This window comes from Lontra canadensis, unplaced genomic scaffold (assembly GCF_010015895.1).
Source record: "Lontra canadensis isolate GAN:19392208 unplaced genomic scaffold, GSC_riverotter_1.0 scaffold95, whole genome shotgun sequence".
NCBI classification, from domain to species: domain Eukaryota; kingdom Metazoa; phylum Chordata; class Mammalia; order Carnivora; family Mustelidae; genus Lontra; species Lontra canadensis.
In genome coordinates this window covers 3,968,571-4,040,659 of record NW_022631089.1, presented here as the reverse complement: position 1 = coordinate 4,040,659, position 72,089 = coordinate 3,968,571, and positions in this window count along the sequence as shown.

The window sequence follows — 72,089 nt, the reverse complement described above, 5'->3', positions numbered from 1 at the left end:
AATCCTGAAGGAAGATTTGGTTTGCGTGTGTTGATTATTATTCTGTTAAATATACTGAATTTGCTAAGCTTTGGAGATAACTGAATACATTCCTCATTAATAAGCCATTTATAAACTTTCATAGAGAACACAGTATGTACAAAGGACCCTGTATATATCACACTGGAGAAAATACAGAAGCTATGAGAGTTCAGATACTCCTAAAGGATTAGAAGCCAGCAAGGGTAGGATTGAAACTCCTGCCTAGTTGAACCCAGATCTCATGTTTTCTTTCTCTAGCCAGGATCTGCTTGTGCATAAATAAGAATTAAATATCTACTTATTCAGTCATTGCTTCTTTTCTAAATTTTAGGCTTTTGTCCTGTCCCTCAGAGAGTTAATTCAGGTTTTTTCAGCAGCAATGTGCCTTTTGAGCTCAGAGTGGAACTGATTGTAGTCCCATGTGGGTTTGAAACCAGACTCCCCATTAAACAGTTGTATGACCTTGCATGACTGCCTTAACCTCCCTGAGGATGAACAAAACTGTTAATGAGCTCACGAAGCAGGTCACCAAGTTGTCCTCACAGAGTGCAATTAGAGATAGCAAGCAGGTCAATTAGTAATCAGAAACAGGAAATGATTCAGATAGCATCAGGAATGCTCACTACTGGTTAAGTCACTCAGCCAATCAATTAGTCCGGGTTAAGAAAGGAGAAAGAGTCATGAAAGATCTCTTGGTATGTATGTAGTGATTCTGACTTCTTTTCTATCTGAAGTCCATGACACCTGTTTTTAAGGGGTGTTCACCTGAGAAGCAGTGAGCAGTTTGAAACCAGAGCACTGAACTAAGAATAATCAACTTAATGTATCTTAAAATATTATTTGCTTATTGTCAGTATTTGGTGTAGATTATAGAAATAGCAATAACTAAAGATATTTGCTTCCCAGCACTTTCTATTAGGAATATGATATTGACCCCTACTGCCTGTTCTTGAATATCTCTGAACCCACTTCCCTGCTCCAGGGAACTGTAGTTTGGGATAAATAATTTTCAAGGACCCCTTGACATCACATTTCTAGGATTCTGTTGAGTTCTAAAAAAAAACAACAGAGATAGAAAGAAAGCTTCAAACAACCAAACATGTGAATATTAAAGATAAGCTAGGATTAGGAAGGAAAAAATGAAACAAGTCGGGATCAGGAGGGAGATAAACCATAAGAGACTCTTAATCTCACAAAACAAACTGAGGATTGCTGGGGGGTTGGGGGGATAGGGATAGGATGGTTGGGTTATGGACATTGGGGAGGGTATGTGCTGTGGTGGGTGCTGTGAAATGTGTAAGTCTGATGATTCATAGACCTGTACCCCTGGGGCAAATAATACATTATATATTAATAAAAAATAATTTTTTAAAAAAGGTAAGCTAGGATTGAAAAGGAATAGTCCCACATTAAGAAAAGGATTTCAAATTAATGCATCCTCTAATCAATCATAATTAGAGGTAAAGAGTGTTTTTATTTATAATATACAAAAAGTATATGAAGTATATAGGAAGAAAGAAACCAAAAGTGGCTAAATATTTGGAAATATTAATTGGATAAATATAAGAATATTGGTCTAAACAGTATGTAAATTTGTAATAGAAGGAATGAAAGCAGGTATTAAACCCTACTGAGGAAAGAAGTAAAGGGGGATTGCTGTGTTATAATTTAAATGAAGGGATCTAAATATTATATGTAATGTAATGGTATATTACTTACCGTTTATCACATTTAATTGAAAAGTGAAAAAATTCTCTGATTATTAATATAAAGTAAGTTAATCAGAGAGGTAAAATGTTAGCTCAGTCTTTAGTGAAATTCCACTGAGACATTTTGTGGTATCAAAAATAGTTTCTTCATTTTTATCGTATAACACTAAGAATTAAAAAAAAATTCAAGTGCACTGCATTTCAATCCATTTTTTTCATCATTTCATGAATCACATAATGCCCACACATGATAGAGCCTTATATTCTAAGGTTGTAAGATGTTGACAATGAACTACCTTGCCACCTGATCCCGACGCCATTATTCAATGCTTTTTTGTTATACATGGGATTTTTCTATCACCCTTATTTAAGTCACCTGAAAGGTCTGTTAAAAGTGCTGTGATTGTTGTTCTTGTATCCTACCAGCATGGATGGCCATGAGACATAGTTTGAAATTGGATTTCATTAATAGCTCAGCAGCCTATTAGTATCCCCTCTGTATGAAGGCATGTCAGATTCATAGAGAACAATCAAGGACCTGTCTTAGTTTGATCTCACAGGCACCATCCCTTCTAAAATAAGGTAACATGCTCAATCAAACCACGGGCCTTGATGCATCCTCATTTCTGAAGACCCAAACCCCAGGCATATGGGTCTGTCTCATTTTTAGATACACATAATAAAACGGTCATCCTGAAAGTTCATTCATGTGTGCGTGGTACAACTGCTGACACAGTAAGCTTGCATTCTTTTAGGACGCGGGGCACAGTGGGTGTTTGCAACAGGCTCTAGTTGCTAGTCAGCTCTCACAATGGATCACAGTTGAAGTCCTTTCACTCCAGGCTTCAAAACTGAAACGCGAACCCTCTGAGAAATCTTTCATGTATTCCTTTTAAGCTGGGCTGCAAAAATAATGAGCAATTAGTTCTTGTAATGATGTACTGCTGTTTGGATGAACGACTTGTAGATATTTCAAGTAGCCCATTGGGATCCTGGAGAAAAGAAAAGAAGTCTACTTAGGATGAGCCTTCCTATTTAGTCTTCAAAGGCCTAGGTTGCTCACCACCAAGCTGAGCTTCTGAATAAAATGGTTGCTTTTAGCCTCCATGAAATGCTGGCACCCTGTCAGAATCATGTATTTCAAGTTACATTTCCTAGTGCCAAATTTTCATGCTATGTAATTCTTTAGGTACCCTCCAAGAAAAGTTAAAGCTTTTTAATATGTGAAATAATATTATTTTTTACAGACTTAGTTCTATTTAACAAATCTGTTTGTAGCTTTTACCGTAGGTAGGACTTTCATTAAAATGAACTACTCCACCCTTGAGCCCTTTCTTTGAAAGCCAGTGAAGGGCCCACCTGGGAGCTGATGTTTTGTTTTGTTTTCCTGTATATGTGCGTGTGTGCGTGTGTGGGTGTGTGTATGGATCTGGACTATGTTAGATTTAAATTTATCCAAAACCCTTCAATCCCAATTTATATAGTTTAGTAATCCATGATTAATTAATCAATTTCAATTTGACATTTTTCCCTCTTGTAAAAGGTGTGAACACTTTGAGATAGCTCTAATTCCGTTATTGGCATGTAACAAGTTTAGGTTTGGCAAGTCTTAGAAAATTCTTCTAGGCATGAATACCTGTTTTGAGAAACCAGGTCCTCAACGTGAGTGGTGCTGTTCCATTTCTAATTTTGTATAAATGGTGTTTCCACATAGTCTTACAACAAAAGAGCAGGAGTTAAATATGCTTTCTCTGCTGTCATTTGATCACATTACTTACTTCTTTAGGCTACTTATTTTACAAAAATATATAAAAATTAATACATGGAGGCAAGCACTGGCAGTATAATTTATTAACACATTGGGTCAGATTAGTTCATCAGATCCCTGAGAGAAATACAGGAAAAAAAGAGAAGGGGGATGGGTACTGATAGGATACTTTTAAAGGAAGAAGAAGAAAAAAACATGTATGGCTAGAACATAGTGCCTAAGAGCCAGCTCTAAAAGATCTACTCTGATAGGTTTTTGGTAATCAGGAAGCAGAGGTTGCCATGAGACAGCAAGCACCCCTTCAGGGGAACCTGTGTGTTTTGCATCTTTACCTAACACAAGGTACATTATTCAACCCCTGGCACTTAGCAAGTGCTCAGTCTTTGCTGAATGAGAGTGTTTGGCATTTATTTTATGGAGTAGTCTTCTGGCAAAGTCTCCTGGGTGAAAATAGGGTACAGAAAGAATGGGGTGCTATAACCAAAGGCTTTTTTTCCACCCTATTCTTTCACGAGTGTGTTCATCTGTATGACTTCCTTTCTGCGACTGTAAGAAAAAGGCCTCTCATCAGTATCTGTCAAAGTCTTTCTAGGAACTTACTCTGTTTTTGAATGGCAAATTATCTTAGTTTTTGCTCCCTTGTGCTTTGCTGATGACAGCAGAATGATCAGTGTGGGGAGTCCTGTTTGAAGCTGTTGGACCACCCTGGACAGTGGGAAGGCACAACCACAGAAGCTAATGGCTACAGTGTTACAGAGGAGGAGTTGGAGAGAAGTTCCCTCCATACCAGGCTCCATGTTTTCTGTAAATCTCCATTATCCTCTCCAAGGAAAGATTCAATATGAATGACATAATCTGGATTTCTGCAAAGCGGGGATATCTCTCTAGTGGAGGATTAAGGACTGAGAAAATTAGAAACACTCCAGGAGCTGAAGAGGGTGGGAAGTTAATAGATGCTTGGTAATGGAGAGATCAGAACAAAGGGCCTGGGGAGGATTATGAGTCGAAAGACAACTTCATCAGAAATTTGAAGTGAAGGAAACCTATCAAATACGAAAGCAATGGAACCGTATATTCAGCTCACGAAAGAGAGTTTAGATGATTCTTAAAGAGACTTCCTAAGCAAAAAAAAACAAAAACAAAAACACAAAACAAAAAACTGGTAGTGTCGGCACAGCAAAAACTTCACACATGAGGAATCAAACAGAATAGTAAATCCACCATCTTTCTGCATGGCCGGGCTTTAATGTTAGAAAATTTCCTGACAAAGAGGATACAAGCCCCACAGGCTCCTTGTTCTGCCCCCAGTAATGACCTCCTGCATTCCAGAGCTATGGGCACATAGAAGTATTGCAAAATGCTTACACCTGGAAAATAATTTTCTGGCTTCTCTGTGTGCAGAAGCCTCTCACTGTCTTATTTTAGGTATGTTCTTCTGTCTCAAAATATTCACTTTTAAAGCCCAGCTCCCTGAGCAGTTTCAAAACCATTTTCATCCAACTGCTCATACAATAAGTAAATGCTTTTTTGTTTGTGTCTGTAATTCCATGAAAACAGCTGCTTGAACTCCCCATTATCTGTAAACATAAACTCACTGCGAGAGAGGTTTGGTGTTAATCAGGCAGGAGTTGGATGAATGTGGTTTCCCCATGGCTGTCACAAGCAAGAAAGCTTCTTTGTCCTGTTAATGCTTCGGTGTCTCTGACACCCGGTGCTCTGACACCACTCTCCTTTCCAAATGGAGTTTCAATTCAAATAGCAAATTCCCATGCTAGAGCTGTACAAGTATTCTGGAACAAGTGTACATAGGTAAAGCCTGCTTGCTGACTCACACGATCCTCTCCCTTTTTACATTTGGTCAGATGATTAAGAAAGAAGCAAAGTGAGAATGCTTTTCCATCCCACCTTTTCTTACAGCGCACACCTGGGCAATATTGGGGGTTTGGTTGGGGGCAGGTGGAAATAGAAGTATGAAATTCTTACACCATACCCTTTAACCTTGATTCTGTTCTGTACCTCTCAATAAAGTGTCAGTAAAGTGTACTGGGTGAGGGGCGTGCATAGGAAGTAGAATGGGGTGCTATACCCAAGGATTTTTTTCCCCTGTGTATTCTTTCATAAGTAAATTCTTGTGTATGACTTCCTCTCTGTGACAAGGAAAAGGCTTCTTTCTTTAATATCTGCAAGACTTTTGCTCCTGGTGCATTGCTGATGACAACGAAACACTCAGAGCCGAAAGTCCTTTGCAGAAAGTCGTTTTTGGTCGACTTCCCCCAAGACCCTGCATTCATATTGTGGCTCAGAGGACAAGGTAGAGACCTGCAGCTCCAAGTATGGGTAACTTTGCCCGACATCCTAAGTAACAGCAAGCTTTGTCTTCATATGTAAAGAAGAAAACAAATAATAGTGACTTAATAAAGGTGATGTCTTTAGGGATTATGAAGACTCAAGTGAATTTAAATACACAGAATTTACTTTTAAGAGAGTTAAAGCATTGCTTTAAAATAATTGAGAAAGAAACCCCATTTTATTACATAAAAGTTATCATGAGCCTTTCTTCAGTTACAGTCAATCATAAAATGAAAGCCATTTGGACCTTTAAAGGACTATCAGGAAAGAAATATTTCTACAAATACCATTGGAGATAGATTCTACATGCTTAATTGTTGGAACTTTTCTTTAAAAGAAAAGTTAAAGCCTAGGTCAATCAAGATTATCTATTTGCCTCCTCAATGATCTCTAAGAGTAGTAGATGAGAGAGAAAACAGTTGAAGTGGAATGATTCAAAGGGGAATGCCCATTTGTCTTTTAAAGTCTGGTTTTCAACAATTTCCTATTGAATACTGTTTTGTTTCAAGAGCAAATTTCTAAAATGGCAGGCTTGACATTGAGAACAGCATTAGAACTGAGGACACAGACTGTACAGTACAGAATTTTTTTTTTCCTGATCTTTCTGCCAATCTGAGGTCAGACTGACCTTTTATCCCTCTGATTTTTACCCTTAAACTTTTCTATCTCATTAGTGAGTTTTTTCTAATTTTAATGATTAAGGCTTTTTTGTAAAACTGAAAGTGTTTACCAAAAAGGGATCTTGAATTCCAAATGAGAATGTCTCAGACCTAAGGAGAGAGAGGTCAAATTCTGTAATCAGATCAGATCATCCAATCTGTTGCAGTGTTCCTTTGATTTTTCCATAATGTTGTGCAGCTTCTTAACAGCATTTCTGTCTCTTAAATTTTCTCCAGAGTTCATTGTCACAAATCTGATTTAAAAAGACAGGCTGAGATTTCAACTTCTTAAGTGCTACTATTTAATAAAGTATTTGATTTTACATTTTATTACTTATTCAACTTTTTCAAGAGCTTTTTTTTTTTTTTCTTTCTTGTCTCTGGTATTCTTGAGGTTCTTATTTGCTAAATCAGGTTCTTTTCATATCTTAGAATTTAAGGAAATGTTAGCATATAAGAGGGAAACTCTTGCCTCATGTGTTCCTTTCTGATTAGATTCCTTTCCCTTTGACCACGAACAGCTGTCCTTTGCCTGCCCTTATATGCCTCCACTCCTAACAGGGATGTCTGTTGGTTTAAAATCTTGGGAGTTACCTAGATAAAAATCAAAACTGGTTCCCACACACAGAGGGCAAGGGGAGATTAAAGAAAGAGCCAGACCACTCTTGATTGGTGGATGGAAGTAAAGTTTAATAACCAGCAAATTTACATACTAGGCTCGTCTTGGGCAGCTGCAAGGCAAATAGATCTCCACACCTGCCAACCAGGATCTTAAGAGTTTATACAAAGGCCTTAATGGGCTTCAGTTTTGTGCTCAGTCCAAACTGTCTCTACCACACATTACTCTCTCAACACTGCATCTTGGTAGCATCTTCTAGTGTGGGAATGTGGGTGGAATGTATATTCTAAGGCCAGGGCAGGGGGACCTCTGATTGCTTAGGTTCTGCTCACAGGTCAGAGGGCGGTCATGTCCTCTTGGTGACCTCTACCACCCAAGTGTTACAGAGCAGAAACTTTGGGGCTCACCCAGTTACAAGTTGTCCCAGTATCTCTCCATCTGTTTTCTTATCACTAATTTATGGATAATAATAATGCTTAATAGTAATGTTGTGAAAAATGGACTAGGATGTTCCAGTTAAAACACTTCCTGTAACATGCAACACCTAGGAAATGCAATCAGCTTTACTAAGTCTATTGGGAGGAAATGATGGTGTTGGTCTGGGAGGGCCTAGAATGTAGTGTGTTCTATAAAAATGTAATAAATTTGGAGCTAATGCATCACTTCTGAACTACAGCAAGCTAGAGAATGAGCAAGCCACCGAGTGCCCAAAGCCTCTGTGTAAGAAGTTTAAGTCACATGATTTGGAGGTAGAAAATAGTGCTACCTTCAAATTATTTTTACCAACCTCAAATTATTTTGTTTTGGTTGTAATGGGTTATAATGTTATGTGTGATGTAGATAATAGATTAAATATGTTATAGGGATAAATTGTATTTATTGTTAATAGGTCTCAGGTCCTGTTACAAACATATACAATAACTTCTAATAAACTTACTTAAAGGTATGCAAAGTAGTTCTGCCTTTAAGAGGAAGATAACATTCTAATACACAGAAAGATGTACAGGAGATGAAATATTGAGGTCATTTTGTACTATGCTTAGAGTTTTCTACTTGGAAAGGTGAGCCAGGAAGGGATTTAAATAGAACTGTGACTCAAACAAATTTGCAGTCAGGGTCAACTTCAGATTGGTCATAAATGATAACAAAGGCAGAGAGGCAAAGAGATGGCAGTAGCAGTCACCATAAAAGGAAGGTGGAAATGTAGGACTTCAGTAATTACAGTGGGACTATTAAGAAGCCGAAAAACTAATGTGGTTTGAAAACAGATGTTTATTTATTTTTAAAAAATGGCCTTCTGTCTGGGTTATCCAAACATGATAGTTTGTAGTTGTGAGATAGAATATGTGTAAATGTGCACTTACACATCCCATACGTTGTCAGGGAAATGATAGTCCAAAAAGGTTGAATTTCTATCTAGGGTGCCTATTTAAAATATTGATCTGTAATATCCTGAAAATTACCCTTGTAAGAAGTACATCAATTTATTCAAGCAATGGTATAAAGTATCTAGTACATGAATGACCTTGCAACTCACTGAACATGTCCACTGTTTTGCTAGACCTAATTGTTGATTGTGGGAGCATGTATCTCTCCAGAATTTCAGTTCTCTTGCTGGTAAACCAACTGAACAGAAGAACAAGTGGCATTAACCAAACTAACTTACTGCATGAATAAGGTGTTGGCATAATGCATTTAAAATTGTTACAGTAGCATCCATGTGTTATGAATAATGAATGCATTATGGATGCAGTGAGTTTTCACTAAAGTTTACAGCTTCTTGAAGGTCAGTTTTACATTTCAAAATTGGTGCATTTGATTCAATTTAGTGAACATGCATTGATCTCTTTCTAGGTGCCAGTCACTGCACTAATGCCAGGACTATGAAGGGGTCACAGAAGGAAATAGACTCAGCCAGTTATAGCCAGGATGTAAACCAGTCCATTAAGTTGCAGCAGATTGGGGAGATATATGGTGGACCTCTCTATACAGGAGAAAAGATGCTAAGTATCAACTCTAGAGATAATCACACATCTGATTATTGATTAGGATTAATCATATTAGTTCAGAACTTCAGAGAAAGGGATTGGAAATACTCGCATTTGATTAAAATCAAATATATGTTAACTGATATGGTAAATGGACATGGACATAATTTGAATTTAAGCTTACTTTGGCATGTATTTTGTGAGTGAGTAGCCCCTTGTAGCCATGTTCAGATTCTATGATATTTTGCTTATATAGTTTGTAAATGAGAATTTATCCTTCCCTACAACCAGAATGAAGAATAGGTATGGTAAATAGGTTTCGGAAGTGCAGTAAGTGAAATAATCCACAGCTTTACGGTGAGTTCTGAAGTCTTCACAAAACCTGGTTAGCTTTCTTTTGTTTATTGTTGTTAAATATGAAAGGGATCTAGCAATCCACAGAACTATTACAGGTGAATGGGTTCAGAATTCACATCAATGGTACTCTCGTCTGTCAAGAAGATCAAATTCATTCAGTTTACCTATCACTTCTCAATGTTAAGGGGGGGAGTATTTTTTGTTTAAAAAAAATTGCATTCATGCTTGCACAGTAAAAAAAAAAAAAAAATCCACAAAGTTCTCTTAGTCCTTTGCAAGCAAATGGTAAAATTGCAGAAGTGTGGAGTGGAGCAGCATGCCCTAGTCACAGTTCAGTAGCAATTACTGAGGATGATAGTGTTTGCTCTCTCCAGGAGATGTCACTAAAGAGACTGGCAAAGAAACGCTTCACCTATTTGTTGCAAAAATACAACCAGGGGTGGTGGTGGTAACAGGGGAGATGTAAAGCTTCACTATACTGAAAATACATTTGTCCATTTTATCTGTGTTCTTTCTCTGAGTAAAGGGGAAAAAAACCCACAATGTATAGCTTGCTTTATAAAAACTTTTATTTTTTGTACCTGTTCATTAAGGAAGGCCGCTTTTAGCTAGATTTACAGAAGTATTGCTGATAAAAATACCTGAAAAGGGAAGTCCTTGGTGGTTGTGTACTGCAATAAAAGAATTTTCTTTTTTTTTTCCCAAAGAGAAGTCATATATCCTTTATTAGAATCTGAGGGCAAGAGTTTGTTTATAAGGTTTTCAATATATGGTTTTTATGCACTGGATTCCTTAAATATGAAAGAACAGAAATATATTTACTTGGCAGAGCTGGAAATTTATCTAGCTATTCCACTTGAGGGATCAAAATCTTTATAACATATATGACGCAAATCTAGAAAAAAGATTGCAGATTTTATCCATAAGATTTTTCTCATCGTTCTACAAATACTTTTGTGTAGATACTGTCATAGAAGCATGTGTTTTTGATTGCAGTATAAATGTTAGAATCAAACACTATAGTTAGGCTTTTGATTATTGTAGAACTGATTTTACTTGATCTATTTAATCTGCTTAAAAATTTAGGAAAAGTCCCAGTGCTTTTTTTTTTTCATTTTTGTATTGCTCTTGTGAATTGATACTTACTTTACATATACCTAAAGAGAATTGAATTCTATAAAGAATGTCATGCACTAACTGTAAATACATAAATAACAATGTTATTTGTTTTTCAGTACTCTGCATCAGTACCTATCACACTGCTTAATGCAGGGAGACAATCAATACGTACTTGTTTATCAAATTAATTAATGAAGATATATAATCACATTCATAGAAATCTAATGCATCCTCACTCACCCTCGTCTCTATTTTCATATGGGCCAAACAAAAAATGAGTAGCAAGGAAAATAAGTTTTAATTATTTGAAAATACAGAGATATTCTCTAGAAGAATATGTCACCTCATCTGAATGCCACCCATTATTATTTGTATCAATTCCTCTTTAACATTAGGGAATCTAGGCTGAATGTTACTAGTAGGGGGCGCCTGTGTGGCTCACTTGGTTAAGCTACTGCCTTAGGCTCAGGTCATGATCCTGGAGTCCTAGGATCTGGCCCCCTACTCAGCAGGGAGTCTGCTTCTCTCTCTGACCCTCCCCCTTCTCATGCTCACTCTCTGTCTCTCTCTACTCTCTCTCTCTCTCATTCTCTCTCTCTCTCAAATAAATAAATAAAATTGTAAAAAAAAAAAAAATTCCCAAAACTTCATTTAAAAAAAAAAAAGTTACTAATAGGAGAATTTTTCTTGTTAAACATAAATAAACCTTGAACAACTTATAGGGAAATGTTTTGTTTTTGCTGTTTATTTTCATCAAGGCAATTATTTTATTTATGATAAATCATTTGACATTTAACAAACCCTTTACATATTAGTGACATAATACTGTCATTCATAAGTGTTATATACAGTATTCCATAGTGAATGAGAGTAACTTTTTTATTACTCATTTACCTATATATTACATTTCCAAATTTTACTAAATTAGTAAAATTTAGTAATTATACTAAATTAGTATATATTGATTGCCCATATTTATGATAATATAATAAGATTTAGTTAGCGAACAGTGTTTTTAGAGTGAAGTTTATCACAGGTGTAGTTAGTTTAAGTAAATATGTGCTCTAAATAGAGGGGACAGAGAGATTTAAAATGGTGGAGGGGCACCTAGGTGGCTCAATTAGTTAAGCATCTGCCTCAGGCTCAGGGCATCATCTCAGGGTCCTGAGTTGGAGCAGGGATCTTGCTACTCCCTGTCCCTCTGCCTGCCACTCTCCCTGCTTGTGTTGTCTCTTTTCTCTCTGTCAAATAAGTAAGTAAAACTTTAAATAAATAAATAAATAAATAGGATGTACAAGCTGGCATGTGAGTCACTCAGTGAGCTTATGCTAGTGAGTGGGCATGAAAAGCAAGATAGAAAACTGCTTTCTCTTGATCAAATTCAACAGCTTCAAGATTTGTGTTTGAGAATCTCCCAATGTGGTGTGTAATTTGTGTTCAAATGCATAATACAGATTTTCATATCATTTGGTTACTAATTTTCATCTCTAATTATCTTAAGAAACCTCAATCTGTTTTAATGCCAGAAGAAAAACTGACTCTTGAACCTAATTAATAGGGTTCTTTATGGTTGACTTATGTGACTTTTAGAAAAATTTTACTTATGCTAATTCACTTTGCATACTGAATTTAGAGCTTAATTTTCACCCTTACATCTATAATTTCTAAGCTATCTTCTAAGGCACAGACATATTTCTAGTAAGAAGATACCTTACTTTTTTGAAAAGCCAAAGTATTCATATTATATTCTTTATATCCTTGAAAAAAACATGATGTGATTATGTTGAAAAGCACAAAGAAAGAAGCATTGTTGGTAGCATCCTGATTATCAATTACTAAATTGCCATACTGATCCCCAAATTTCTTTTCACCACTCTGGCAAAGTTGAGAAATATTTCACAGTGCCCTCTATGGAATTGATTTTCAAGTGGAAATTGAACACTCTGAAATAAACATTAGGAAAATGAAGATTCAGAGATTTGCAGTTGGGGGGAAACATTTACAAGTGATTTCTTACGTACTCTCTTGGAAGTTCTCTTAAGAATCACTGCCATGAAGAACTAGAGGTTATTTTACCTATTGAAATAAGTCAATACCATATGATTTCACTCACATGCGGAATTTAAGAAACAAAACAAGTGAACATAGGGGAAGAAGAGAAGGAAAAATAAGATTAAAAACAGGGAGGCAGGCAAATCATAGGAGACTCCAAGACAAACTGAGGGTTGCTGGAAGGGAGGGGGCTGGGGGGAGTGGGGCATTAAGGAGGGCACTTGATATAATGAGCACTGGGTGTTAGATGAAACTGATGAGTGATTAAACTCTACCCCTGAACCCAGTAATGCATTACATGTCAACTAAATTGAACTTAAATAAAAAACTGAAAAAAGCAAAACCATCCTTGCCATGAAAAGATGGATGGGTGTGGGTGTGCTTCATGATTACAGTTCACACACAAACACACTCAGGGAAGGGCAAGGAGGGAAAGGAAACAACACAACTAGAAGCAAAACACACAAAGCAAATATTGCATACTTTATAGCTTTATCTAGTGGTAACTCATCTGTATCATCTATCTCCTCTTTCTCAGATACTTCATGAATAGACTTAAGATAGCTTCTTAATTGGAGGTCAGAGGCCTAAGGAAGTAAGACTGGCTACAGCACCCTGGTTGCTTTGGCTTTGTCTCCTAGTCACTGAACCACCCAAACATTCACATCCCTGATGAATATCTCCTCATACAATTGCAATAAAATACATGAAACATTTCTTACTGCTAGGGAATTTATTAATGGCACACAAATTAAAAACTTTCCAGGCTTCAATATAGATGATAAATCCATGGGTATCAAATAATAGATATAAAATAGGAGACTTCATGCATATGGTAATGGTGGCATTTAGTTGTGTCTCTTTAACATTCAAATTCTTAGAACTATTTGATGTCACTTTGAACTTGAATTTATTAAGATTGCTTTCTTTTCTATTTACCACAGTAAAAGTTGCCAGAATATTAAAATCAACAAGTCCAGGAATTCTAAACTAACTCCAAGAGATAATGTCCAACAACATGGCCTTAGCATTTCCCTTAGCTTGACTCACCCTGGACAGGTTCTTGCTCCCTGACCTCCCTCTGCCAGCAAGTCTTCTATAATCCAGATGCCCTAATCATGGAGATCCCTCCCCTTCCATTTTTTAGAGTATTTACTTTAAAAAACTTGTAAGTACTTTGTCCTTTTAAAGTATACATAATTCCTTTTAAAAAACCTCTTGAAAGTTTTATAACCCAGGAATATCTTTTTCAAGGACCTGGGAGCCATCACTTTGTAATGTAATTATCAGGTAAGATAGTGTCCCGATCTGTCAGTTTCTCTGGGAAGGTAGGATCCTAACTTGTACCACTTCCTTGCTCCACTGGTGTGACTAATGTCATGAGATACTTGGGTAAGACCAGTTAGCAAACATAAGTAGTCTTCAAGCCCCCCTACCCACCTGAAAATTCTCCTGCTCTTCCTACCAGTGGAGTTGAGACCAAACTCTGGTCTATCTTTAAGTGCAATAGCCTTGAATAAAGTCCGTTTGTCTGTCTGTCTTTCTTTCTTTCAAACAATTTTTATTTATTTATGACAGGGATAGTGAGAGAGGGAACAGAAGCACAGGGAAGCTGGAGAGGGAGAAGCAGGCTCCCCACTGAGCGGGGGGCCCAATATGGGGCTCGAAACTAGGACCCTGGGATCATGACCTGAGCCTGAGCCTAAGACAGACACTTAACGACTGAGCCACCCAGGCACCTGAATAAAGTCTTTCTTACCAGTTTAAATTTTCCAGCATAATCTTTGCTTTGATAGTTAACATTATTAAGGATTATAGACTGTATTAAAGGTATATTAAAGGCCTAAAAGAAATGTCAGCCTTAGTGTCCCCTGAATTCTACTGCAGATAATCATTTATTTTAAATTCCTCGATGTTATAATCATTTATATGTTTTTATGTATTTGGCATTAATAAGTTATATTCAGTGATGATTTGAAAATAAATCTTCAGCGAATCTTCAAATACTAATTTCATTGAATACAAGTATCTATACAATTGATAATAGCAATTTATATTTAATGAATAATTTGTTATGCAGTAGAAATTGTGCCTAATGGTTTTCACACATTGCCAAATGGAATCTTTACACAACCCTCTAAAGGAGATACTATTATCTTTCCAATAAAAAACTGAAGCTTAGAGCACTTAAGAAACTTGACAGAAGTTAAACATGTTGTAAACTATGAACCTGCCGAGACTCAAACCCTGCGGTTTTCTATCATTTTGTTTATTATTTCTCAGGAAAGTTATGATTTTACAACCATTTTTGGTCGTTTTTGCAAGGATTCCTTCGGAACACATTCATCTCAGAAAATGCCAACTATACATTAATGATATACACATTTGCTTATTCTTGGAATAATGCTTTCTATGTATATTCATTCTGCAAATATTTGAAGTTTACACATCTGAGCCTCAAACTTGCTTTATTTCTAATTGGAGTTATCCTAGTTAAGAAATATTTTTCAGGTATGACATAGTATTTTCTATTTGTGCTAGCTATATAGCACATGTACTGTTGTAATATGCTAATAGTATGTGATCTTTGATGTATATAAAGTGGTTTGTTCCCACATTAAGCAGATCTAAATCACTGCTGATGCTTTTGCTATGCAGATTTATAACATACCTCATTTTTCTTCTTTTTAGGTTTTATAAGCACCTTCAGATTTACATGTTCCAGCTTTGAGCCTACATTCACAATAACTGAGGTAAGACTGAAAAACCAAATAGCCACTTTTGTGCAAAGGGTAACCCTAATGAAACAGGAGGACATGGGGGAGATGGAGAGGAGAGGGGGTTGGGGGAAATAGGAGGGGGAGACGAACCATGAGATACTGTGGACACTGAGAAACAAACTGAGGGTTTGGGAAGGGAGGGGTGTGGGAGGTTGGGTGAGCCTGGTGGTGGGTACTATGGAGGGCACGTATTGCATGGAACACTGGGTGTGGTGCATAAACAATGAATTCTGGAACACTGAAAAGAAATTTAAAAAATAAATAAAAATCTAAAAAAAAAACCAGGAATTAGATGATTTTAAACAAGAGGTATTTACTATGTGTTTTTTTGGCAAGTTATATACACACGTGTGTGTATATAAACTTAGCTATTTTCCTCACCCAAGAATTTTTTTTTATTTTACTTTAGAGCTTTTAATGTTATTATGTATACTGTATGGATTTTGGAGTCAAATGGAATTGGGTCTCAATCCTCTCTCTGACACATAGTTTCAAGCGTTACAAAGTTTCATGGATACCAAAGAATTTTCTTCTCTATAATGAGAAAAAATAAACTTTGTATACAATGAGATAATTGAAGATTAATTTGCAGTACAATACTACTCTCTATTTGTTTCCATCTTTACTTCCTTTCTTCTGTATTAGTTCACTCTGAATTTGTATGATAATCAAATACATCTTATATAATCAAGCCTATTTCAATTCCAATTAATGGAAATCCATTTCTAAGAAGCCAAAACAACAGATGTAAGTTATATTTCTTAATTAAGAAACAAAACAAAACATGATGTCTGTCTTAGAAATGGCTAGCTCAAGATTTTTAATGAAATCAGGAACTTTATCCTCTCATCTCTGTTGTTCTTTCATGACTTCATGATCTCAGGTCAGCTAAGTTCATGGCTGGCTCTTTCTTCAGGTTTGTGTTCTTACAGTTCTACGATCAAAAAAGATCTGTAGTTCTTGATCGAAGAGGAAAAGGAGGTATTTTATTATCAAAACAATTTGAAAATTCCTAGGGAAGGACACAAACGTACCTGGATTATGTCACAAGCCTACACCTTGGACCAACATCATTGCTGAGGAGGTGGCACATAGAATATTATGAATATGAGTATTACGAATAGATGGCATGTGTGTGAGTGTGAGAGAGTGGTCAGTCCAAAACAATATCCCCAGTTTTTCATGCTTCTGTAACAAATAATTGTCAAGGGCATGTGTCAAACAACTAATATGAAATTTCCTCTGAAAAGCTAGTAGTGCTTAATTCCCATGTTCTTTATCAAGAATTAGCATTTTATATACAGCATTGTTAATTGCAAATAAAATAACATCACCACTGAGCAATATAAATGCCATAGGCTAGCTTCATTAGATTAATGAGCCAATGACTCCAACCTTGATGTCTCTTCTAATTATGCACAATGCACTGTTTCTTTTAAAAGAAGACATCTAATTAATTAGATACAAATGTCATCTATAGGTCATTGACAGCTAAGATGATCACTGATGATTCAGTTTATTCCAAGGTAACTTAACACTCCTCTGGGATTTCCAGAAAATGTCATCTTTGAATTAAGAAGTTCTCCTGTGGTGAAGGATTATAGAAAAGCAGATCTTCAAATCCTTAACTTTTTCACACAGAGTAACTTGTTATCTGCTCTGAGAGGTAAATGCAGTCTTTTCCAGATACACATATGTGAAGATTTCCTTTTAGTCATGCCAACTAAATAGATGTTTGGAAGAAGCATGTGCTTGAAAAATAAACGGTTCATTCATATTTTTCATTGTCAATATTTAAAGTGACATTCTTCTTTAGGAGAAGAAATAACAAGTATTCGATAAAAATACATTTTCTCCACCATTTTATCATGAAAAACAATCCTTTCCAAAAGCTTTTTGTTCATATATAAGCATATTGATGTTCTGAGAGTATCTGTTAAATGTGTTCTTTTAAAAAGTAATAAAATAGTAGTACTCTGTTGAATTATCGCAAGCAGTACAAATACTGTTGCAAACTAATCACAAAATATCTATAAACCTTATGTTATTTAAAGTGTCGTGAAAAGATTAAAATTAGGAACAGAACAAAAATATTTTATTTTTTCTCCAATCTTCATGCCAGTTTTCTGACTAGCATGATGCCAAATAATGAATATGATTATTAATATCATAGAATATTTTTACATCTAGAGTTCTCACACAGAATATTATCAAAATGTTTTACATACTTACTATAGTACTTACAAACTTTGACAAGTAAGCCACTCTTTATAAAATCCGTTATTCCACCAATGACATTGCACCAAACACCCTTATTTATAAAGGTAAAAACCTTGCAATTGTCATTATGTTTTTTATTGGAAAGGGTAATTTTATTTGTTCTCAGTGTTGTAATATCCTAAAAGAACAAAATATTCTCATGTTACTCATGGACTTAAATTTTTAAAACTCAGAAGAGGTGATACAGTGCACATACACACTTCATGTTGATTTTTAATCCTCTTTTAATAAAAATATGATGGCATTATTTTGTTTCCCTAAGATATAATTTAACTAAAATTTGTTTTTCATTTCATTTTTTAAATTCAAATGTCCAAGCTCATTTTTATCTGTACTTATAACACATGAACTTGAACAAAACACTCCTACAAGAAAATACTGCTGTATGTTAGCTGACTAGATTTTTGGGGCCCTTCTGGATTCTAGATAGCCTTGTCTAGCACTTACTATTTCCACAGATTTTTAAATCAAATGTCTTTCTGCTGTATAAAATAAGGCCATATGCTCTCAAGTGTAACATGAGAGACATATGAGAATAATTTTTAAAAGATACTTTGATAGAAGTTGCAATCTAAAGAGATCTCTAGGCATAAATATAAATAAGTAAAATACTGAGAAGTTTTCTAGTGCACTAGGAATATTGCTAGGTCTGGAATCTAGGAAGATACAGTCAAGGGAATAAAATAACATTTATTTTGGGCCTTGATGAGAGGTTTTTATCAGATGTGATAGCATGTGGAGAATAACCTAGGTAGAGATTGGACCCTAAAGAAAGACAAAATGCAAAGGAAGAAGTGACATTTCTAAGAAATGGAAGCAGCATAGAATTTCATTGTGTCTAGAATGTATAAATGGGGGTATATAAGAGCAAATGATTTAAAAATATGTTGGAGGTCAATTCTTATGCTCTATAAATTCTGTTTGGTTTATTTTAGTCGGAGTTTTCATTGAGTAATGACTCATTTGGAGAACCTTTGGAGATTAATCTCACAGTATGGTGTGGGATAAATTAGAAGAAAAGAAACACATGGAGTAATTTGCAGCTTTTTAAATCTATACCCTTTCCCTATTTAAACTCATTATATAACCTCATGGCTTCCTTTCTATTATAACAGTAACATGGACTTTATTTGAAATTTAAAATAAGTTGCTATAACAAAAAGAAAACCAAAACAGAGGTTAAGAGGCAAACTTACATGCATGTGAGAGCTAAACTTTAAAGTAATAGAGCTTAATGCTTTGGAATAATGTAATGATACCCTTAAAATACTACCTCAGTTTACATGACTTACTGATTTTAATTTAACTATGGTGTCAGATTTTAATTTAATAAACATGTATGTCTATACATGCTGGTAAGTTTTATCTCAGGATAGAGATCATAGGTCAGATACAACTCAAACAAGGACCATGATCAGCAAAATTTTTAAATGGCATACCATTTATGTTTATGGTCCACAATTTTTAAATTATACATTTTACTTTTATGAAAGAATTAATAATTTTGAAACACCACAGATTAAGTTCTCCCTCAAATTTCATACCAAAAATTGTTCAACGTAGATTATTTCCATTTAATTATTGAGCACATGGTGTGTTCCTCTGTTGATGGTAATGGATAGGAATCTAGAGGACAGAAGTGTCAGAATCATTGCTTTATCAGAGATTGCAAACAAAGCTAATGTATCTTGAATAAAAAAGATCAGATTAATACCATAGAAGAGGAAAAATAGAAAACACTGAAGATGAGTAACAGAATATTTGAACCTACTAAGAGGCTGGGGGAAATCTCTGTAAGGAATTCATATTTAAGTTGAAGCATAAGAAGTTGGTATTCAAAGTGTGGTCCCTGGAAAGCACACAGGAACTTATAAGAAATGGAAAGTCCCCAACCTGACTCCAGACATACTGTCAGAAACAGTATGAGATCTCGGAACCTGTGTTTTAAACATACCTTCCTGGTGATTTTAATATGCAATGAAGTTTGGAAGTATATGATTGAAACTCCTACAGAAAGAACAGAGATTGAGTGAGCAAGAGGTGGGAGTGAAATGCTCCAGGACTTGCACTTCAGGTAGAAAGAGAGAGACATTTGCTCAGAGAACTAAAAGAAAACGAGAGCAGACCCAGCACCGGCTAAGTGTGAAGTGAAATAATGTTAGGGGCTCAAATGTGAAGAAATCGAGAGGAGGTTTGAAACTTCATTTTAAAAAGGATTCAGTTGTGCATTTATGCCATTTTATATAAAGTCACAAATATTTATTCTTTACAAAAGTAATTAAGAATATTATTATTAAAAAGTCTACAAAGAATTCCCATAATGGCACCAAGGAGTGCTACCTTTTCTTTCAGTTATGTATACTCTCCTTAGTGCCTTTCTTACTTTTATGTATTATTGACAAGAACAACAAAATTTAGTAGATAACAACTAAAAAATCACTCTACTTTCAACAGTATTGTGCCAACGAATTTAAATTAACAAATATGCATTAAGTAAATAGAGCAATTATTTCCGTACTCACAATACTCTTTAATATCAGACATTTAGAGTTCAAAAGGCACTTTTGCATGTATTGTTAACAATGCCACATCCTTTAAAAGATCTATTTTATATTTACAAATTTTAAAAGCCTGTTCTAAGATTCCATACTTAGTAATATCTCTAGTGGGGCATGCACTCCACACAATTATGTATTTTTCGTCCATTTTCTTTACTGATGCACCTCAAGTACTTATAGAAGTATCTGACCCTAGTAAGTACTCAGTGAATATGTACTTTGAGAAAGTGTTTTAATAAGCAATTGGGTCACTATAGCATTATCAGCTACTAGTATTTATAGATTTTATGTCAAAACATTTATTTGGTCATGGAATTTTAAAATCTTCCATTACAGATGATCACATCACCCATCTCAGTGTTTCTCCATTTTTGTAGTGTGGTAGGCTACTTAAAATCATGTGTAGGATGTATGATCATATGTAGACTCATCCTTTCAAAAGACATATACAACATGTTCCCTTTTTCAATTTCTTATCAACTGACCCTCATACAAATTTTAGCTGGCCAGAGTGAAACACATTCAACTTTTTCCTTAATAGCTACTGTGTGTGTGTGTGTGCTAAACACACACACATTTTTAAATCTAGTTTGTTTTGTGCAGTCATGTGGAGTGAAAGATTCATCTGTCTTCTGCATAAAAATCAAACAGTGAGTAGTCATTGTGACAATATGTAAGGATGAGCTATTTGCTAATCCTTTCAGCCATGACAAAGAGAGGGATTAAAAAGAGAAGAGGAAAGATGCACATTTTTCCTTGATGTTTTTATATAGCCTCCAATAAGCTTGTTACACCTAGAGCAAAAAGAAAAGTATTTTTCCCAATATGGCTTATTTTTTTTAAGGATTTTATTTATTTATTTGACAGATCACAGGTAGGCAGAGAGGCAGGCAGAGAGAGAAAGAGAGAGAGGAAAGTGGGCCCCCTGCTTAGCAGAGAGCCCAATGCAGGGCTCCATCCCAGGACCCTGAGATCATGACCTAAGCCAAAGGCAGAGGCTTAACCCACTAAGCCACCCAGGTGCCCCTCTCTTATATTAAAATGTATGACTACCTTGGCAACCTTCTACATATTTATATCCTACTTCCATTGGGTTATGACTTTTTCAAAATACAAGTAAACAATAAAGCAATGGAACACATTGGATGAAGCCAGTGAACAGAATTAATTTTCTACATTTGTATCACATTAGAAATATCTTTAACAGTTTATTTCTGGGTTTTGCTCTAAAATGTATACATTCCAATTGGAAGGATGATATAAAACCAATTTGTAAAACATACAGATAAGACAATAAGATGATTGATAAACCATTTATATTTGACATATAATAGTTTTATAAGTGCTAAACAGACAACATGTCTGGGCCCCTCATATGATGTATATCTCAACACAAACACACATGCCATCTCCATGGGAGACCAATGTAAGTTTCATCATAAATTTAGTTTTTGTATGTGAAAAAAGAATTGTATATACACATGTAGAATACAACATATTTTCAATTGTTTTGGCTCTCCTCTTTGGAGCCATGGAGGAAAATGGGTAACGAAAACCAGATAACTTCTATATAAATATGGATTAAATTCTAAACATTTTTATTTATTAGATTGATTTGCTCCTTAGTAGTAGAGATCCTCAAGAATAATGGTGGAAAAGAGGTAGAGGGTCTATACTCGATGAATTACAGAAGACTTATGAGAGAAATTGAAGAAGACATAAAAAGATGGAAGAGCATTCCATGCTCATGGATTGGAAGAATAAACAAACATTGTTAAAATGTCTATATTGCCTAGAGCAATCTATACTTTCAGTGCCATCCCAGTCAAAATTCCACCAGTATTTTTCAAAGAGCTATTACAAACAATCCTAAAATTTGTATGGAACCAGAAGAGACCCTGAATTTGTAAGGAACTGTTGAAAAAGAAAAACAAAACTGGGGGCATCACATTGCCTGATTTCAAACTTTACTACTAATCTGTGATGACCAAAACAACATGGTACTGGCACAAAAACAGACACATAGACCAGTGGAACAAAATAGAGATCCCTGATATGGACCCTCAACTCTATGGTCAAATAATCATCAACAAAGCAGGAAAAAATATACAATGGAAAAAAGGTGGTCTCCTCAATAACTGGTGCTGGGAAAATTAAACAGCTATGTGTAGAAGAATGAAACTCGACCATTCTCTTACACCATACACAAAGATAAACTCAAAATGGAGAAAAGACCTCAGTGTGAGGCAGGAATCTATCAAAATCCTAGAGGAGAACATAGGCAGTAACTTCTTCAACATTGGCCACAGCAACTTCTTTCAAGACGTGTCCCCAAAAGCAAAGGAAACAAAAGCAAAAATGAACTTTTGGGACTTCATCAAGATCAAAAGTTTTGGCTCAGCAAAGGAAACAGTCAACAAAACAAAGAGACAACCTATGCAATGGGAGAAGATATTTGCTAATGACACTAGAGACAAAGGGCTGATATCCAGGATCTATAAAGAACTCCTCAGGGCGCCTGGGCGGCTCAGTGGGTTAAGCCTCTGCCTTTGGCTCAGGTCATGGTCTCAGGGACCTGGGATCGAGCCCCACATTGGGCTCTCTGCTCAGCAGGAAGCCTGCTTCCCCCTCTCTCTCTGCCTACTTGTGATCTCTCTCTGTCAAATAAATAAATAAATAAAATCTTTAAAAAGAAAAAAAGAACTCCTCAAATTCAATACACACAAAACAGATAATCATGTCAAAAAATGAGCAGAAGATATAAACAGACACTTCTCCAAAGAAGACATACAAATGGTAGCAGAAACATGAAAAAATGTTCATCATCATTAGCTATCAGGGAGATTCAAATCAAAACCACATTGAGATACCATCTTATACCAGTTAGCATGGCCAAAATCAACAAGACAGTGAACAGTAAGTGTTGGAGAGGATGTGGAGAAAGGGGAACCCTCTTGCACTGTTGGTGGGCATGCAAGTTGGTGCAGCCACTTTGGAAAACAGTGTGGAGATTCCTTAAGAAATTAAAAATAGAGCTTCACTATGACCCTGCAATTGCACTACTAGGTATTTACCCCAAAGATACAGATAGAGTGAAAAGAAGGGCCATATGTACTCCAATGTTCATAGCAGCAATGGCCATATTCACAAAACTGTGGAAGGAACCAAGATGCCCTTCAACAGATGAATGGATAAAGAAGATATGGTCCATATATATTATGAAGTGTTATGCCTCCATCAGAAAGGATGAATACCTAACTTTTGTATCAACATGGACAGGACTGGAGGAGATAATACTGAGTGAAATAAGTCAAGCAGGGGGAGTCAATTACCATATGGTTTCGATTACTTATGGAACATAAGGAATAATACGGAAGACATTGAGAGATAGAGAGGAGAAGTGAATTGGGGGAAATCCAAGGGGGTGACAAACCATGAGAAACTGTGGATTCTGAGAAACAAACTGAGGATTTTGGAGGGGAGGTGGATGGTGGGTTGTGTGAGCCTGGTGGTGGAGATTATGGAGGGCGCGTATCGCATGGAGCACTGGGTGAGGTGCATAAACAATGAATTTTGGAACACACAGACACACAGACACACACACACACATTAAATTAAAAAAAAAAAAAGGTGTAAAGTCTGGTTCTAAAGTACATTTACTTGGGCTGGGGGGTGCCTGGGTGGCTCAGTTGGTTAAGCATCAGGCTCTTGATTTTGGCTCAGGGTCATGATGTCAGGGTCCTGAGATCAGGCTCCATATTCAACAGGGTTCAACAGGGAGTCTGCTTGGGATTTTCTCTCTCCCTCTCCTTCTACTTCTTCCCCCTTCTCAAGTAAAAAAATAAATCTTAAAAAAAAAAAAAAGTATATTTACTTGGGTTCAATTTGTATTTTGTCACACCCCCTAGATGACTCAGACAAGGCATAGAGCTTCTTTTTATTTAGAGTGGGTATTGGTTTTTTGTTTTTTTTAGTATTATTATCTTTATTTTTTTAAATTATTCATTTCTTTTCAGTGTAACAGAATTCATTGTTTATGCACCACACCCAGTGCTCCGTGCAATAATATATGCCCTCTCTAATACCCACCACCTGGTTCCCCCAACCTCCCAACCCCCTGCCCCTTCAAAACCCTCAGATTGTTTTTCAGAGTCCATAGTCTCTCATGGTTCATCTCCCCCTCCAATTTCCCTCAACTCCCTTCTCCTCTCCATCTCCCCATGTCCTCCATGTTATTTGTTATGCTCCACAAATAAGTGAAATCATATGATAATTGACTCTCTCTGCTTGACTTATTTCACTCAGCATAATCTCTTCCAGTCCCGTCCATGTTGCTACAAAAGTTGGGTATTCATCCTTTCTGATGGAGGCATAATACTCCATAGTGTATATGGACCACATCTTCCTTATCCATTCGTCCACTGAAGGGCATCTTGGTTCCTTCCACAGTTTGGCGACTGTGGCCATTGCTGCTATAAACATTGGGGTACAGATGGCCCTTCTTTTCGCCAAATCTGTATCTTTGGGGTAAATACCCAGTAGTGCAATTGCAGGGTCATAGGGAAGGTCTATTTTTAATTTCTTGAGGAATATCCACACTGTTCTCCAAAGTGACTGCACCAACTTGCATTCCCACCAACAGTGTGGGTATTCGAAAGAGCAAATGAGATATGAAATGAGAATATGTAAGGTTCACTATAGTTTTATTTCATTTTTTAAATTTGTGAGAGCCACCTTTACTGTTTTCTTTTATCTCTATATCTAAACTAAGTCCACTGTATTTTTTTTTTTAAGATTTTATTTATTTGTTTGACAAAGAGATCACAAGCAGGCAGAGAGGCAGGCAGAGAGAGAGGGGGAAGCAGGCTCCTTGCTGAGCAGAGAGCCCAATGTGGGGCTCGATCCCAGGACCCCGAGACTATGACCTGAGCCAAAGGCAGAAGCTTAACCCGCTAAGCCACCCAGGTGCCCCCACTGTGTTATTTTTGATAGTATTTGCAAGCTTTTATCAGTAAAAGATAGAGCCTTTAGTTGTATTAGTGTAGAAAATATCACAGTGTAAATCTACATTTTTTGTTTTGTTTTTCTTGATTCCACTGTTTCTATTTTCCTACTCTCAGGAAAAAAACACTAATTATTTTAAAAAGTCAGATTCTTTGTGTTTCCTTAATAATTTAGTCCTGATCCTTTAAGACTGTGATCGTTGTTGAGCAAAATAAGAACTTAAATCCTGTAACACTAAATGCTATGATGATCTTGAAAATCTATGTGAATCTTGGTTTTTAATGTTTTTAACTACGATATTTATCTTTTTGCTGTTACAATCCCTTGTTTTTCACATTTGTATCTGTTAGTTATGCACTTATTCTTCAAACTTTACTTTTTCATTTATAGTCTCACCTTGGTGCCCTGGTTAATGGTGTGACCCTTAGTAATTGGCTCTGTGATGGTACACATCTCTGTTAACTCTGCAGGACATTGTGATATTCAATGTTTCTAAAAGAAAAGGCTGTGGGTGTAAGTCTTTAGTAATGTTTAAAATACATATTTCTGATGATATAAAGTAGAAGTGCTTATTCGAGGTATAGATGGGCTTGTGTGGATCTTTGTGACATTTTTCTAAGAATGGAATCATTTTGTGAAGATTATTGATTGGGTTCAAGTGAGATCAGTGAATCAGTTGTAAAAACTGCACTTCATATTTTGTAATCTTGGCAATGAATGCACAGACAGATTTCAAGGTTTAAAAGAAAGGAATCAGAAAGGATGTTGCATTTGTTTAGAAATGTGCAGAATGTGTTAGATAAACCAATCAATACCTAATTACTAGTCTGCAGCCTTCTCTATTTTAATGCCCAGGCTTTCACAGAGATAAACCACCTGCTGTGTGACCTGATGTATTTGTTCTGACAGCACTTTTAAAGGGACTGCTCAAAACCTGGCAATAACTTCCAAAAGAAATAATTTTCCAAGAGATTTATTTCCACTCACATATCCCAACTAAATATACAAAGCCAAAGAAATTTGTGAACAAATAAATGTACAAACCCCAGAATCTCCAATTCTGTATAATGTCAGTGAAATACAATGTCAACAAAACAACGTTTCTTTCTTACTATAATTAATGGAGAAAGTCCAAGGGTATTAGTTATGGTGTACAATTCTATTTGTGACTCTATGTAGATTGGTTAATGAGTGAAAGCTAATTCTATTACATTTGCTCAAACCTCAATGTGATCAGTCCACACAGGTGCTGAAGGCTCTCAGTGCCCCTCTCAGTGATTCCACTGAAACATAATTCACAAAAAATTCAAAGATTTTATTTTCTGTTATTTATGAATTATCATTTATTAAAAGCAAGATTCAGTGCTAAGCTCTGAGTAGAATTTGTTTATTCATGGTCTGTGGCCTTTGTAAGTCCTATTTATCTAATAAAAAGATAAATATGTACCCAGAGTATTCACTTACAAGACAGGGTTAATCCTTTTCCTTGAAATTCCAAAAGAGGATTGTGTTTCAGTCAAAGAAGTCTTCAGGGGGAAGGAAAAAAGAATGCATCATAGGAACATTTTTCTCCTCTTAGAGTAGCTTGAAAACATTTTTTGTATTGAATTAACACAATTAAGATGCTTACATGCAAAAATTGTCCATTAGAATATAATCCATTTAGATCTTACATAATATATAATACATATTCTATTAAATATACATTTAAATCTAGTAAAATCCATTTGGATCTTATAAAATCTCAAGAAAACTCTAAAAAGTTACCTTAAAAATTCAGATGCCTTATAAATGGCAGATGCCACAATGATGTTCAGTTTTACTGTTCTGTATTATTTTCTTGGTAGTTCATATAATGGTGGTCATCGATTTCTTTTTAAAATAAATCATTATCTACATATTTTATCTTCAAAGTGTCATTCCTTTCTCCATTTCCTTTCATTTTTAAAACAATTTTATGTGTCCTTTACTTTTGGAAGAAGTTTGTCCTTTTTAGCAGTGATTAAAAGTTTTACAATGTAACCTTTGTCATTATTTCAGATATTAATTGTATTACATTACTTTGGATCTGTGCAGATGATTTTTCCCAAATTCACATAACTTTATTTTCAAGTCAGTCAGTTGCAGCCTGTTTGATACATGTGGCATCCTAATCCTAACTCAGAAAGTCCACATAGGCTGATAGTATTGAGAATAAGAATGTAAATACTCCTTAAAATTTCATTCTGTTTAGTAGAGAAATTTTTTTTTGAATTGTGACTTTCTGAGTATCCTCTTGTGATGTAGGATTCTTCCATAAGAGCATGCTTTTTTATTTCATTTTACTTATTTTTGAGAAAAGAGAGATTTAACCAGACCCAGTATTTAAATATTTGCAGGTAATGAGGACACTCCTTCTTTTGGCACTCTTAGATTTCATTTCTCAGGGTATGAAATTGAGGGGAGATTGAATTCTTCAGTTTCCAACTGAAGAACTGGACCTGCAGACTTTGATCTAATGTCATTCTAGTGGAGCATAGTGAAATGAGATCTGTCCCTTCTCTGCTTTGATTAATTTTGAAATTGATATGTAATGGGTAGGGGTTTTATTGTAGCAGAATTTACAAAATTATGCCAGCCCTATTATCAGCACACCAGGGCAAACTCTAACTTTGGAACTTTTCCTATCATAGCAGCATCTGTAGTCATTTTTCTAAGACAAAAAGTGGCCTTGCCTATTCTAAGTTATCAGAACCTAGAACTGACCATATCCTACTTCTTAACTTTTTAAAGCTTCCAGTTGCAACCATGTTTAGAAAAGAGGCTGGGGGTGACTGGGTGGCCCAATTGGTTAAGCGTCTGCCTTTGACTCAGGTCATGATCCCAGGGTTCTAGGATCTAGCCTTGTATCAGGCTTCCCACTCAGTGGGTAGTCTGCTTCTCCCTCTGCCCCTGCCCCTGTTCATGCTCTCTCTCACTCTCCCCCACTCTCAAATAAATAAATAAATAAATAGAATCTTTAAAAAAAAAAAATGGGAAAAGAGGCTGACCATTATATCTGAGAGTTGAAAAAAATGTGTGTGTGTGTGAGAGAGAGAGAGAGAAAGGGAGAGAATAATTATACTTTAATAGATTGTCTTACTCCTTCTGGGCTGCTTTAACAAATACCACAGATTGGGAAGCTTATAAACAATGGAAATGTATTTCTCAGTTCTGCAGATGAAAGTGCAAGATCAGGGTGCCAGCATGGTCCAGTGAGGGCCATCTTCCTGGCTCCTAACCACCTCCATTTCACTCTGTCCTTACATGGTGGATGGGACTAAGAGCTCTGTTGAGATGTCTTTTCTAATAGCACTAATCCTGTTCATAAGGGCTCTCCCTTTGTGACCTAATCATCTCCCAAAGGATGCATCTTCTAACACCATCACATTGGGCCTTATGATTCCAACCTATGAACCTTTGGAGACACAAACTTTCAGACACTAACAATAGGCATATACTTTTTATAAGGTTATGTATATATTCATATGTTACATATAGGTACACATATACAGTTAATACACATATACTTTATAGTAAACATTTATATTAATATGTGGACATGACATTTATGTTCATGTGTATATTAGCGTATATAATCATAGTTATTAAATATATATATGACAATAAATATATGCCTGACAGGATGCCAAAATGCATATTGTGTGTGCATGTGTGTATGTGTGTACATGTTTGTGTGTGTGCACAGGCAAGCACATGCTCTGTATGTGATTAATCTGTTTGTTGCAAAGTAACAATACATATGCAAGTTCACACAAAATGCATAAATAATGATTGCATTTTTATGTTATTACTGTTGATCCACTAGATAAAGTTTTCTCTTATCATTCATAAAAGTTCCACTTTTCTCCATAAAATCTGTTTCTCTGAATTATAACTATAAAGTGCTTCCTGTTGGTCTAAAAGGAAGACTCAAAACTATTTTTAATCAAAAGTCTTTTTTTTTTAAGATAGTGATTTCATGAACTCCTTTAGTACTTGCTTTCAGTCACTTCCAAGTTCCAGTAATCATAATAAAATATATTCCTAAATATTATTGTCAGTCTTGATAATTTAATGCTTTCTCACTTCCATGCCTCCCTCCTAATTTTATAATGGCTATCTCCATGCCATCAGGATTAGGAAGGGCAGACACATCCTTAATCTGAACTTTGTTTCAAAGATGAGTTTCTAGTGGGCTTTTGTTACTCAAAGGCTTTGTCAGTCATTTCATTTGGATTCTAGAAGGACATTTAATACTACAAGGACCCATATTTCTAGATTTTCTCTATCTCTGAAATTTTTTTTCTATTTCTAAATTTCTGCTTGAAAACGGCTTATTATTTTTTTTCTTTGTTCATCTCCTTTGCATAGAAACCTACATAAGTAGTTAATAAGACCTAACATATACTATCATACTCTCATGCTGACTCCTTCTTACCACTTTGCCTAGGGCATCAGACACGTTGCACATGGGCCTCCCTTCTGGTAATTGAAGGTAGCAGGTTAGCAAATATTTTTCCATAGCAAATCACAACTCTTCATTCTTGCCACCTTCAATCTTTGTTGCTATGCTCCCTGTCACTTTACCACTAATCCAAGTTCATTTTTTAAATGTATTTTTGTGCTAATGCACCTACTTAAAAATAGAATTTTGCATTAGGGAAGAGTGCTTGTAGCATACAACACCAAAATCAATGTGACTTAACACAATATAAATTTATTCCTGCTGTCATAACAATTTAAGGAGTGTTCAACAGGCATCTTCCAAACCCGTAACTCAAGGAGCAATCCTTCCTCAGTATTGTGGATCAGTATTTTCTATGACCTGGGATTTCTTTCTTTTTTACACTGCTGATGGAGAAGAGAGAATACTACAAGAATAAGAAAAAAAAAAAAAAAGATTTGTATGGAGTGGGTCAGGCACCTATTGCTTGGGCCTGCATTATATTGGCCAGAACTCACTGAGGTGGCCAAGGCTCACAGTGAGGGCGTTGACCAAGTGTGGTCTAACTGCATCCAAGGGAAGAAGGAAAACACTTGAATATTGGTGAACATAGTCTCTTCTGCAGGTACTCTAAGAATAAAAGGCCCAAAGAGGCCATGTTCTCTACATTATCTGAGTACCAAGCACGAATATGGAGTCACTTATGCTAGCTCATAAAAGGAGACAATATGATAAGGTATAATGAGTTATCAGAGTGATTTGATGTAAGCAATCATGATTTGACAAGTTCTCATAAAACTTATAGTTGGAAAATCATTAGAAATGAAGGCTTGTGTTTTATACAATATTTGAGGCTACATGATCATGTCATTGCTACTTCTCCTTAAGGATATATAGCTTATAGCTTTATATATAGCTTCTAATATTTCTTCTAGCCCATTTTTTTTCAACTTATTCTGCATATAGACCCTTAGGAAGGCAACATTTTATAGCCTGTGCTTGCTGAGGCAAGAAGGTCTATGTGCAGCAGCATTATACTTACTTTCTGTAGTTTACTCCCTGCATGTATAATACACGAACCTTGCATAAAATTATTGCATAAAATTATTCCAAAGATCCCTGACAAATATTGTCAAATTATTGTATATTTATGATAATGTACATTGTAAAAATTTAGACTGCTCCAGGTGGAAAAGTCTCAATTCAGCCCAACATTAAATCCCAGAGTGGAAGGGGTTTACTATTCTCTAGACAAAACATAATATACATTTCTATATTTGCCCTATTCCTAGCTTACTTTAATGTCTTGCTAAAACTTGGTTGAGTTCCAGGGAACAGAGTCACACTAAATGATTCACTAAGAAGTGAATCATTTCAAGCGTCCTTATTACGGGAAAACAAAAGACCCTCCTATACAATAATACTTTATAGGAAGTGAAACAGGGACACCAGGCTATGAAAATTCTCTGTCCCTCCCTTTGGGGCCAAATGGTATTAGTTTCTCTGCATATCATTCTTCTCTCAATGGAATGATTTCCTAAATTTCAGCTTTTATTGTACATGGTCAAACATTTTCTGGTTTTCAATATAGTATGACAACTCTTAGTAATAATGATCCTATTAGTATATTATCTTTATATGTGTTTTGAATTATATCTCTGTTACTAATGAATTGCACATCTTGAAAGTCAATATTCCAAATTTTTCACATAGGGACATGATTGTCTCAGACAATAGTTATAGCATATCACTGGCCACAAGTAAGTTCCTCATTGGTCAAGTGTACAAATACGGTCCTATCATCTTTATCTAAGGGAGTGAAGAAAAATAATACAGTGCACAAAATGAAAGTGAGTATTTGGCATGTACCATATCATGCTTTTTATGCAAGGTTAGCTTTCTATTGCTATGTATCAGGTGATGACAAACTTAGGGGCATAAAAGAACACATACTATCTCACAGTTCTGTAGTTCAGAAGGCCAGTTTGGGCTTTGCTTTCTCTCCCCAATGTCTCATAAGGCTGAAATAAGTGTGTCGACTGCCATTTTCCCTTCTGGAACTTGGGTTGTTTCCCCAAGCCTATATAAGGCAAATAATGGCAAAATTCAGTTCCTTGTCACTGTAATATTAAGAACACTGTTTTGCTTTCTGTTGGCTAGAGTTTGCTCTGAGCTCCTATAGGATGTTCTCAAATCCTTGTCATGTATGCCCCTTCAACCTACAAATCCAGCAATTGAATCTCTCTCACATCATATCTTCTTATATCATCACGAAGGGCCAGTCCTATTTAAGGGCTCATATGTTTAGGTCAGACCCAACAAGATAATCTTTCTTTTGGTTATCTTAATTAGTATCCTTAATTACTATTATCCTAATAGTAATTACTAATTAACTACTTAGTAATTAGTAGGTAATTACTAAATGGTTAATTAATGACCTTAATTCTAATGATTAACTGATTGGAGTTACCTTAATTAGAGTAACCATAATTAGATCTGAAAGAACCATTTAATGAAATACAATCAAAAGAATGATATTCCATCATATTCACTGGTCCTGCTTACCTTCAAGGAAAGAGAATTATATAGGCATGTACATTAGGGAATAGGAATCTTTGGGTCCATCTTAGAATTCTGCCTACCATCCATCCTCTGGCCCTCAGTGATTCACCTTCCTCCCAAATGCAGATACTCTTTCCCCAGTTCTTTACCAGTCTCATTGCATTGGGGCAAGTTTGCATGTCCCAAATCATATCACTTAAAACTAAATCTCATCAGTTCAAGCCCATAATCTTATCATTGAAATTATTTACATCTACATCAAGTATGGATGAGGCTTCCAGGTATAAACTGTTAAGTGCAACTCCTGGGCCAAAAATGTTTTCCATTTTTGGATCTGAACCTAAACAAAGAAGATACTTACTTCCAGTACATGCCATGTACACTGGTAGGACAGGTATAGAATAGTTCTACATCTTCTGGTTCAAAGAATGGAGAAATGTTGAAAATCATATTTTCCTTTTTTAAATTGATGTACATACAGTGTTATATTAGTTTCAAATGTTTAACATAATAATTCAACAATTCTGTATGTTCCTCAGTGCTCACCACAAGTGCTATCACCATCTATCACTCAACAACTTGTTTGCAATCTTACTCTATTTCCTATGCTGTCCTTTTCATCTCTGTGATTTATTTATTTTATTTTTTTTTAAGATTTTATTTATTTATTTAACAGACAGAGATCACACGTAGGCAGAGAGGCAGGCAGAGAGAGAAGAGGAAGCAGACTCCCTGCTGAGCAGAGAGCCTGATGCGGGGCTCGATCTCAAGACCCTGGGATCATGACCTGAGCTGAAGGCAGAGGCCACCCAGGCACCCCTCTGTGACTTATTTATTTTATAACCAGAAGTTCATACCTCTTAATCTACTTTATGTATTTCACTCATCCCCACCCCACCACCTCCCTTCTGGCACCCATCAGGTTCTCTGAATTAAGAGTCATTTTTTTTGTCGCTTTCTTTGTTCATTTCTTTTGTTTCTTAGATTCCACATATGAGTAAAACTATATGGTGTTTGTCATCTTCTGACTGACTTATTTCACTTAGCATTTTACCTGCTAGGTCCATCCATGTTGTTACAAATGGCACGATCTCGTTTATTTTTATAGCCAAGTATTATTCCATTGTGTGTGTATGTATATATACCATCTCTTTATCTGTTCATCTATGGATAGACTCTTGGGTTGCTTCTACATCTTGGCTCTTGTAAATGATTCTGCTATAAAGGTAGATAAATCTTTTTAAATTAGTTTTTTTCATTTTCTTTGGGTCAATACCAAGTGGAAATACTGGATTATATATAGTGTTTTCTATTTTTAATTTTTTGAGGACCCTCCATACTATTTTGACAGTGGCTATACCAGTGTATATTCCCACCAACAGTACACAAGGGTTACATGAAATATCATATTTGCATGCATCAAATAACTATCATATTTTGTAAAATGTCAGTTTATTTCCCAATTGTGTGTGTATGGGGCAAGGGTAGTGTGACATTTTCTATTGAATAGCAAGAATTTATCATCATTTTATCAATTCTAGTTACAAGTCTAGTGTCAGGTTTGGGTATAGGCATTAGGAATAGTTTTTCAAAGTTGGTACCTTCCTTATTATTTTCTAAATAGTGAAATTTCAAGGATTGGAGTTTCAAATTTAGAAGTCCTATTTATCATCTTTTTTTTTTTTTTTTGATGGTTAGTTTTTGTATTTTCATGTGCAGGATATCTTTGACTATACCAAGGTTGTGAAAGTGTTTTCCTGTTTCTTATTCAACATTAATAGTTTTAGATTTACATAGATCTAGGATTCTTTTGAGTGAATGTGTGTGGTGTGGTATAAAGTCTGAGGGTCCTCTTTCTCTATTAGAGGACTCAATTCTTTTTTCTAGCACAATTTATTAAAAACAATATTCTTTACTTCATTAAAATTTTCTGGGACCTCTGTAGAAACTCCATCAGGCATACTTTCATACATACCAGAATCTAGTTCTGTATACACTCTTCTACTAATCTGTCCTTCCACACAGAAATACCAGATTTTTTATTAGTATAGCTTGTAAGTATCATGGTAATGTAAATTCTCCAAATTTGTTATCCTTTCAAAATTGTTTTGGCTCTTCCATGTCTTTTCCCTTTTGATATAAGTTATAGAATCAATTTGCTGATCTCCTCAGAAAAAGTCCTGCTTGAATTTTGTCATTTCTCTAAATCTAGAGATCCTTTTGAAGAAAATAAACATCTTAACAGTATTGAGTTGTGAGACCATAAACATGTTATGCATCTGTAGTAAATTAGGTCTTCATTAACATTTCTCAGCAATGTTTGGCAGTTTTTATTTTTTTACTTTTTAGAGTTTTCTTTGTTTTTTAAGGTCTTTATTTATTTACAATTGTTAGATCTTGTTGGATAGACCCTTTAAGTATGGATAAATGTCCTCTACATCTCTTACTACAGTCTTTGGTTTAAAGGGAGGGGGATGGGGGCATGGGGTAACCAGGTGATGGGTATTAAGGGTATGTGATGTGATGGGCACTGGGTGTTACATGCAACTAATGAACAATTGACACTACATCAAAAACTAAAAATGTCCTATATGTGGGCTGATTGAACTTAGTTAAAAAAAAAAGAGAGATTTTTATTTATTTAAGAGGGGAGAGAGACAGCACAGCGAGGATTAGAGGAAGAGGGAGAAGCTGACTCTAGGCTGAGCAGGGAACCCAATGCAAGGCTTAATCCCAGGCCTCTAAGATCAGGACCTGAGCTGAAGGTGGTCGCTTAACTGACTGACTGAGGTGCCCCTGTTTTGCAGTTTTTAGTATAGATGTCTTGTATGTATTTGTTAACTTTATCCCTAATTATATTTTAATGCTATGTTAATGTTATTTTAAAATTTCATATTCTACATATTCATATTATATAAAAATATATTTGATTTTTATATTTTTATCATATGGCCTTATTAAATTTACTTAATTCTGGTAGTCTTTCTATAGATTCTTTAAGATTTTCTCCATATTCACAATCATGTCATCAGTGTTTTGCTTCTTTCTTTCCAAATGAGGCGTGTGTGTGTGTGTGTGTGTGTGTGTGTGTGTGTGTGTATGTTTTCCCATGTTTAATTCCCTGGACAGGACTTTCAGCATTATGTTGTATAGGAAAGATGAGAGTGGGTATTTTTTTTTCCCCATTTTCTGTTCTTAGAAGACATTCAGTCTTTCAACATTGTTCATAACTAAGATTGATATAAATTGTGGGGTTTTTCATTGATGTGCTTTATTGGATTTCAAAATTCTCCTCTACTCCTAGCTGGCTGAGCATTTCCATGACTGGACATAGAATTTTGATAAAATACTTTATTTGAATGTTAATATGATCGTGTGGATTTTCTTTGTTATTCTATTAGTATGGGGAATTGCACTGATGCATTTTTTTAAAGATTTTATTTACTTATTTATTTGAGAGAGAGTGTGAGCAGGCACATGCATACCTCCAAGTGTGGGGAAGGAGATAAAGAAGGAAAGAATCCCAGACAGACTCCATGCTGATTGCAGAGCCCAATGCTGGGCTGATCTCATGACCCTGAGATCATGACCTGAGTGGAAACCAAGAGTCAGACACTTAACCAACCACCCAGGTGTCCCTGCATTGATTTATTTTCAAATATTATAGTAATTTTACATTATGGGGCTAACAACAATTAATGTGGTGTGATGGATTATCTTTTTTATATATTGCTGGATTCATTTTGTTATTCAAGTAGTACATTCATTATACTGTATTACTAGAAAATGTCTACCAGATTTGTTCATACACAGATGTATGTGAGTATATTTAAATATATGTCAGGGTACTTCTTAAAAGCATTTCTATAGTGTCCTGAAAGACAAATTAAGAAACTTTAGAAAAAGGGTTGATTTAATACTTTTAGTATTTCCTTAATGTATTTTATTATTAAGTATACTGTTTTTTTTTAATTTGTATTTATTTATTTAAAACCAGCTTATCTGGAGGTTATTTTTGTAGTGTACTCAGTTTGCCACCAAAGATCACTTTCTTTTGTAATATTCTAACCTATATTTTAAATATTGAGCCAACAAGGGGTCTGGTGATAAATTCAAGCAGTTGGTATATTGTTCCTAAAAGCTATGACTTCTTTTCTTCTATTGATGATTAAGAAAACATGTGCTTTTCTCACTGTTTCCCACATAACCTCAAGGTTAATTTTTCATTAAGCTTTAGTCAATTTTGATTGTGATATTTTATTTCTTTTCGCATTCATGTATTCAATAAATATTTAAACATCAATATTTAGAAGACCATTTCCTACAACATCTTTGTGATTAGGTAATTAAGAAAATGCATATTTGCTTCTCTTGTAACCCTTGTGTTTAGGTTGGGGCCATGTAATAAATGCCAAGTAATAAAACATGAATAGAAGGAAAAGATGGTGATTCTGAGAAATGCATTAAGGTAGAGGGTTTGTATATTTTAGTGATTTAAACTTAACATCTTAATCTTTATTTGTTCTTCATTACCATGTTGTGTACTTTCTGAAACTCTAGAATTGTTTTTACAGTGCAAATCATTTTATCACATCCACCTATATTTTAGACATCAGTATTTTTGTATGTGACATAATTTTTACAATTAAACCTTTTCTACCAGAAATCACATTTATCATTTCTATTACAGATTGCATTATTCCTCCAAATTCTTCATTCCTTTCCGTATTTACACCTTTTGCCATGTCACATTGAACTTCATTATAGTAGAGATAAAGTATATTTCCCCAGCTTGCTAATATTTGGCTTAGTTCTGAGTCTAGACCTTAAGAGTCATCATGAGAATTCTTGTCCTTCTTGTGCTTTTGCCATTATTATCGGAAGAACATACACTGGTTAAGCTATTGGTTAAAAGAGAATAAGGGATTAGTGGCACAAAATGAACCTAACATGTACTTAGAGCTAGATCCAGCCGAGCCTAAGTGGACCAGTGGGCACATGAAGAAAAGTAAGTTATTGTAATCTCAAGCTACTGAATTTTGGTGTGACTTATTCTGTAGTATTACACTTGTAGATTTAATTATTTTTTTTAAAGATTTTAATTATTTGTTTGGGAGAAAGAACAAGAGAGAGCATGAGCAGGAGGGGCAGAGGCAGAGGGAAAAGCAGACTCCCTGATGAGCAGGGAGCCTGATGCAGGGCTTGATCCCAGGACCCTGAGGTCATGACCTGAGCAGAAGGCAGAAGCTTAACAGAGCCACCCAGACACCCCATAGATTTCATCAATTTTGTTACGTTATATTGTATGTATTTCAAAATTATGAAAGCAGAGAATACCTCAGCAATTTGGAATTTGAACACAGTAATACAGTAGCTTCCCCTTATGTGTGGTTGTGCTTTCCAAAGTTCCAGTTACCTCCAGTCAACTGCACTCCAGAAGTAGATGTATCATCAAAAGGTCACGAGCAGCCTAATGCTACATCACAGTACCTACATCATTCCCCTCCCTTCTTGTCACCACCTAGCCATTTTATCATCTCACATCATTACCAGAAGAAGGTTGAGTACACTACAATAGAACATTTCGAAAGAGAACCACATTCATATAACTTTTATTATAGTATAATTGTTCTGTTTTATTATTAGTTATTGTTGCTAATATCTCACTATGTCCTTTATAGGCTAACTTTATCATGGGTGTATGTATGGGAGAAAACATGATGTATGGAGAGCTCAGTACTGTCTGTGGTTTCAAGCATCCCCCTGAGGAACTTGGAATTCATTTGTGACAAACATAGAGCTTTCTTTTTTGATATTCTCAAGTCTTGCTTGATTTTCCTTTTCTTTAGCTTCTTGGCTCTGTTAATTGAATAACTCCTTCTTAATCTCATTAGACCTTGCAGGCACTTACATGTATACATCAGTTAGATGATTACATGTGTTGACTTCTTTGATTAAAGTGAGGTTTTCCCAATGATGATGATGATGATGGTATTATTTTCATTTTTACAGTAAAAGGTGGGGCTATGTAATCCTGACTTTTTGTTAATGAATTTTCATTTGTTTTTACTTTATGTTCAAGGAAACACAATAAACTTCCAGAGAGATAGTCATATTTATATCAGTGGTCCATGTTATTTATTTCTAAGGTGTCTACCATATAATAACATGCCGTTGAGGAAACAAACTAAACTCTCTCTCTCTCTCTCTCTCTCTCTATATATATATATATATATATAAGATTTTTAAAAAATTCATTATTTTCTTTTAATTCCAGTATAGTTAACATACATTAGTTTCAGGTAAACAATATAGTGTTTCAACACTTACATATAATACCCAGTGCTCATCACAACAAGTGCAATCCTTAATCTCCATCAGCTATTTTACCCATCCCCCAACCACCTCCCCTCTGGTAACCATCACTTTGTTCTCTACAGTTAAGAATCTGTTGCTTGGTTTCTTTCTCTCTCTCTCACTTTCTTTCTTTCTTTTTTTTTTTTCCTTGTTTTGTTTCTTAAATTCCATGTATGAGTGAAATCATATGGTATTTGTCTTTCTCTGACTTATTTCACTTACCATTGTACTCTCTAGCTCCATCCGTGTTATTCCAAATGGCAAGATTTCATTCCTTTTATGACTGAATAGTATTCCATTGTGGGTATATACCACATCTTCTTTATCCATTCATCTATCAATGGACACTTGGGCTTCTTCCATAATTTGGCTATTGTAAATAATGCTGCTATAAACATAAGGGTGCATTTATCTCTTTGAATTAGTGTTTTTGTATTTTTGGGGTAAATACCCACTAGTGAAATTACTGGATCATAGAGTAGTTCTAGTGTTTAACTTTTAAGGAACCTCCATAATTTTTCACACTGTGGGTACACAAGTTTGCCTTCCCACCAACATTCACTAACCTTTTTTGTAAGATATATAATTTTGACAGCTTCTGCTCAGTGTTTGATGCTATTGCCATAATTATTATTATATTTTCATTCCACCTTTTAAAAAATTAATAATTTTAAAATAAAGTCATACAGATTATATATTTGATTGTTTTTAACAGCTACTGAGAACAGTGTGCTTACAGTAACTACAAACTATTTTCTCTTCATCTGAAAAAATGCCAAAGTAACATTTAACATCTTTAACAAATTAAAAAATGCCTTCAGTGTGTTTGAGGAACAAAACTGGTTATATTACGAATAAATATATCAGATTTCCAAATATTTTCATGTTAGTTTTACTGTATTTTACTGAGGGCAAAATTAGCTTTATCTTTTCCATTTCTGCATTTTTATAATAATTGATGATTTGGTAACTTTTATGTCTCATGTTTAACTGGTGCTTTACCTGACACCTTAGATCAAAATCTGATTAAAGGTTACATATAACAATCATAAGTAATTTTTTTCTTCCACTATAAAATTAGTTACTAGAGAAAAATAACAAATGAAACTCTAGAAATGTTTATCCCCCATTTTCAAATAAGTGTACAAACAACATTGATGAATATTTCACTTATAAAACACCTGTAATATATTTATTTAAAAACTCCTTTATGATGAAGATAGATGTTTTAATAATCTATTAGTATGCACCAGAATATTTCTTGTGGTAGCTACTACTTTGGACTCCAAAAATAGCTCTAAAACTCAATATGAATGTAGACAAATTCTGAAATGATTTTAGTGATTTTGCTTTTTATCTGAATTATACCAAAATATAATCACTGACACTCTGTTGCTAAAAGTTATCCATATTTGTTCACTAGGATCATATTAATCCTCCATGTTCTTGGTTGACTTATATTTGAAAAATACATTTCCAGAAATAAATCGATATTAGCATACAGATAGACTTGAATATTATGTCAATAGTGATTGACAAAGTTGATATGTTGCTGGTTGCCTCATTTTAGATTACTTATTTTTTTTTCTTGGAGGCAGAAAATGTAAAATAGCATTTCAATTTTCCAATCCATTTAAACTGAGAAGAAAGTAATAATCTAGAGAAAAATAATAAAAGGCTTTGCAGTTAGGATATGATTGACATACCGCTAAAGTATGTTTCAGTTGTAAAGACAAGCCTGTATCAATAAAACTGTGTTGACTCAGTTGGTATCCTCAGGCTCCTATTGCCCACATAATAATTGATTTTAAATTTTAAAGCTATGAGTACAAAGGAAAAAAAATAACACTTTGTTATGTCTATATGGTTTTCCACTGATGTAGCCCTACTGTTTTATTTGAAATGCGTTTTAAAAGAAATGAAAATGTTACCTAAAGCAAGTATAACTAATTTTTCTTAAACATTTCTCATAATGGAAAATAAACTTTAAAGCTTTGTATTTCATTATAACAGAGAAAAATAGTATCTATATATGTACATGTATAATGAAATGATAAATAATATATGACAAAAATGAAATGTTGGGAGGCAGTCCAAGATGACAGCATAGGAAGATCTTAAATTCCTCTCCTCCTATGGACACACTAAATCTACAGCTACCTATAGAACAACTTCCTCTGAAAAAGACCTAAAAACTAGTTGAACAGCTCCTTCATAACAATAGTTTCAGGGCCAGATTGAGACAGGTAAGAGTGGCTTAGACACAGTCACCAATACCCCATCCCTAGTGTGGTGACCCACAGTCAGAAGGGATCTCACAATTCTGGAGCTTCTTCCTGGGGACCAAGAGGTTTGTGCCATTAGGAACATCTGCAATGGGCAGATGAGCCCCCAACACATCTGGGTCTGAAAATCTATGGTGCTCACATCCAGTAGACCCAAAGGGCTGTAGAGAATTGAGATATTACTTCGTTTGGAGAGCTTCTACGCAGACTGACTTGCATCAGGGACCAGTGCAAAAGCAGCAGTTTGAAAAGTGCCTACTGTAAGTGAAGGGGACTTATTTGCTAATCTTAAAACATCTACTGGAAAGGCAAGAGCCTGTTGGGATAGAGACAGGTGCTACTTTTGTGCTATTCCTCTACTTTGATACTCTCCTCAGCCCTGTGCTCTCCTGAGGCCCCACTAAAGTGGCTATGTACACTCTGGCCCTGTGCTCTCCTATGGTTCCTACAAAATTCATCAGGCTTGTGCAGTCCACACAGGAGACACTCCTTAATCACTAGGTTCTGGCCAGCCAGGGGGGTTGTGTTTCTGGGTCCCATGGGACTATAACAATAATAGTAATAATTATGGGCAGGCTACCATCCTCAGGTCACTCACTACACAGAAAGCAGACTGAGGCACACTCCCAGTCTTTCTATTAAAAAGCTCTATTTAATTGTCCTGGAGCTTCAGCTTGAGGGGCAGTCTTCAGGTTTGCCACACATCTACAGGCAACAGAGGTGCTCTCAGGGAATGTAGGCTGAGAGTTGCCATCTTTGCACTCTCCCTTGGCCTTGCTACAGCTCGTTAGTACTTTCTATAAAGAAGCTTGTACACTTGTCTGAAGCCCTGATTTTTGCAACTTTCTCCCAGGGAACATGAGATTATCCAGTCTAGAGGTCAGCAGGATTTGTGACTGCAGTCCTCCAGGACTGGATATATTTGCATACTTTCAAAGCTATAGCTCAGGGGTCTAGCTTATAATCAGCCTGAAACTAGATCCTTCCCTTTGCAACACTGACAGGTCTTCACACAATCTCATCAGCTGGGACTTACAAAAGTAAATCAGGCTGCTTAACAACCACAAAGGTTCAAGAGACAACCAAGGACTAGGGCAAGGTTGGACAATAATATTCATCCTCTATATGAGGTCACTCCTAAGACTGGGAGAGTTAACTGTTTTGCCTAGTGTGTAGAAACAAAACACAGAGATTCAAGCAAAATGAGGAAGCAGAGGAATATGTTCCAAATGAAAGAATAAGATTAAAATTCAGAAAGAAACCTCAATTAAGTGGAAATAAATAATGTACCTGAAAAGGAGTTCAAAGTATTGGTCATAAAGATGTTCACCTAACTTGGGAAAGAATGATTGAATATATTGAGAACTTCAACTGACATAGAAAATATAAGAAAGCCCCAAACAAGTCACACAGCTGAAGAATATAATCGTTGAACTGAAAAACAAACTAAAGAGGTTCAACAGCAGACTGGATGAAGCAGAAGAAATGATCAACAATCTAGAAGATAGGGTGGTAGAATTCACTCCAGCAGAGAAGCAAAACAAGAGAAAATATTTTTTTTAAAAAGTAAAGAGTTTAAAGGACATCAAGGGAAAGAACATTCACATTATGGAATCATAGAAGGAGAAAAGAGAGAGAAAGAGACAGAAAATGTATTTGAAGAAATAATGGTTAAAAACTTCTCTAAGCCAGGGAAGGAAACAGACATCCAGATCCAGGAAGCACGGAGAGTTTCAAATAAGATAAACCCAAAAAGATTCGCTCCAAGACAAATGTGCAATTAAAGTGTCAAAAGCTACATGTAAGAGAGAATTTTAAAAGCAGTAAGATCAAAAAAAAAAAAAAAAAAAAAAGAGAGAGAGAGAGATGCCTGGGTGGCTTGGTTGGTTAAGTATCTGACTCATGATTTCAATTCAGGTCATGATCTCATGAATCCTGGGATAGAGTCCTGCATTGGGCTGCGTGCTCAGTGGGGAGTTTCCTCTTTCTTTTGCCCCTCCCCCACTTGCATTCTTTCTCTAAAATAAATAAGTAAATCTTCAAAAAAAAAAAAAGGCAGTAAGAAAAAAACCAATTTCTTATGAACAGGAGAACCTCCATAAGACTATCAGTAGACTTTTCATCAGAATCTTTGCAGTCTAGAAGGGAATGGCACAGTATATTCAAAGTACTGAAAGAAAAAATTGCCAACCAAGAATACTCTACCTGGTAAGGTTATCATTCAGAATTGAAGGATAAATAGCTTTCTAGATAAGCAAGCTAAAGGAGTTCATCACCACTAAACTTTGCTTACAAAAAATGTTAAAGGTACTACTTTAAGCTGAAAAGATGGGCATTGATTAATAACAAAAAAAAAATGAAAGTATAAAATTTACTGATAAAGGTAAATATACAGTAAAGGTAGCAGATTAATCACTTGTAAAGCTAATGTGAAGGTTAAAAGACAAAAAAAGTGTAAAAATAACTATAATAATCAGTCAAGGGATACATAAAATAAAAAATACATAAAATATGACATCAAAAACATAAAACATGGGGAGAAGGACTAATAATGCAGTTTTTTTTTAATGCATTCAAACTTAAGTGGCTATCAACTTAAAATACCTGTTACATGTATGGGCTATTATATGTGAGCCTCATGGTAACCACAAAACAAAAACTTTCAGTAGATGCACAGAGGATAGAAAGAAATGAATGTAAACACAACAGTAAAGAAAACCATCAAACTACAAAGATAGAGAGCAAGAGAATAAAGGAATGAAGAGCCAAAAACAATTTTTAAAATGGCAATAAGTACATACTTATCAATAATTACTTTAAATGTAGGTGGACAAAATTCTCTAACCAAAAGATATAGAGTGGCTAAATGGATAAAATAACAAGACCCATCTATATGTCATGTACAAGAGACTCACTTCAGATGTAAGGACACACAAAGACTGAAAGTGAAGGAGTGAAAACATGTGGTCCACACAAATGGAAGCCAGAAGAAAGCTGAGGTAGCTATGCTTATATCAGAAAAAAATACACTTTATTTTTTTAAAAAGATTTATTTATTAGAGGGAGAGCATGCATGCAGGGGGAGGGACAAAGGGAGAGAGGGAAAGAACCCTCAAGCCGACTCTCCATTGAGTTCAGAGCCTGACATGGGGCTTGATTCTGGAACCTGGAAATCATGACCTGAACTGAAACCAAGAACCAGCCATTTAACTGATTGAGCCATCTAGGCAACCCAGAAAAAATACTTTTAAAACAAATAAAAGAAGTTGTTTAAATAATGATAAAGATGCCAGTACAAAAGAGGATATCACAACTATGGATATCCATGTACCCAACTTAGAAGAACTTAAATATATAAAGCAAGTATTAACAGATCTAAAGGGAGAAATTGACAGCAATAAAACAATATTTGGAGATTTCTGCCCAGTTACATCAGTGAATGTATCATCCAGACATAAAATAAAACATTGCCCTTAAATAACACCCTGGACCTCATGGACTTTATGGATATATACAGGACATTCCATCTAAAAATGGCAGAATACTCATTCTTTTCAAGTGCAAATGGATCATTCTATGGTATAGGTTATATGTTAGGCCACAGAATGAGAGTCAGTAAATTTAAGATTGAAATCATATCAAGCATCTTTTCTGATCATAGTGGTTTAAAACTAGAAATCAATTACAAGAAGCAAGTCAGAAATTTTTTTTTAAAATGTGGAGATTAAACAGCATGCTACTGAACAACCACAACATAAATATATAAATCACAAGAGAGACAAAAAACAAAAAAAAAAAACAAAAAAAACCTCAAGATAAATGAAACAGAAATGCACTTGACCAAAATTTATAGGATGCAGCAAAAAAAATTCTAAGAGAGAATTTCACAGGTATAGTCCTATACCTCAAAAACAAGAAAATTCTCAAACAATGTAACTTTACTCATAAAAGATTTAGAAGAAGAAGAAAAAATGAAGCCTGAATTTAGTGGGAGGAAGAAAAAACAAAGATCATGAGGAAAAAATAAGAGAGACTAAAAAGATAATAGATAACATCAGTGTAATTAAACGCTGGTTCTTTGAAAATAAAAATAAAACTGATAAAGCTTCAGGTAGACTCACTAAGAAAAGAAGAGAGAGGACTCAAATAAATAAAATAAATGAAAGAGAAGTTACAACTGATACAAAGAAATAGAAAGGATCATAAGAGGTGACTATGAACAATTATATGTCGGGAAATTGGATAACGTTAAAGAGATGGATAAATTCCTAGAAACATAAAGATCTTCCAAGACTGAATCATGAAGAAATAAGAAACCTGAATAGACCGATCATTAGTAAGAAGATTGAATCAGTAGTCAAAAGATTTTCTTCCAAAGTAGACATACAGATGGTCAGCAGGCCCGTGGGGAAAAAAAAGCCTCCATCACTAATAATCACTAGTCATCATGGAAATGCAAATCAAAATCACAACCACACCTGTTAAAATGGCTAATAAGAAAAATACAAGAAAAAACTATTGTTGGCAAGGATGTGGAGAAAAAGGAACGCTCATGTACTATTGGTGGAAGTGTAAATTGGTATAGCCACTGTGGAAAACAGTATGGAGTTTCCTCAGAAATTAAAAATAGAACTATCATGTGATTCAGGAATTCCACTTGTGACTATCCAAAGAAAGCAAAAAAAAACTAATTAAAAAAATGTATATGCACCCTTGTGCTCATTGCAGAGTTATTTATGATAGCCAAGACATGGAAACAACCTGAGTGTCCACTGATGGATGCATGGATACAGATTTGGTATATATACACAACGGAATACTACTCAAGCAAAAAAAAAGAATGAAGTCTTGCCATTGAGGGTAATATGGATGGAACTTGGGGGTATTATGCTAAGCAAAATAAATCAAGGGCAAATACCATATGATTTCATCTTATGTGGAATCCAAAAAAAACCCCAGATGAACGAACAAAACAAAACTCAGAGATACAGAGAATACAGTGGTGGTTTCCAGGGGAATTGGGGTTGAGGTGTAAGTACAAACTTGCAATTCTAAAATACTTAAGTTATGGGGATGTAATGTACAGTATGGGGACAAGAGTCCATATGATTTTAGTGCATATTTGAAAGTTGCCAAGGGAATAAATCTTAAAAGCTCTTATCACAAGAAAAAAAAACTGTAATTTTGTGTGGTGATGCATAGTAACTAGATTTATTATAAATTATACTGAGGCACTGTTCTTACTAGTCAGAATGGCAAAATTCAAAAGCAAAATTCAAAATTCCTGTTAAGGAAGCTGTAGAGAAACAGTCACTGCCATACACTGTGGTTGGAATTGCAAAATAATCCACAAAATGAAGAGGAATTTGGCATTATCTAATAAAAGTACATATACAATTACAAAAAAAGTACAATGTATACAATATTGAAAAATTACATTGTACACATGAAATTAATATAATTTTATGTCAGGTCTACCTCAACAATAATTTAAAAATGGAGTGTTAGCCAAATGCAGTTTTAGATGCTAGAAAATGGATTATAAATATTAATAAAGGGAAGGAAAACAGAAAAGAGAATTAAAAAGGGAGAGACAATCTGTATTACATGTAAAAGAAATAAATAAGCTGCAGAGAATTTTTAAATTCTCTAGTTTAGCAAACTATGAAATCACATAAATATAATAACTGAGCTCCTATATATCTGGTGAAAGACAGCTTTTTATATCTGAACTACCAAAGGAAAACAGTAAAGATATACCAGTTCAAAACCCTTCATACACTATCTTAGCTGATATTTTGTGCGAAAATAGGTATAAAAGCAGTTAAAATTGATGGAAATTTGTTGTCCTTGGTATACTCTATTATTGAAATGATGTAGCACAAAATAAAGGCATAAAAACAAGACACAAGTTACAAATTATACATTGTTTCAGATATACCTTTTAATCAATGACATTCCAACTGTGAATTAAAAACATAATTTCATAAATTTGATAATAACATATTTCTCTAGTAGGATGACAGTATATGCCTCATATACTGATAAACTGTGGTGAATTTATTCTAATTAAAATCTTCATGTGTGCTTCTCTTTCCCCTTGACTTACTGCATAGATGTTGAGTTTTATATCATCTGGCCTGGGGTACCACTTAGGAAATGCTGACTTTTTTTTTTTTTTTTTTGGTCTTTTTACTTTCTCCCACCACTGGACTTCTGTAAACTCGTAAGTCACTGCAGAACCAGGCACTTCAGGGAAGTGACTGATGATATCAGCTACCAGTCTTTGACAGATTTTGATCCCCACCAGAAATTTGGCATCCATCATGTGCCTGAAATATTCAGTTGTTCCTTGATGATTTAGTATCCCAAATTCTGTGTTCCACAATTTCTATTTGGAGTGGAAAAAATCTGTCATTTTGGAAAAGATGCAATGATTTCCATTCTTTTTGAGTATCAGCAAGCTCAAAAAAACCTTACAGTGAAAGCTACATTGTGTCATATTTTTTCTAATTAAAAAGAGAATCAATCACATGCCATTCAATTCCTTCTAAATATTATAGTAGGTTAGATCATCTTCCAGCATCAAATCATAGCATATGTAATATATGGAGGGCTATGTACATCAAGTTATGCTGTGCTACAAACTATAAAATACATTTTTGCTAATTTAGTGTATTTCCATATTTTCCTTTGTCTTTTTGTTTGTCTTTGTATTTACCAAATGCCATTTTTCAAGTGTTTCAAGATGCCAAATCAATGTAATTGATGTATCTTACATCAATGTATCTTACTTTACTGTTGACTAAAAATTTTAATACAAACACTAACAAGGATGTTTTAAGTGAAAGAAAAAATGTTCAAACTTAAGGATAAGCTGAATGTTATGAATAGATAATAAGAACACTTCTTTCTTTTCTACCTACTTTTTTCAAAGTTACATTTGACTTTCTTGAAGAAGGAAATTTTTAGAAGAGGTACCATAAGAACTGTGAGGTGATTAGTCTGATGGAAAAGAGATGTTTTATGAATAAGAAATGACAAATAATTCACGAAAAGGGAATTACCAACTTAAACAAAACATGGCAAATATAACTATTTCACAAGACAATTTTGAAAATATTACTTATTTTAATGTCTTCTCTTTTGTAGATTTAATATTTCATGTATGATGTTTTATGGAGTACTTCTCATCTTTAGTGTGCATGAGAATAATTTGTATAACTTGTTAAAGGAGAATCATGGGAATAACTCCAGAGATTTTGACTTCGTTGTTCTAGGGTGTATGTCCATAAAATTTGCATCTTTAACAAGTGCCCAGATTTTGAAGGTTCTTCCAGGAAATGGACCATACTTTGAGTATAACTGCTTTAGGACACAAATACTAGAAATTCATAAGCGATCAGATATTAGTCCATAGAAAACTGGACTAGGAGAAAATGTCCATGGCATACTTTCTCAATTTTCCTCATACTTTCTAAATTATTCTCCATCAGTGAGCAATAGTGTGTGGATAATACATGAGCCCTGCTATGCCCATCTCTCCTCTGGATACAACTTAGTCCCTTTATTACAGAGCTTATTTCTCCTGGTGTCCAGAAAACTTGCAATTCCCTCTTCTAACTTGTCCATGAATACTCTAGAACTGCTTTTCAAGTTTAAGAGTGTTAGACCCAAGTTCTTTAGTAACAGGTATTTTCTCTTTCCTGAGCATCCTAGCATCCCAAGGGCTTAATTAGTGTCTGTCACCTAGTAAGTCTTCAACAAGTATTCGTGGAATAAATATGTAAAACCTGAAATGTGATTCATTGCATGAATTAGTTGATCCTTCTCTAAACTGCCTCTTTTCCCCACAATATCTTGTAAACTTTTGTAATCCAACTCACCAGTGGTGATTATGACACATACAATCACTGAGGTTTTCATTTGTTAGAATATTTTGTTTGAAAATAAGCTGTTTTTTTAATACCTCTAGATTCTCAGCACCTTGAGAGTGATTGGCATATTGTATGACCATGCTTGATAAATGTATGTACTAAGTGATGTCTATATTTTATTTTTGAAAAGGTTCAAGCGTATATCCACTTTCAAACTTAATCATCTTCTACTCAACTTCTGTTCCCAGCTTACACTTTCAACTTAAACTCTGCTTCCATTAGGACTCTTTTTCCTAAACCTCTGGGCTGTGTAAGGTTCTGCCATTCAGTCCACTGACAGCACTCTGTTCTGTGTCTGAGCATTTATCTAAATGTCATTATATGTTTCTTTTGTAATGTTTTATTTTTAAAAAATCTCCTATCATCTTAAAGATAAAAAATATGTCTACTATGGTTTATTATTTCATTGCATAATACAATTTTTAAAAATATGTTGAAGCAATATATTAAATTATTAAAGGAACCTAATAATGTTAGAGTAATTATTCAGATGAGTAAGAACTGATTACTTAAACAGTGATAGGCTTATTTTCCAATTACACTGTATGTTGCTGTGCTTTTCTTTTTTACTTCATCCGAGCTATTTATTGACACTCAATCTATAGATAAATAAGCTATTTAATTGAAATTTTCCAATAGCTTTCTAATGGAAAGAGTTCTGAAATACCAGTGATAAAAGGTTTACATTCAAATATCCAGCTGTGGTGTCTGGTGGCTCATGGTTAAGTGCCTCCGACTGAGGTCATGATCCCAGGGTCCTGGGGTAGAGTCCCACATGAGCACTCTGATCAGTGGGGAGCCTGCTTCTCCTCTGCCTACTTACGCTCTCCCTCTCTGTCAAATAAATAAATAAAATCTTAAGAAAAAAGAAATAGCCAAATTGTCCAAACTATAGAATAATAGGTAATTGGGGAAATGCTCCAACCAAATAAAAAATGAGTATAAGCAATTAGATTTACAGCTAAAATAAGCTCACTATAATTATATCATAGATTATTCAGGAAATCAATGGTTGTTACTTTATCAAAGAATCATCATCAACTGGGAAACATACATGTATAATACTATAGAATTGAGTGCTTACCCTAAAGAAGCTGACAATTTTGTCACAAACTAAAAGAGGTATAAAAAGGAGGGAATGACAGGGTATGGTGCAGAAATGATTTGAAATGGAGTCACAAAATGAAGATTTCTAGAAAAAATTATCACTTAAAATGATTATTGAATTAGGATTTACAGTGATGAGAAAATTTTTAAAAGAACATATACATATTTCATGGAGCACTGGGTGTGGTGCATAAACAATGAATTCTGGAACACTGTAAAGAAAAAAACATAAATTGTAAAAGAAATATATATATAATATATAAAAGAAATTTATATGTATATATATATAAATAGAAATGGCCTGAGACAGAATGAGAATGAACAAAAATTCTTGGCTATGTGAAACACAATTAGGCATTTCAAGTAGTTCATTTTAGTTGTGAAGCAGGCAAGGGAGAAGTCGAAGATGATGGGTTAGAAAAATAAATAGGAGTTACTGATGAAGGGGTCCTGAATAACATTTTTAGCTATTGTTTTAGCACTGGTGCTAAAACAGTAATAGATTCTATATGGAAATCAATCCCACCAAAATTATTGCATAGCTATTTGTTGAAATTTGAAGCTTATAAATTCCTGGAAATAATAATGGTGTAAGTCTTGATGTCAGCTTGTTAGTTTACAGAAGCGAGTGCACTTTTTGAGCCTAGATACCGTATTTAATCCTAAGTATAGATGTATTACTTAGTATTTTTAATAGATATTGTGCCCTGAATTACTTTCATTCATTTGTGTATCTAAGATTTCTATTCTCATTCCCCAGAAATGTTAGGTTATTTTCAGTTTCTAGTTGAAGTAAAAAGGAATTGGAACATACTACTTGCAAAGAAAGATGGATATTTTTTTTTGAAATTTACCTTAGAACTGCACAATACTCTTAGTGACCTAAATGACAAAGTAAATTTTAAAAAATTACCTACATGAAGGTATGTTATCACTTTTGACACTCTCTTACCAGTTTAATGCTATTTTAATGGGTACTTTGTTTAGCAGCAACAATGTCTCAAAGAACAGCAAGCTGTGTAACCTTGATAAGACTTATGTGAAAGGAATACCTGTGATTTAAACCGAATTAAACCTTGGGCTCCTCGTAGAAGAACTCCTTCAGTGATTACCCAATAAAGATATGAGAATAAAATACTTAAAATTTTAAACACTGATAATTTCATTCTGCTGTCAAAAAATTTTATAAAGAATAGTGTAAATGTGTTACCCTATAGCAAAGATAACAATTCTGATGAAATCCTTAAAAGTGAGCCTATTTCTATTATTGCAAGACAAACTTATCATGAAATTAAAATGATAAATTATACTCCAATGTAGTCAGCACTACCTTAAAATATGCCAATAATAAAAAATTCAAAATATTTACAGAATTTTGTCTGTATAGAAAAGAATTAATGCTAAACATTTAGGGAAAGTTTATAAATGGGAAAAAAAGATAAGTCAACTATTCTAATTGAGAATCAAACATGTTCTTCTCTGCTTCTCATGGTAGAAGCTCTTTTGGAAAATTTCGAAGGGCTGTGTTTTAAGGAACCATTTACAGAAGTTGCCTGTGTTTGATATTTCTTTGTTTTTTGTTTTGTGTGTCTCAGATGATAATATTAGTATTTTGGAAACTACTGTGAAAAAGCCAAATGATAAAAACAGAAAGATAGATATTATATCCATAGACTAGGGAATAGAGGTATTTTTGCACTATCAAGATAAAATACTTTAAATAAGAATGCACACACACACACACACACACACAATAAGAAAGCAAGAATCTGAACATGCCTCAGAAATGTAAAGTCTAAAAAATCACAGATTACCAGAAAAGTGTAAGGTAGAGGCTGTATATTAATTCATTGGTATTACCAGTAACAGTCTTCCTAAGAAATCAGGAATACATGAGATTTGTTATATTGTTGAACAATCATTGAAGAGATTTTGAGAAATGAAAGCCAGTTTGGAAAACATGTGCCTATATTCCTTAGAAATGTTTTTAATAACTGCTTGAAAGACATTCTATTCACCATGGGCAATTATAATTTCCCAGTCCTAGAATCCAAGGACATTGCTGTCACCTATTACATTCTCTATGGCTTCTATCATTTCTATCCTAGAATTCCCATCCTATGTGGCATACAATATACACATACAATTAGAAAGCTATTCTCTGTCAATTTCCATAATATAAAGATTTCTGAGATTCTTAGAATGATCATGACTGAGGGTATTCTCAAAACATGTTAATTCTACCATTATGAAGAAAGAGTTTACTTCAGTCATTCCAGTTTTTATGTTTTTTTATACTTTTCCTCTTTCCTAAATTGAGTAATTTTTGAATGACATAAACATATCTCTATTTAGCTTTCCAATTTAAGAAAATATTTTCCAGGCCTTCGCTCAGGCAAGATGGAATACAGTTAAAAACTGAATAATAATTTGCCCCTTACTTTAAAACAATATGAAGTCTCAATTCTGATATCTGTAGTATATACTGTAAGATGCTCTGTGAGGCAAAGAATTCATTTTTTTTCAACTTAAGCAAACTTTCTTCTTTATTGATCTATTTGTTATAGAAAATGACTTAGGCTTGAGATTTTTTAAATGTATTTTTAAAAACATTCATGTATTATTTGTTTTTAGAATGAAGTTATTTATTTTTAAGATTTTTATTTATTTATTTGACAGACAGAGATCACAAGTAGGCAAAGAGGCAGGCAGAGAAAGAGGAGGAAGCAGGCTACCCGCAGAGCAGAGAGCCCGATGCGGGGCTCGATCCCAGGACCCTGGGACCAAGACCTGAGCCAAAGGCAGAGGCTTTAACCCACTGAGCCACCCAGGTGCCCCTGGAATGAATTTAAATTTAAACAATGTTTCCCATTGAAGGTGAGGTAAAATAACTTAAAGTCATTTATTTTATTATTTTTATTATTTTAAATCATTTAAATTTAAATAACAAATACTGAAAACAAAGAAGTGAAATTGATTACTATTTGATATTATAAGAATTTCTCTGGCATTTCTTTTGACTTTCCCTAAGGTCCAATAATGTTGATGCTGCCATGAAAGATTTACCTTTCACGTGGTCTATCAGTTAGTATTTGCTGTGTAATGAGCCACCAACAAAACTTAGTGTCTTGAAAGTAAAGCCGTGTGTTTAGTTTCTGATACTTGAGCAATTTAGGCTGCTCTTTAGAGTTGTAACAGTAGAAAAGTATCCTGCTTAAAATAGGGATTTCTTTTTCATGTTTTATTCCATGAAATAAAATAAATAAGGAAAATGTTATACTTCAGAGATAAAATCAATCTCTTTTAACATGGAACACTACAGTGTAGAAAGAACTCCCCTGTAAACATTCTGTTGCGCTCCGTTGTACACAATCACGTATTTCCTGTGCTGATCAAGACCAGTCACCTCGTCCAGTGTATTAATCACATGTTTTGACTGCTTCATCTGTGATAAGAGAAATTCCAAATGGCCAGAAGGAAAACTCAAATTTCAGTTTAACAGATAAATGTTAACACACAAAATGTAGATTTTCCTCCCTCGGGTACCAAGGGTTATAAAAATTGAGAGGACAAAATCACAGGGTACAAGAAGCAATACTTTTAGTTTTGTGAGATATAAATCATATGCTGCCTTACTTTTATCTTTGTCTGTTTCCTGCATTCAGGTATACTGGCTATAGTTGAAACATCATCTGTATAGTACATGGGATAATGACATAGGCACCATACTGCTGGTAAATACCCTATACTCAACAAGGGGTACTTTATCTGCAGCATAAACTGAAAGTGTTTTTGTTTTGTTTTGTTTTTTAAGATTTTTATTTATTAGAGCAGAGGGCAGGGGCAGAGGGCAGGAGAATCTTTTTTTTTTTTTTTTTTAAGATTTTATTTACCTATTTGTCTCAGAGAGAGAGAGCAAGGGGGAACAGCAGGCAGAGGGAGAAGCAGGCTTCCTGCTGGGCAAGGAGCCCAATGTCAGACTTGATCCCAGGACCCTGGGATCATGACCTGAGCCAAAGGCAGCCACTTAACTGACTGAGCCACCCAGGCATCTGAGCAGAGAGAATCTTAAGCAGACTCCGCACTGAGCATGAAAACTGATGTGGGGTTAGTCTTAGGATCCTGGCATCACAATCTGAGCTGAAACCGAGTCAGTGGCTTGACTGACTGCCACCAGTGTGCCCGTAAATTGAATCTTCATAGACCAAAAATAACGGGGAGCATTTTTCCTGGTCAGATATTTCTGATGATGGGAGAGCTTAAAATCAATGAATTATAAAATCTTCAGCTTACTGAGTGACTTATTTGAGTTACTACCAGAAAACTTCCCATTGTCAGAAACAATGCTAATAGGACAAGATGGTGATGGATAAAGCTTTCACTGAATTTCCAAATGATGGTTCTGGCAGAATCATAGATGGCAAGGAAGACAAATCAATATTCTACTCCAGCGAGATAAACCACTTCCATTTACATAATAACATGGGTTCAGTGTAATCACCCTGCCACCAGTACAGTCATTTGGGGGCTTGTAGTTGGTTGGTTACTATTATAGGCAAGTAAGGCACTCAGTAGTGGTAGGTAGCCAAGACAGTCTTGCTAAGAAACAGTTCATGTATTTTTTTTTTGCATGCACAATTTTTCCACCTCTGTGCCATCTTTTTTTCATACAACTATCGTGTGAATATTGCTGTGACTGGGGAAAAAAAGTCAGTTAATATCTATCAGGTAAGATATCTTAGGTAATTATCGAGAGTGTTTAGGCCTTTTTGAATACTTACGTGGAACACAGATGGTCTCACTATTTACAACTTACATTAAATTTACCCATATAATTTTCTTCAGAATTCATTGTTTTCAATCTCCTAGTCTAGTTCTTTATTTTCTAATCTTGTTCCTACAAATCCTTGCACTATATGTAGGCAACTGTTCTATTTTTCTTACCAAAACGTGTTGGTGGCTGATGCTTTGTGTACCACTGGATTCTCTCAGTGAATACAAGCCAGCTAACTATTCTTTTTGGTGTCCCTATTCAAACCTAGTAGCCTAACGTGCAATGCAATACATAGATTAGAGTTACACATTTCTTCCAAATATAAGAAGTTTAAGCATTGTGACACTTTCTTTGGGCAAGTGATTCAAATGAAGAAATTTGCCTTTCCCTTTGGAAAGTATATCCTAATATACTACAGAGCATAAGACACTAAGTAACTTTGTTGAAATGACAGATCCATCATTTTGGGTAGGATTTATTGTTCATTTGAGTACCAGTGTTTTCCCAATAACAGTATGTATCAACATATTATCTTCACAAAATGTCCCAATGTAGTGGATATGAGTGAGGGTCTATGGAATGAAGAGATGATTAAACACTGTGGTGTAAATAAGTCACTAATCCAGAAAGGTGATTGGCCCCGAGGCAAAATGTGGAAGGTGGCTTGTTATCCTTGCTAGTACTATTTATTGGGTTTAATAAATCCAGACCAACTGCTGACATACAAAATGCTGGGACAGTAATATTTTTAATACTTTTTTCAGAAACCACATCTCAAACAGCCACTGTAAATAGAGTCACTATTTGGTTACAGTAAATTCAGTTAGGTATTTTAAATGGGTATGTGATAAGAAGTTCATGATCTTTGCTTCTTTCAAATCTTTGATGAAGCATTTCTTCAGGTTGATTGGGTTGGTAAGCAAGATATGCCAGATTCTTTTGTGTCAAGAGAGCAAGTAGAAGGACTATGCCAGTGGCTTTATAAATCCATCCCAACTATGTATTCAGAAACTAGAAAAATAATGACAGATTGTGTTTGCAGAATTACTGGATTCACTAAAAGTTTGAAATAGACCAAATTTAATATTTGCTTTGATCTTCAATTACTAAAATGATTAACTATTTTCCTTTCCTTAATGTAGTTACCCTGGTTGTGTAGGTATCTGGTACTTTGTATAAGTCCTTTCAGAAAATGCCTGGGATATTTATAATATAAAATTTTGCTAAAAATGTTAGCAAAAAAAATGAGTCACTGTTCCAGGATATTTTCCCATTATTCAAGGATTTCTGGGCCTGAGAACTGACACAAAATTGGTAAATTTAGTAGGGACCATAAGTCTTTGGGATGATTCAAGGATTTTGTTGTTATTAATTGTCTTGCTTATCTTGTTCTAAAAATTTTTTGGCTGACAAAAATATTGAGAAGGAAGTTTTTTTATTATTCCAGTATGGATGATACATCTATTTTTGTCTTTGGATAACATGACCAATAGGTCATTATTGTATATACATATTGTTCTACCATTCTGATAACTGTATTGACTCTGCTGTTTATTGTGACCACTACAATGTCCCTGGTTGCTATGTGCTGTACATTATGTAGTACTCTGAGACTTCATCACCCTCACTGAAATCAGAGAGTGCTTTACAATGGAAATACAGTTCTTTCTTAGTGACCTAGAGAACACAGATACTAAAATTATTTCCAATAAGTTTATTACTCGAAATAATAAATTCCCCCCAACATATACTTCAATATTGCAGTACAAAGGATTTGTACTTTCTTGTGGAACAAATTTAGGATTAGTAAGAATGCATTTGATAAATTTACTCAGCATTTCCATCAGAGTAATTTTTAGTTTGTATTTACATCAAGAGGTTTCAAAACCTTATTTATCCCATGTTTCTCTTTAATCCAAGTTTCATTTAGCAAATGAAGTATCTAATCAGAATAATTTTTGGAAATTTTTTTAATTAAAAAAAATCCATCTTTCTCTGCAAGTAGTATGTTCGGCTCACTTTCACAGATAATTATTACCTCGTCACTCAACATCAAAAACAAAAGGAATATGTGATGTTTTGGAAATACCTAAGCCTTTGGATTGCAACAGAAATGGGTTTGAATCCACCCTTTGAAATCATATTTCATCTGTTACATTATATAAGTTATTGAACCTTTATAGGTATCATTATCATCCACATAGACTTCATTGTAGTATATCATAAAACTGAATTTCATACAAAGGTCATTGTGAGAATTATATATGTGTAATAAATGATGATATTATAAAAGCAGTCTTATTAAATGAAGGTGAGAATAAATAAAATTAAATGTTGGTAATTTGATTCTAATTTTCATGGTATCTGCCAGGTGGCTATGAAGTATTTAACTAGAATGCTTTGAAACTGGGGAATGACTTTTTTTTAACTATATGATAGTTAAACTTCCCTGTCTAAACCATGTATATGCTTTTATTGTTAGTCATAAGTGGTGGTTTAAGTGCTTCTGAAACTGAATTCAAAAAATATATATGGGAACAGCGCATGTACATAGGCAATCGAAACACAGCTCTTTAACTTGAATTACTGCACACAAAGCAGTTCCATGTTGACAGCTAACTATTATTTATGAGAAGATGATATATTACTTCAAGTTCTCCTGACAGTCTTTATGTATATTTCTTTTACCCAGGACAGTTGCAATTTAATAGTGCATTAAAAGACCATGTGCTATGCCATTTGTCATATGCTATATTTGTATAATCTGTGCTATTTCCTGTTTGACTCCTAATTAATCTAGCAAACACCTCATTACCTTTTTAAAAACCTGACTCTATTTTAAGGTTAATTATTAAACTATTGCAACATTGACACATTAAGTACACACACGTATATATATTTTGATATGCAGAAAATTCATAGAGTATTGGGGAAACTTTCTTTATGATCTTGCTTTAGCCATGTTTAATTTTAGCCTTTCTTTATAGGAGTGGTTTTGCCTTATGCTACAGAATATTTACTTTTACAGCCATGTAAACAAATGTAAAGACATTTTTGTGAACTTTTTTTTATGTCACACAATGACATAGATTATCCTGATACCAACATTAAAATGTACCATCCTATTATTAGGAAGTCTTCCTAAACATTTTGGCCTTCCCAGGTAATTTTGTAGACTCTGACTATGATCTTTCCAAGGTGTATAAAATACCATGTAGAAAAATACTCCAGAATATTCCTAAGTCTATACTGCAAAACTGGTTATATTGAAAATCATTTTCCAAAGCACACTATCACCAAATTCCATAGAGAAAACACAAGCAAAAAAACAAACCACAGATATGGCATAAATCACTTGTCCTAATCTTTCATTTAAAAATTGGTAAATAAATTGAGTCCACATTTTAAGAAAATGATACGGAGGAGTCAGTGCAGATGAAGACCAGAAATCTACATTTTAAATAACCTAAGGAAGGAGTTCCTCGGGTAAATTTTGAAAAACATAGTTCTAAACTGTGCTATTCATTTTTGGTTTTCTTCTAGATCTCTATTGTATCAATAAAATGTTCCTTAAAACATACCTATTTTTGCTTAAGAATAACATTTCTAAAAGATACCATTTTGCTGCTTTCTTACTACCATTTGGAGGTAAATTAGCATTTTTTAGAAAACAAGTCAAGTTCTTTTCTTTTTTTTTTTAAGCCAAGTATATTTCTTAAAACAAGAAATCAAGAATGAATGATTCATTTGTTTCATGTGCACAAAGGACAGTTTAGATACACACAAATGTACAACAATAAATAGGGATGAAAAGAAAGCTGCAGAACCGTCAAAAGCTGAATGATTGAATATGTGGTTCTCAGCCTTTAGAGACTTAGAAATATGTTGTCATTTGGATAATAATTGGTTTCCTATGCATTAAGGATGAAAACCTGAAATGTCAGTAGCTCATCAATTACCATCTAGTAGTGTCCTGTGATGGGCTTTCTTATCAGACTTCAATTTTGAGCCATAATAGAATTTTGTAAAAGCCATTCTACTTGTATTTAATTTAGACTTTCAATAAGTGCTGTATTTCAGGCAGAAAAAAAAAGTATGTTTCTAAAGGTGGTATTTTAAGATCATATTGGTCCTACTTGAGACAAAGCCCTTTGCTTGTACATCTAGGATGAAAAAAAATACAAAGCTTGTCATTCTCAGTGAAGAAAAAAAAATGAGCTCAATAAAATTGGTGAAGTCATTCTGTATAACCAATTTTACTTGGTATCCTGGAGTCTTTGTAATCTGTTTTATTAGTGCATCTAACAAATGCTTAATAAAAGCTCATTTTGTGCTTAGAATCATGTAAAGTACTGAAGTAATGAGCATAGTTAATCCTTTGACCCATCACTGCCTGTGGAAAAGTAACAATTGGGAGGGTTATTTTTACTGAAAGGTAGTAAAAAATAATGGATTTTTCAGAGGTATAAATCAGAGGTTAAAATTAAAAATAATAAGAGATTACTTACAGTTCTATATTAACTAAATGAAACTAGGACAAAAATCTGAGTTTATTTGCAGGTGTTATGCAAAAGAAATTTTGTAGATTCCATGTTTGCCATCTGGGACCTTACGTTCTAAACAAAGGAATACAAAGATCAATACATAAACATGTCAAAAGAAGTATCATATTGAGCTTTATAAAAGAAGAATTGGGCAAACCAGGATTAACATGTAAGAGGAATTGTTAAAAAATGAATATACATTATGCTCTGGATAAAACATCAATCTGTATGGTAACAGGAATAACTAAATAAAGGGTAAAAATGTCACTGCCTATAAATTAGGCCAGGGTTATGAAAGAAATATCATCTGAGGTAGCCCTTAAACAAATAGGTTAAAGACCCCATAAAATACAGTCAAAAAACACATTTCACAAATAGAGTGCATACATTCAGAAATGAAGTAAAAATTAATGAAATTAAAATTAAGTGCCTGTATTAAAAATGATTAGTATAAGCCAGAATATATGATTACTGTATTAGTTATTATGAGATAGAGTAGCCTGATATTTTCTTGCTATGGAATGTGATTGAAAGCTACTCAAAGTTCTTTGGGGAGGTAAAGCGTATAATCCTATGCACTGGCATCAAAAAATCATATGCAAAAGGATGATTTTGGAATGCATTCATCATGTGGGAAAGCTAACTGAGAACTTGTAGTAATGACTTGTAGAAATGAGTGAATGTTTTGGCTGTGGTAACAAAAACTTGACAATATCTTCTCCTACCTTCAGGGAAGTCACTGGTGATATGACAGAAATGGCCCTTATGAAAAAGTCAAGCATTTGCAATAGTTAATTAAACAAGAAAAGAGAATAATCATTCAGTTTCAGGAATTGGAGAAGGACAGCCAATTATTTGCCGGAGAACAGAGGTGGTTACAAAGTAAGGTGTAGCCCATATTGAGAACTTTTTCTTGTTTGTTTGACTCTTAAAGATGGCTGAGGAGTACATACAATTCTGAAAACAATAAACAGGTGAAGTTAGTGTAACAGAATGGTAAGAGTTAACCAGAGGAAGCAAAGCACACATGTAAAGCTACCGAAAACAAATATACCCTGTCTTCTTCCAGAAATGTTGGGTACTTGAGTGTTTAAGGGCGTATATGCATATATTGGGATAATATCAGTGGATGAGTCTTGATATTCACACAGCATGGAGGAAAGAATGTAGTGTAGGTTATAATGCCACTAGAGACAGAACTAAGAGCTAACTGAAAAAAAGAAGGTAATTATGAGGCTGGGGATTTAGAAAAGCAAGTGACATTACAATATAAAAAGGCAGGCTGGTGCTAGCAGTCATTTGGATTGTGATGTGTGGTGTAGGTAGGTTGTGATCAGAGACAGAACTATGTTGTTGATGAAGCATATAGGCTAATAATAAAGAATCTTTGGCTTGCTTAGTATTCTAATGATTTATAAAACAATGTAAAAGCTAATTAGAGCATTCACAAGATAATGAAAAAATTTTTGCAGCATGTCCAGTATGCCATTCGGAGGAATTAAATTAATTGGCTGTGAGGTTAATACACAAAATTGTTGTGACAATGTTGAACAAAACATATTTTTACACATTGCAGTACACCCTGGGTCACATTCCTCTAATTTTTTTTTTATCCATTCTCTAAGTTCTCTTATCTGTCACTAAATTTGAAACAGAAACAGTATATGAAGTAATGCAGTTTTAGTTAGCTACACATCAAACTATAATTGGTCTACTGAATGATACAAAATTTCTCTAATGCATTTTATCCAGATATTTTCTCTCAGGGACAATTGCTATTTAAGAGTTTCATTGTATTTTCTGACAGGAAGTTCTAGAAATTCTTTGCCAGTGTTTTAATTGTGACCATTTCACAATGTATACAAATATCAAATAATTTATGTCATATACCTGAAACTAACATAATGTTACATGTCAATTATACCTCAATAAACAAAATGCAACTTACTTGGAAAATCACTATAGTATCAAAAACAATTTGAAAGCTTATGAAATTGGAAAAATAAAATTCTGTTATATTTACTTTTAAAAAAGGAGGATTTATTTATTTATTTTAGAAAGAGAGAGAGATCAGGGCCAGAAGGGGCAAAGGGAGGAGAGAGAAAATCTAAAGCAGACTTCCTGCTGAGTGCAGACCCCCGCCCCCGCCACCCCGCCAAACTGGGCTTGATCTCACAACTCTGAGATCATGTCCTGAGCCAAAATCAAGAGTCAGCCACTCAAACAACAGTCACCCAGGCACCCCCCATTTACTTTTCTTCCTATGTTGTTGGTAATGTTAATTTAAAATACATACTATTTATTTCAAATGAAAATCTTTATGACTTTGATATTTTTTATAAATATAATTAATACAAAGTGTTATGTTAGTTTCAAGTGTACAATATAATGAATGGTTCAAGAATTCTATACATTTCTCGTGCTCATCAGGATAAATATCTTCTTTTTTTTTTTTAAGATTTTATTTATTTGTTTGACAGACAGAGATCACAAGTAGGCAGAGAAGCAGGCAGAGAGAGAGAGAGGAGGAAGCAGGCTCTCCACAGAGCAGACAGCCCGATGCGGGACTTGATCCCAGGACACTGGTGCCCTGATAAATATCTTCTTAATCTGCTTTATTTTACCCATTCCCTCACCTACCTCCTCTCTGGAAACCACCACTTTGTTCTTGGTATTTGAGTCTGGTTTTTTGTCTCTCTCTTTTCATTTGTTCATTAGCTTTGTTTCTTAAATTCCACACATGAGTGAAATTATATAGTATCTGTCTTTCTCTGATTGACTTATTTCACTTAGCATTATATGTACTAGGTCATCTATGTTGTTGCAAATGGCAAGATTTCATTATTTTTTTCTGGCTAATAGTCCACTGTGTGTGTGTGTGTGTGTGTACCACATCTTTATATATATTAAAATAAATATACATGTGAGATACATATATCTATCTATCATGGACACTTGGGTTTCTTCTGTATCTTGGCCATTATAAATAATAATACAATAGTACAATAAACATAGGGGTATGTATATCTTTTAGAATTAGTGTTTTTGTTTTGAGGAGGTAAATACCCAGTAGTAGAATTATTGGATCATATGGTAATTCTATTCTTAATGTTTTGAGGATCTTCCCTAATATTTTTCACAGTGGCTGCACTAATTGGCCTTCCCATCAACAGTGTACTAGGGTTCCTTTTTCTCCATATCCTCACAAACACTTATTTCTTGTCTTTTTTATTTTAGCCATTCTGACAGTTGTGAAGTGATGTCTCATTATGGTTTTAATTTGCATTTCCCTGATTATTAGGGATGTTAAGCATTTTTTTATGTATCTGTTAAAACATCTTTATGTCTTCTTTGGAGAAATGTCTACTTAGGTCCTCTCCCCATTTTTGGTCAGATTAGTAGTGGTTTTGGTGCCAAGTTTTATAAGTTCTTTGTATTTTTTGGATATTAACTCCTTATCAGATACATCATTTACAAATATCTTCTCCCATTCATTAGGTTGCCTTTTTGTTTTGTTGATGGGTCCTTTACTATGCAAAAGCTGTTAATTTTGGTGTAATCCTAAGCATTGAATTTTGCTCTTTTTCTCTTGCCTAAGGAGACCTATCTAGAAAAACATTCTTACACATGATGTCAAAGAAGTTACTGCCTATGATTTCTTCTAGAAGTTTTATGGTTTTAAGTCTCACCTTTAAGTTTTTAATCCATTTTGATATTATTTCTCTGTATGCTGTAAGAAAGTGATTCAGTTTCATTCTTTTACATGTAGCCATCAAGTTTCCTAACACCATTTGTTGAAAAGACTGTCTTTTCCCCATTGTCTATTCTTGTCTCCTTAATTGTGAATTCATTGACCATATAAACATGGGTTTATTTCTGGACTCTCTATTCTGCTCCCCTGATCTTTCTGTACTAGTACCATACTGTTGTGATTTTGATTTTATTTTTAGAGTTTTGCGTCATGTTTAGTTTTGAATTGTATTTTAGATTACTGACTATGAACTAGAAATGACTTATTCAACCAATTTTTAAATAAAAGTTTCTCTCCAGTGTGATGAAAATCAGATACTCTCTGCTTGTGGGGAGGTCTAAAGTTTTTCATAGTTTTTGTTACTTCTGTATTATTTATGAGTTCTTTCTTGACTAAAACTACTACCTACCAGAGATTAAGATACTCAGTGGAATGAATAGATTTTTCTTAACACTTTAACTTTTTAGAGAAGTTTTAGGTTTTCAACTATATTGAGAGGAAGGTACAGATACTTCTCATATACCTATTGTTCCTACACATGCATAGCCTCCCTATTATTGACATCATTCATCAGAACGGTACATTTTTTTTTTTTTATCCAAGAATGAACCTACATTGACATAGGATCATCAGAGTCCATTATTTACCTTAGAATTCACTCTTGGTTCTGTGCATTCTATGGGTTTGAACAAAAGTTCAGTGACTTATATCCATCATTATAATATCATATATTTTCACTACCCTAAAAATTCTCTGTGCTCAGCCTAATCATCCTCTCTTCACTCCCACCCTTGGCAACCACTGATCATTTAACTGTCTCCATAGTTTTTTGTTTGTTTGTTTTAGGAAGTATCATTTTATTACCTTACAGAAATATAGTAATAGTAATTCTTAATTCTAACAATGCATCTTGATTTAATGAATAAAGAAGGTGCATCTTTATTTTATTTTTTATAATATACTTTAAATTTAAATTAAGTTAATTAACATATAACATATTATTAGTTTCAGAGATAGAGGTCAGTGATTTCATCAGTCTTATATAATACCCAGTGCTCATTACATCATGTGCCTTCCTTAATTTCTATAACCCAGTTACCCCATCCAGCCCACCCCCTTCCCTCCAGAGTCTCTTATGATTTGTCTCCTCTCTGGTTTCGTCTTGTTTTATTTTTTTCCTCTCTTCCCCTATGATCCTTCTTTGTTTCCTAAATTCCACATATGAGTGAGATTATATAATAATTGTCTTTCTCTGATTGATTTCATTTAGCATAATACCCTCTAGTTCTATCCACGACAATGCAAATGGCAAGATTTCACTTATTTGAATGGCTGAGTAGTATAACATCTCCTTCACCCATTCTTCTGTCAATGGACATCTGGGCTCTTTCCATAGTTTGGCTATTGTGGACATTGCTGCTATAAATATTTGAGTGCACATGCCCCTTCAGATCACCTTGTATCTTTAGGGTAAATACCCAGTAGTGTGATTGCTGGGTCATAGGGTAGCTCTATTTTCAACTTTTTGAGGAACCTTGATACTGTTTTCCAGAGTGGCTACACCAGCTTGCATTTCCACCAACAGTGTAGGAGGGTTCCCCTTTTTCCACATCCTCACCAACACCTGTTGTTTCCTGACTGGTTGATTTTAGTGATTCTGATTGGTATGGTGGCGGTGCCTCACTGTGATTTTGATTTGTATTTCCCTGATGCCAAGTGATGTTGAGCACTTTTTCATGTGTCTGTTGGCCATTTGGATGTCTTCTTTGCAGAAATGTCTGTTCATGTCTTCTGCCCATTTTTTTTAAAGATTTTTATTTATTTATGTGACACACACACACAGAGATCACCAGTAGGCAGAAGGAGAGGAGGGAAGTAGGCTCTCTCCTGAGCAGAGAGCCCAATGTGGGGCTTGATCCCAGGACCCTGAGATCATGACCTGAGCCAAAGGCAGAGGCTTAATGCACTGAGCCACCCAGGCACCCTGCCCATTTCTTGACTGAAGTATTTGTTCTTTGGGTGTTGAGTTTGAGAAGTTCTTTATAGATTTTGGGTACTAGCCCTTTATCTGATATGACATTTGCAAATATCTTCTCCCATTCTTTTGGTTCTCTTTTGGTTTTATTTACTGTTTCTTTTCTGTGCAAAAGCTTTTGATCTTGATCAAGTCCCAATAGTTCATTTTTACCCTTGCTTCTCTTACCTTTGGGGATGTTTCTAGGAAGAAGTTGCTGTGGCTGAGGTTGAAGAGGTTTTCCTGTGTTCTCAAGGATTATGATGGATTTCTGTCTCACATTGAGGTCTTTCATCCATTTTGAGTCTATTTTTTTGTGTGGTGTAAGGAAATGGTACAGTTTCATTCTTCTGCATATGGCTGTCCAATTTTCTCAACACCATTTGTTGAAGAGACTTTTTTCCATTGAATATTCTTTCCTGCTTTGTCAAAGATTAGTTGACCATAGAATTGAGGGTCTGTTTCTGGGCTCTCTATTCTGCTCCATTGATCTATGTGTCTGTTTTGTGCCAGTACCATCCTGTCTTGAGGATTACAGCTTTGTAATAGACCTTGAAGTCTGGAATTGTGAAGCTGCCACCTTTTTTTTTTTTTCTTTTTTCAGTGTTCCTCTCTCTAGTCAGGGTCTTTTCTGGTTCCATATAAATCTTAGGATTATTTGTTCCATTTCTTTGAAAAAAGTTGATGGTATTTTGATAAGGATTGCATTAAATGTGTAGATTGCTCTAGGTGACATAGACATTTCCACAATATTTTTTCTTCCAATCTGAGCATGGGACATTTTTCCATTCCTTTGTGTCTTCCTCAATTACTTTCATGAGTACTTTATAGTTTTCTGAGTACAGATTTTTAACTGGGAGTAAAATTTCTTCAGGAAAAATCCAGTTAATTTCTTTTTGGGTGAGATTTGACAGTTTGTTTCTGTCAAAGATTTTTGCATTTCACCTAAATTATCTAAACAATGAACATGGATTTTTTTGTAATATTATTTAAGTATATTTTTAATATTTGTGGTGTCTGGAGACACCTGGGTGTCTCAGTCAGTTAAGCATCTGCCTTCAGCTCAAGGTCCTCAGATGGAGTCCTGCATCATGCTCTCTGCTCAGTGGAGAGCCTGCTTCTCCCTCTCTGTTGCTCCCTCTGTTTGTGTTCTCTCTCTCTCTCTCTCTCTCTGTCAAATAAATAAATAAAACCTTAAAAAAATATTTGTAGGGTCTGTAACATTGTCCCATCATTTATTCTTAATATTGGTAGTATGTGTCTTTTCTCTCTTTTTCTTTATTTCTTAGATTTTAGAGCTTGATCAGATTTACCAACTTGTTTTCAAAGGATTGGCTTTTTATCTTTTTTATGAATATATAACGAATTATTTTCTTCAGGGGTACAGGTCTGTGAATCATCAGTCTTACACAGTTCACAGCACTCACCATAGCACGCACATAACCCAGCCACCCCATCCCTCCCCCTGCCCCAAGCAAACCTCAGTTTGTTTCCTGAGATTGAGAGTCTCTTATAGTTTGTCTCCCTCCGGATCCAACTTATTTCATTTTTTCCTTCCCTACCCCCGACAACCTCCCTGCCCTGCCTCTCAAATTTCTCATATCAGAGAGATCATATGATAGTTGTTTTTCTCTGATTGACTTATTTCACTTAGCATAATACCCTTTAGTTGGATTGAGTTTTCATTTAATTGAATTTTTTTGTTATTCTTTTGTCAGTTTTGTGTATTTATGCTGTTGTCTTTTATTTCCTTCCCTGCGCTTACTTTGGAATCAATTTGCTGTTCTTTCTGTAGCTTCTTAGGTGGAAGCATAGTTCATTTATTTGAGAACTTTCTTCTTTGGTAATGTAAGATTTAATGCTATACATTTCCTTTAAGGATTATTGTAAGTGTATTCCATACTTTTGATATATTATGTCTTTATGTTCATTCTGTTCACACTTGAAAAAAACATTTTTTTTTCTCTTTCATCCATTCATTACTTAGAAGGGAGCTAATTTCCAAATATTTCAGATTTTCCAGTACATTTGTTGCCTCATTCCAATTCAGTAAGGTAAAAGATCAGTATAATGACTAGTCTTTTAAATATTTTAAGTTTGGGGACTCCTGGGTGGCTCAGTGGGTTAAGCTTCTGCCTTTGGCTCAGGTCAAGATCTCAGGGTCCTGGGATGGAGCTCAGGGTCCTGAGATGGAGCCCAGCATCCAGCTCTTGCTCAGCAGGGAGCCTGCTTCCCCCTCTCTCTCTGACTGCCTCTCTGCCTACTTGTGATCTTTCTCTCTGTCAAATAAATAAATAAAATCTTTTAAAATAAATAAATAAATATTTTAAGATTTGTTTAATGACCCACAATACAGATTTTCTTTGATTACCTCATGTGCACTTGAAAACAATATGCATTTTTCTGTTCTCACTAAAGAAGGGTTATAAATGTTAATTAGGCCAAATGTTTTGATATTGTTGTTCAGATCTTGTTCAGTCAGCTATTGAAAGGGGAATATTACTGTCTCCAAATACAACTGTGAATGTGTCTACTTCACTTTTAGTGTTATTAGTTGTTGCTTCATGTTTGTTTTGTTATGAGATGCATATGCATTTAGGAATTATATATTTTCTTAGGGAATTATCATCTTCATCATTTTCCAGTGTCATCATTCATAAACTTGCTTGTTTTGAAGTCAGCTTTATAGGACATAATTATAACTGTTACATCTTTCTTTCAACTTGTGCTTCCATGGTATGCTTTTTCATCCTTGCACTTTTAACCAATCTCTATCTTTATATTTACATGGGTTTCTTGTAGACAGCATATAGTTCGGTATATATAAAATACCAATATGACAGTCTCTGCTTTTAATTAGCTTTTTTATGTAATGTAATTATTGAGGATGGATTAAAATATATCATATTGCTAGCTATTTTCTATTTGTTCCATCTGTTTATTTTCCCCTCTTTCTCTCCTTATTTGATATTAATAATTTTATTGTTTTGATTATCCCCACTATTGGCTTCTTTTTTACACATTTTAAATTACGGCCATGAGATTGAAAATATCTACCCTTTATTAATCAGTTTCTACCTTTATATAAAATTATGTCTGCTTTACATGACCTTAAAAGAGTACACTTTCTTTTTTTTTTTTTTAAGATTTTATGTATTTATTTGACAGAGAGAAAGATTGAGCACAAGCAGGGGGAGAAGGAGAGGTAGAAGCAGGCTCCATGTTGAGCAGGGAGCCCAGTGCCAGGACCCTGGCATCATGACCTGAGCTGAAGCTAGATGCCTAACTGAACCACCCAGGCTCCCTAAAGAGTACACTCTTAATTCGATTCTTTTTTTTGTACTATTATTGTACATTTCTTCTTTATACATGCCAAAATACATTACTATTAGTTTTCCTTTAAACATTCAGTTAACTTATGGAAATAGTAATAGATATAATTATTCATTATTAATTGGATAGATCCAAATTTCTCTCTTGTATTAACTCTTCTGTCTGAAATACCTTTGACATGATTTAGTACAGGCCTGTTGACAATATACCCTCTTAATTTTTGCCTAGTAGTTTTTCCCGTCTTCAGCTTTGAAAGATTTTTTGATGAACTTATAATTCTGATTGGACAGTGAATTTTTTTCTTTTCAATGTTTATGTTATTATTTAAGTTATTAATATTTTTAAAATATATCATTCCATATTTTTCTGACCTTCACTAGTATCTGGCTTAATTAGCTCCAGGTAAGCAAAGACTTAGATTTGATTTCCTTTTGGAGGTATCTGATTTTTCTTAGTTTAAGGTTTAGTTGGTTGCTCTGTCACCGTGGTTCTCTAATGGATTAAAGAGAAGTTATGAATTTGAAGGCTATCCAGAGTTTGTTGGTTGCGGTGGTGGTCAGGGAGAAATGTTACTTGTTCAAACTCTCTTCTGTGTAAAAGCCAGAAATTAGTATTATTTTAATAAAAGTTAATTGAGTTTTCTAAGAAGATATCTATGAAAACTATTGTATTTTACCTTTAGCTCCTCATGCTTACCTGAAAACTGAAAGTCTACCTTCTTTTCACATCTGCAGTTCAAAGTGGAGATGCAGAACAGCTTGCCATCCTCCTGCATGTGATGACCTTTCTTTATAGATTGTTTTCCTTTAAATTGCTTGATACTTTCAGTGAAGTGAAGAAGTGTAAAGTCATTGTATTTATTACATAAACAATAGGTTTATTAATGTTTGTCATATAAATAATGCTAGCTTTAAACTATTTGATATAATATCAAGTTTCAGGACAATGTTCATACTTGCAGTCTACTTTCTTCGGAAAAAATTAAATCTAAGAATTGAACATCAGGTAGTGAAATAGTACCTCATACAATAAATTTTTTTAAGATGTCATATTTTCTTAGGGGGCATCAAAGTTTTTAATCATCTTTGTGGATATTTAAAAATTGGATAATATAATCTATTGTATACCTTTACAATCTGAAAACTATGTGTTTGCCAAACATAGGAAGTTAATAAATTTCATTCTTCCTCATCTACATTTTCCATGATCAATGCTGTCTTGTAGTTAGTGAAATTGGTAACAAAGAATTTGTTTCCTGATGCTCTTCTTCTAGAGCTAAAGAAAAGGCTAAAAGAAAAAAAAAAGCTTAAAAGTCTATTGTTAATAGAACATCTTAAAAAATATGTATACTATTCTTCCTCAGTGATGATAATATTAATTCAACCAAAGGAAATAAAGAATTCCATTTTTTCAAGAATGGTGATGATTTCTTCTGATATTGCCTTTTGCATCATTTACAATAAGCATCACTGAACCATAGCATTATATGCATAAGAATAAGGTATTTTGAATAATTTAATACACCATATTTATACAAGCGAGGCAACCATATGGATGAGTTCCATTTTTTATTATATAAGCTTTAACTTTTGTTCTTTAAATTTTTTATCAGTGTCATTCAGTATAAAGAGTTTAAACATTTTCTTTAATAAACCAGTGAGGGAGCAAATATTCTGCACATTTTCTTTGTATTTTCTTCAGCAATATAGTAATCAGTTTTTATTTCAAATTTCAAAGGAAAAATATAATCTAATTTTCACTAGTATATCATAAATTATGTCAAATTTATCTTGTGAGATAGGATAAAAAATTTATGCAAGTATGGCAATGGAACATTTGGTATTCAGACTTCCACTGGGACTACTACTGTGTATTACATAGAACTCTTCTGATAGGCATAACCAAGTGATTCTAATTTATGAAATTTTCTTAAACAGCTGCATCATTTTAATAAAAAAAAATGTGCCTCACTAGACTCATCAGTATGAAAAACATCAAAAGATAATCCATTTTGGAAATTGAGGCTGGTGTCTCCTCTTTTCTTAAAAACAAGGAGCTCACTATATTTTGAAATACGTATATTTTTACATGTATGCTTTGAAGTGGTCACAATCTTAAAAGTTGGATTACAGGAAGGTTAGCAATTTGGAGATGCTGAAAAATGTTAGCTTTCATTTTAATAGCATTAAATTTACATCATTGTGTCTAATTCCAAGAAACAAAACAAAATAAACACATTAGCTGCATATTCTGTCATCTCTCTACAATGTTGTAAGTAATTAATGTAGTCAGTTTGGTTATAAAAATATTCATACATATTCCTAAACAAAAGAAAACATAAATACCCAATTAACCAAAAATGTATTAAATGAAAGTCAGGCCTATGTCAGTGGCTTGGAAAATGAAATGGAAAAAATAGCTCCAAGCATAGGGCAAATTAGAGAGCTGTAAATCTAAAATGGGAAGGCTGGAAACTTAGATGATAAATTCAGAAAACAAAATGGAATGAAATGGAACAGAAGTCAATAATTACAGAAGAGAAAGGAGAAAATTCCTTGAGATAAGTAAGAATCCAATTCTGCAGTTGAAATCTCATTAAATTCCAGATAGGATTTATAAGAAAATAAATGTTCCTATGCATACATTGATAAAATTCCAGATCTCAAAAGAAAAAAAAAAAAAATCACACTAGACTTGTAAGCTTCCATGCAGAAAAGTACAGGTTTCATGCAAAGAGAAAAAAGTCAGACTGGCTTTGGGTTTCTCCTTTTCCAGTCTTGATATGAGAAAACAGACTAAGGAAAGTATAGGACTACAACCCTTAAGTGCTATAGCCAGTCAAAATGAGGATATCTTAAAACACATGGAATAATTTAGAAAGCATATTATCCGTGTACTACTTGAGAGCCCAATTTTGAAAAAAACATTACCTCCATAAAAAATAATTAAAAATTTATAAACAGTGGTTGGAGGAAGATGAAAAATTGAGGAGGATGTAGTTAGCAATGAAGCTTAAGAAGCAAAATCAGTAAGTTTAATAACAATAAGCTTAATAAGCAAATAAAAATAAGCTTAATAAGCAAAATTAGTAAGTTTATTATTTAATGTATTTAATATTGTATTCTAGCCAGGGATATGAAGTGCATTATACCTTAAATATATAACTAAATAAATTACATTATATTTTAATTATTACTGTAAATAAAAAGGAGAAAAGACAAAGTAGGTAATGAGGACCAGAGTATAGGCAAGTGATGAGACGTTTTAAGTTCAAACATGGTATTGAAAAATAGGAATATTTTGCAATAAATAAATTTTGAATAAAATTTGTAACTAAGTTCAAATAAATAAGCAGCAAATAAAGGAAGAACATTCAGATAGTTTAACAATATATTATATATCATTAACGGATGGAAGGCAAAGATGAAATTTTAGTATAAATATTGAAAAACTTCAGATTTTATGTATTAGAAAAATAAAACCAGAATATATACATATTCTGAAATATTTATTTTTTGTATATTTCTTATATTTATATATAACACATTATAGCATTAATAATTACTCTAAAATATTTGCTTTTGTTAAACAACAAATTTTCAAGTTGATGAAATATTTTATTTTGTATTTTAGTAAAAAAGAAATCTGGAAACCCACTTTTTCCTGCATAGCTATTTTAATTACATTTCCATGATTT